Raw genomic sequence first — 60948 nt, forward strand, 5'->3', positions numbered from 1 at the left:
GTGGGTAAGGATGAGGGGGAAGGCCAACAAGGCAGATATCCTGCTGGGAGTCTGTTATAGACCACCTAGCCAGGATGAGGAGACAGACGAAATATTCTACCAGAGGCTCGCAGAAGTCTCCCAGTCGCTAGCCCTTGTTCTCGTGGGGGACTTCAACTTTCCGGACGTCTGCTGGAAATACAACACGGCAGAGAGGAAACAGTCGAGGAGGTTCCTGGAGTGTGTGGAAGATAACTTCCTGGCACAGCTGGTAAGCGAGCCCACCAGGGGAGGTGCCTCGCTTGACCTGCTGTTCACAAACAGAGAAGGACTGGTGGGAGATGTGGTGGTCGGAGGCCAGCTTGGGCTTAGCGACCATGAAATGATAGAATTCTCGATACTTAGTGAAGTAAGGAGGGGGACCAGCAAAACCACTACCATGGACTTCCAGAGGGTGGACTTTGGCCTGCTCAGGTCACTGGTCGAGAGGGTCCTGAAGGGCAAAGGGGTCCAGGAAGGCTGGACATTCTTCAAGAAGGAAGTCTCAAAGGCGCAGGAGCGGGCTGTCCCCATGTGCCGTAAGAAGAACGGGCGGGGAAGACGTCCGGCCTGGCTGAACGGGGAGCTCTGGCTGGGACTCAGGAAAAAAAGGAGAGGTTACCACCTTTGGAAGAAGGGGCAGGCAACTCAAGAAGAGTACAGGGATCTCGTTAGGTCGTGCAGAGAGGAAATTAGAAAGGCAAAAGCCCAGCTAGAACTCAACCTGGCCACTGTCGTGAGAGACAACAAAAAATGCTTTTATAAGTATGTTAATGACAAAAGGAGAGCCAAGGAGAATCTCCATCTCTATTGGATGCGGGGGGGAACATTGCCACCGAGGATGAGGATAAGGCTGAGGTACTCAAAGCCTTCTTTGCCTCAGTCTTTAGTAGTCAGAGCAGTTATCCTCAGGGTACTCAGCCCCCTGAGCTGGAAGACAGGAACGGTGAGCAGGATAAACCCCCCATAATCCAAGAGGAGGAAGTTAATGACCTGCTCCGCCACCTGGACGCTCACAAGTCTATGGGGCCGGATGGGATCCACCCGAGGGTACTGACGGAGCTGGCGGAGGAGCTTGCTGAGCCGCTCTCCACCATTTACCAGCAGTCCTGGTTAACTGGGGAGGTCCCGGATGACTGGAGGCTTGCCAATGTGACGCCCATCTACAAGAAGGGCCGGAAGGAGGATCCGGGGAACTACAGGCCTGTCAGCCTGACCTCGGTGCCAGGGAAGATCATGGAGCGGTTTGTTTTGAGGGCACTCACGAGCCACGTCCGGGACAACCGGGGGATCAGGCCCAGCCAGCACAGGTTCATGGAAGGCAGGTCCTGCTTGACCAACCTGATCTCCTTCTATGACCAGGTGACCCGCCTAGTGGATGAGGGAAAGGCAGTGGATGTGGTCTACTTGGACTTCAGTAAAGCCTTTGACACTGTCTCCCACAGCATTCTCCTAGAGAAGCTGGCAGCTCACGACTTAGACAGGTGCACTCTTCGCTGGGTAAAAAACTCACTGGACGACCGAGCCCAGAGAGTTGTGGTCAACGGAGTTAAATCCAGTTGGCGGCCGGTCACAAGTGGTGTTCCCCAGGGCTCAGTGTTGGGGCCGGTCCTGTTCAATATCTTTATCAATGATCTGGATGAGGGGATCGAGTGCTCCCTCAGTAAGTGTGCAGATCACACCAAGCTGGGCAGGAGTGTTGATCTGCTGGAGGGTAGGAAGGCTCTGCAGAGGGACCTGGACAGGCTGGATCAATGGGCCGAGGCCAACTGTATGAGGTTCAACAAGGCCAGGTGCCAGGTCCTGCACTTCGGCCACAACAACCCCATGCAACACTACAGGCTTGGGGAAGAGTGGCTGGAAAGCTGCCCAGAGGAAAAGGACCTGGGGGTGCTGATTGACAGCTGGCTGAACATGAGCCGGCAGTGTGACCAGGTGGCCAAGAAGGCCAATGGCATCCTGGCCTCAGAAATAGTGTGGCCAGCAGGAGCAGGGCGGTGATCGTGCCCCTGTACTCGGCACTGGTGAGGCCGCACCTCGAATCCTGTGTTCAGTTCTGGGCCCCTCACTACAAGAAGGACATGGAGGTGCTGGAGCGTGTCCAGAGAAGGGCAACGAAGCTGGTGAAGGGCCTGGAGCACAAGTCTTATGAGGAGCGGCTGAGGATACTAGACTGTTTAGTCTGGAGAAGAGGAGGCTGAGGGGAGACCTCATCGCGCTCTACAACTACCTGAAAGGAGGTTGTAGCGAGGTGGGGGTTGGTCTCTTCTCCCAAGTAACTAGCAATAGGACGAGAGGAAATGGCCTCAAGTTGCGCCAAGGGAGGTTTAGACTGGACATTAGGAGAAATTTCTTTACTGTAAGAGTGGTCAGGCCTTGGAACAGGCTGCCCAGGGAAGTGGTTGAGTCACCATCCCTGGAAGTATTTCAAAGACGTGTAGATGAGGCGCTTAGGGACATGGTGTAGTGGGTTTGGTGGTGTTGGGTTGATGGTTGGACTCGATGATCTTAGAGGTCTTTTCCAACCTTAATGATTCTATGATTCTATGATTCTATGATTTTCATTCTCACTAGCATTGGCCAGAGCGTGACAATTCTGTTTCATAACAAATGCAGAGATTTTGATCCTAGAGTGAAACCCAAAGAAAAAATATATCTGAAGATATGTTTGGAGTACTCGGGGGGAGCAGGAAGAAAGGCGAGACAGTGAGAGTGGTCATTAGTGCTATCTGAGGATATTCATTGACATTGAAAGCAGAGAAGTTTCTTGGATATCAGATTCAGAATTCAGAATAAAAAAAAAAAAACTTAGCTCTTGCACATGGGAGGGAAGAAGGGGACGTGCCTGCTCTCACATTGGGACATTGATTGCATACCATCTCCTCCTGGTCCTAGCCTCACACTAACCACTCTGAGACCCATCAGTCTCCAGCTCTCCCCAGTGAAATCTTCTCAGAAGATTTTGTTTAAAAGCTCCCTATCATTTCTAGTTGTTCCTGATGTAATTTCTTCCATGTCATATCCTGATCTGGCACTGGCATGGATGTTGCCAGGTTATTTCTTTGTCATCAGGGGAACACAGATAGTCTTATAAAATCTCAGGCCAACATCATATTGGCTTTTTTTAGCTCTGCTGTGTAAGAAAAGCACAGAGGAGTTGGTGCTGTCACTTCTGTGAGATTCATGCACGGTCACCAGTTTAACAACTTTATTTTTACTTACCCAGGGAATCACATGAAATCATGATGAAATCATTTTTCCTCCCTTTCTTTCTGTTATTTAGAGGCGAGAGCTCTGCGCTGCAACAGATGTACGAGCAGGAGAGGAAAGAGGGGCACATGGGTGTATGCTAAAGGACACAGCCTCATGAGCGCTGCTCTATACAGTACTACTTCTCACCCTCGGCTGCTCATTTTTGGAGGAACCATGCCCAATTTCCACTTTCATGGAGGCTGGCATGGCTCTGTTTGGTACTCTGGCAATATAAAGGGCCCTTCAAATGTGTGTGAATGTAGATGACATCCTTTAAGGCCTCTTTACACTGTGTAAAAGGGCTTATGTGTAAATTAGAATCAGATGTAACTGTTTTCAGACAGATTCAGTATAACCTGCTGTAATGGAAAGTGAAAACTCCTTCCACTGATTTTTATTGCCTAGATTCAGAGTAGTGAAAAAATGGATGATGAAAGTGAGGAGTTTATGTTTCTTTAATGCTTAATAATTTACAGAAAGATGTGCTTAGTGCGATTCAAGGAAGCTTCTTGCTGGTAATACTTCAGGCTACCTATCTTTGTGTCCTCTAGATCATTGGTTTATTAATGTGAGGTCAACACCTAAGCAAGACTCTCTGCTGTAGGCACAAATTCTGCTCAAAATGAGTGCTTCCCTTCCAGCATGAGAAGATAAGCCAGACAACGCCGCAGAGGAGCCGTCCGATCCCTGACCTGCGTAGCCTCTGCCACATGAACTCAGGACTCACTTTCCATCCCCAGCAGCAGCAGCATCCCCTCGGGCATCCCCAGAATAACAGCCTAGCACAAGCTGCCTGTTCCTCTTAGGAGTAGCTGCAACTCCCCAGCAGTGCATCCTCAGCATCCTTCCCCTGGCTGGGATGTTCGGCAGCGGGGGGGCTGCCCCTGTGGCATTTCCAAGCAGGTTTGTCTGCGTGCTGACCCTGGTAATGTTTCTGTGGATGCCTCTGGCACAGTGCTGCTCCTCATCAGGGAGGGGCTGTCCTCAGCCTTGTTCCTGGGGCCCCACTCATTTAAGAGCCCATGTTTTTAGGAACATCTCTTATAACAGAGACTCTTTTCAAAACCCAGCCATTTTCTTTCATGCATTTTTGCTATGAAACCTTCTACTGCGGCACACGGACATTTATTGCTGTTGTTGCTGTGTTCCTCCTGTGGGTGTTCTTCCTCAGAGTATCCTTCCACTGAGATATTTTCTGACAATAGTCGGAGTTGTTAGTCTGACTCTGTTCCAGTTCAGTGGATCTTATCATATACTTTCCAGGAAGAAAGATACTTTTCTAAAACATATCTTTAGGAGATTTCTTTTTATCCATGTCAAGTAGCCGTTGGTAGCATTTTACCTTGTCCCCAGTTCCGAGACAACTAACCGCTGTCAGCTTTTTGGTTTAGCTGCTTCACTTTGGTTCGGATGGATCCTACCTTTGCTTCCTCAGAGTTCACTTTTTAATGACCTCTTCCAGTATTCTGGTGTTCCTAGCTTTGTGCATGGGAATAGAATTCCAAATAAAAGTAATCTGGGTTGCAGCCGACGCTTTTTCAGAGTAATCTGAAAACTCCACTTCTGCAGATCTTCTTCTAAAATCTCTCTGCATCTTTGCCAAATTAGTTTCCTTGCAATGTCTTTGCAGGTTTTATCTGTCACTAAGTCCTTCTGCTTATCTGGTTCAGCAGCTCTGACCTCAAAACGCTGTACTTGACTTCAGATCCATAAGCTTCACGTACAAAGCAAACAGTCAAACATATAGCACCTTCCCTGGTAAACTCAATAGCTGTACAAACTGGAAATGGTTTTACACCTACACAGTTAAACTGAATGTTTTTTAGCTCACCCTGTATCCTCGACAGAACTAGGTTTGAGGCAAACATTTGGAAGCAGTGTGGTAATTCAGGAGATTTAAAATCCCATTTCCCAAGTAAACCCAAGTCCCATCAGCTCCTTAATTCCTAAGTTGCTTTTGAGAACTGGCTTGAAGTCTCCCAAACCATCTGTTAGGCATCTCCACTGGATCCCAATGTGCATCACTGTCGAGATCCCAAGCTGTTTCAGAGATTGCGGGGGAAAAAGCTTATACGCTGTGGTCTTCTATCATGGCTGATGTAGGTGCCCAGATGCAGGTATGCCCTGTTTGAAAGTAAACAGCCTTTCTGGGCCAACAGAACCAGAGATGTCTATCCATGGGAAAAGCAGTTCTCCTCTTCTTTTTCAGACCTTCATAATTTGACCAGTCATATTAGCAATAGTCTATGCAATTTTTTTATTCCTTCAATTTAACTGTTGAAATACATACTTACTTCAAAAGGAGATTCATGAGATCATTGCCTTTTTATTTACTTCATAGAATGGATCCCAAGGTATTTTGTTACACAGTGAAATAAGGCTTTTTGTGTGGCTGACTCCCACTTTTCAGCCATGACATCGTGAGGGGTGTACTCTTTTAATCAACTATGACAGGCATCCAGCAGAATTATCTAATTAATATATGATTTTCTTTGAACAAGTAATTTTTGTTGATTGATCTCCATTGATACCCACTGGCATCTGGTGAAACTTAGGTAGTTGCCACTTTTTTATTAAACTTGCCATGAAAACATTTTCATTTTGCTACTTTCCCAGTCACAGAAAAGAAGTGGTATATAGGAAGGCACATGTGAATTTTCTAGTTTGCCCTGGGAGAAAACAAAATCTCCCTCCTGCCACTGGCCTGTTTTCTAAATTCTATACTGTTTTCCACCTAAATGACTGCAGTGAGTTCAGGGCAGTACACCTAATCCAAAACCAAACATTATTTTGTCTACTAATACACCTACTCACATGTTTCCTCACAGAATAAGGTTAGCTTGCTCCCACTGATCCTAGTTATTTTATTTTGCTGATCCTTCCACCTATTAGCTGCTGAATATTCTGCCTGGCATTTTGATTCCCTGACATTGAGTCAGGAAAGAAAGGGGGAGGCAGGATTAAGTGAGGAGGGGACAGATTTTCAGCTGCTTCGATGTTCTCAAAGAGAGCAGTAAGTAACACTCCTGACTTGGGCGCTGGGTGGCTTTCATGCCCGCTGGTTCAGGGGCTCCAGAACAGCTGAATTTAGAGAGAAATCTGAGGGTGTTTCTGAATGACACTGGCTTTCTACATGGTCCTGCCCTTCTGTCAGCCCAGGAGTGGGAAGAGCAGCGGTTCTGTGCCAGAGCTGGAAGGCACCCTAAATGAGGGAGAAGGTGGCTGGTGGTGCCAGCGCTCCACATGCTGCGCTGGCGGAGTCACTGTCTGGAAGAGCCCAGTCTCTGCACAAGTGACATCCTGGAGGGTTACACTGGGAGCCTGGCATCATGCCAGCTCTTGGACACAGGGAGGCTCTTTCTTCATGAAGGCTAATCATAGAACCATAGAATCATAGAATCATTAAGGTTGGAAAAGACCTCTAAGATCAATGAGACCAACCATCAACCCAACACCACCAAACCCACTACACCATGTCCCCAAGCGCCTCATCTACACGTCTTTGAAATACTTCCAGGGATGGTGACTCAACCACTTCCCTGGGCAGCCTGTTCCAAGGCCTGACCACTCTTACAGTAAAGAAATTTCTCCTAATGTCCAGTCTAAACCTCCCTTGGCGCAACTTGAGGCCATTTCCTCTCGTCCTATCGCTAGTTACTTGGGAGAAGAGATCAACACCCACCTCACTACAACCTCCTTTCAGGTAGTTGTAGAGCGCAATGAGATCTCCCCTCAGCCTCCTCTTCTCCAGGCTAAACATCCCCAGTTCCCTCAGCTGCTCCTCATAAGGCTTGTGCTCCAGGCCCTTCACCAGCTTCGTTGCCCTCCTCTGGACATGCTCCAGCACCTCCATGTCCTTCTTGTAGTGAGGGGCCCAAAACTGAACACAGGATTCGAGGTGCGGCCTCACCAGTGCCGAGTACAGGGGCACGATCACCGCCCTGCTCCTGCTGGCCACACTATTTCTGATACAGGCCAGGATGACATTGGCCTTTTTGGCCACCTGGGCACACTGCCGGCTCATGTTCAGCCGGCTGTCAATCAGCACCCCCAGGTCCTTTTCCTCTGGGCAGCTTTCCAGCCACTCTTCCCCAAGCCTGTAGCGTTGCCTGGGGTTGTTGTGGCCGAAGTGCAGGACCCGGCACTTGACCTTGTTGAACCTCATACAGTTGGCCTCAGCCCATCGATCCAGCCTGTCCAGGTCCCTCTGCAGAGCCTTCCTACCCTCCAGCAGATCAACACTCCTGCCCAGCTTGGTGTCGTCTGCGAACTTACTGAGGGAGCACTCGATCCCCTCGTCCAGATCATTGATAAAGATATTGAACAGGACCGGCCCCAGTACTGAGCCCTGGGGAACACCGCTCGTGACTGGCTGCCAGCTGGATTTAACTCCGTTCACCACAACTCTCTGGGCTCGGCCGTCCAGCCAGTTTTTTACCCAGCGAAGAGTGTACCTGTCTAGGCCGTGAGCCGCCAGCTTCTCTAGGAGAATGCCAAATTTCCTTCCTCCAGGGCTAGAATTTAAAGTAAACTTTGTATATGTATATTGATCAGGCTGCTGAAGAAGACACAAGAATAGAAAATCAATGGCAGTGTGTGCTTCAGCACTCTTCTTGAGCTTTTCCATCTTCCTTGCTCCAGGGTGCTCCTCTGGCCCCACTGGCTGTGGCCCAAGGAGATTGTGGCAGCTGGCCAGAAGGGCAGACAGGGGGTGAGCACTGGTGGACCCCCCTGAGCAGGTACAGGCTTACTATAACCATGTAATTTTAAATACATACTGATGGACACAAATCTTAGTCTGAGAGTATTTATTCAATTACATCCTCTTCTTGCCCCCATGAAACAATACAATGCAATTGATTATGTAGCCTGAAAGCAAGACACTGAAGCCATGCTCTAAGAAGAGAAATACTGAAAAACTGCACAATTCACTTTTAAAGGTTATACAAAACAAAAGGCATTGTTACTGTCAGATCTAGCCCCAGTGCAATGTTTGATATGTTTACTAGTGATAGAGTGATTTTTAACACACTACAAATAACGGAGTGGTCAGCAGGCAGGAATTACAGGGCGTAAGGAAAACATGAACTAGGCCTCCTCAGCATTTTAGAAATACATGTTGCAGTATGCCAGCTTGGTGTTTTTATCCCCACCCCATCATGAAGTGAAGTCTTCCTCTTCCTCTGCGTGACATCTCTAGGAGCAGCCCTCTGTCTGTGAAAGACTTCACTTCGCTGTCAGGTGAAAGACATTGCTGAAAGGAACCAGAAACCAACAGAACCTGAACAATACTCACTGCTTAGCTTCTTGTTTGGAAATGCTTTTACGTCTTTGACATTTGCCTGCATTTCTACTCTGAACAAGCATAAAGGTAACTGGACAAGAAAGGATGGTCAGCATTCAAGCCACACATTTGTGCAAGCAAGGCGATGACTGAAAAAGGTTTCCCTGAGGAATTATTGTTCATGTGCCAAAATGATGAGTACAAGAGAGTGTTTGATACAATACAACCTTGGCAAAGAGCCAAGTTGTATGGAAGAACAAGCAGCTATCTAACCAGAAAGCAAAACTGTGATCTGTATGATTTTGATATGCAATGTTATTCATTATCCTGACAGTCATAGTTGAATATTCCTCTAGTTTAATTCCGTTAGCCTAACCAGTGAATAGGTGGCTCACACGCCCAAAAAGCTGGACCCACAGCTCTCTTCAAGGTCCTACCCATACTGATGGCATTCTTCACTCTCTAGTTTGTACAGAGCAGGATTTGTTTTTCAGTACTGTAAGTTAGCATTTGAGATCTTCAACATGAATCACAAGTATGGAAGCAGTTAGCCTGTTAATTAAAATTAGAGAAAGCCACCATTCCCTTTGTGATCTTACTTCTTTCTTAATATGGTGAAACTAACCACTGGTCAAGTACTGACATGAATCCTCTATCCAAATAAATGCAACACATGGGAGAGTGGAGAGGAGAAGGAGAAAGGAGACAAGGAGAAAAGGTTTGTAACAAAGGCCAGTTTTGAAGCAATTTATGATTTAGCTCTCTCATGGTATGCCTTGTCTTTGAAGTAGATGCTTTCTGTATGCTCAGACTAACAGGCACCTGCCTCAGGCTTCTGCCTACGTGGGTCTGTCACCTCCATCAAAAGACTTTCTCATTAGTCTGTTGATCCCCTGTTGGCTCAGGTTCTGACCACACAACTGTCAGTGAGGGAGACGCAGGCATCTCCTAAGAGCTCTTAGGAGTTTAACGCAGTTTTGATCTAAAGAACACGTGTACGTTATCAGAAGCAATGATTAGCATTTTCAGGATCCAAAACATGAATTCTTATATAAAATATCTAATATAATACAGTAACTCAACAGATACAACTCCTTAACTAAGGCCCATGTTCTATGCCAGCAGTTTTCCTTTGCCTTCTGTGTGTGTACCTGTGTTTTCACTTTCATTCTGCACATACACACACAGATGCACATACTCACTGATATTTACCATCCACTTTGAAACTGAGCCATATCAAAGCCTAAAGAACTTTTTAATAGTATGGCTATCTAGATCCGTGCACATTACAGCATTTTGTGGACTGTTCTGAGCTCTCAGCATAGAAAAACTTCTTCAGCATGCTACTAGTATCACCTTTGCTAAGCAAAACGAGGATTTTATGAATGATATGCAGGTAACATGCCACTGGAAGGTATTTAATGTTATGTGGCTTCACAGTTAATGAACTCCTAGTGCAACGTGGCTACAATATGTAGCTGATCACAATACAGCAAAAATCAAAGATTTCTGCAAAACTGGACATTTTCATCTCCTGTTGAGAATATGATTATGCCTTTTCAATATGCTAATCTGACTCACAAAAAGTTAATCTTGCCAAAGGCTTTTAACAAGCTTCTTTAGTCATTTAGAAATATGCCTTGCTAGTTCTGCTTAGGTTATGCAAAAACAACCAATACAGGTTCATTAAAGCTTTTACTTGAAAGGTATTTTTGCAGGTTTTATTAAACAATTTGCTAAAACTGAAACAGTATTGGAAGTATTATCTACTGCCTGAATAGAAGTTTGGGACAAAATCTTGCTAAACCTTATGCATCCCCTAACTGTTCATATCTCTGTCTGATATTTTCTATCCTAAATCTGTTCCATCTGCATCAGAATTTTCTCTTAAAAATCACATTGCTTTAATTTTTTTCTCATGTCCTCTATTGTGTGGATGCTCTCCTGCCATTGAATATTCTGTTCTATTATTTTCTCTTTTTCTGCCTTTCTGCAGCCAGTTCTCCCTTTCCCCATTCCCATTTACTATTATGGATATATATATTCCCTACACAGCACCAGAATTAGTTGTGAGGTGGAAAAAGCAGGGTTTCATACGAAAGGGAAGTGGGGAAGCAGAGAGATCTTCTTTTATTGTCTTTTTCCATTTCTCTTCCAATTTGTACTCAAAAAAATGGTGCCAGAAAAATCCCATAAGCAGATTACTCTATTGAAAAAGAGGTTTGCCAGTCAGCCTGCACAATCATGTTAGTTGTCAAGATGGAAAATGCATCTTCGGAGGATCTGAGTGAAGTCTTCCAGCAATGACCCAGCACTGAAGGAAGTCTGATCCTTCTCTTCCTTTGAAATCCACAAGCGAGATCATTAAAGTGTTTGCCATAATTTTTTAATTTCTTTTTCTCCCATCCTCTGATTCTCTAGCTTTCACACTTTCCTTTTAATCTGACCTCTGCTTCTCTCCTTTGATCATTATCCTCAAACCAATCTTTTTCAAGACTTTTTTGTTCCTCACAGCCTACTGAAGCAAATTCCCTTTCCCCTTACTGCCTTCTGAAAGTCACTTTCTCACTTTCCCACTTGGCTTAGGCTATGCCGGGGGACAGTGTTGTAGATATAAACCCCAGTGGATGTCTCTATTGGTGCAACAAGAGTCACCTGCTGAGACACAGACTTCTTAATGGCTCCACTGGAAATGTGACTGGCCTCTCTGCAGCAAGTCTTATGTCGGTCTTGTCTCCGGGATGTACAAACAAGGCCACAGCCTTTTGTAAAACCAGTAAGGAAGTTTGGGATCAGGCGCTTGTATTTAAAAAGGGAACCTTTTGATATTATGTACAAAAAGCATGCATCCCACTGGGGAAAGCATGCAGCATGCCCAGCTGTGGCAGTGAGCAGAATTCCGAGTATTGCCAGATTTTGAAGGCTACATTTGAAGATGCATATTGCTTTCTCTTATTTCCTGTGAATTCCAATTGGATGTGCATTACTGCAGAGATTACGTCTACGGGGCAACCGCCATCAAAAACAAGCAGAACCAGCAGCTTGAATATATGTCACTCTCTTACCTGGCATGAGAAGGACAAGTGTTTTTAATTTTACCGTGGTTATTTAGCACAGCAGGGATTACAAAATGGTTTTTGAATCAAAGTGCTGCTATGAAACAAGCTTTCTGCTTCTGGAGTCCAAGTCGACTTTTCTTGATGTAGTTACAAAGAGGGACAGAGGTCCCAAATTAAGCACACAGTGCCTAATAGGTATAACATTTTAATATAACAATGAACATTTCTTTTAGGTTGCAGGACTGTACACCAGTTTATGGTGCTATCATTGATATACATTTTGGGGTACATTAATCTTAATTAAAAACATTCCAAAGAATAGTTTGGCTCAATGTCTGTCATTTCCCAGTAACAGCCCCAGTGTACCAAACAGCTATGGCCTTAGAGAGTGCTTCTCTTAAACACAAGAGGGAGTCAGTTACACGATGCAGATTGCAACCAGTTCTACCTCGTAAATATGGGCATACCACATACTTCACTTTTCTGTAAAATGGAGAATGCTCACTCCAGCCTTCTTTGTTTACGCGCTAGTGCTCAGCAAAGCTTTTGAAAACTGACTGAAGCAAGCCTGAGGAGACATGCAGGAGCTGAGTTTTTCATGGGTGTCAGCCTTCAACCAGCTCCCACTGTGGGTGCAAAGGAGAGAGCGTACCCACAAGTGCTGAGTTATGCTATGCTTGCCTGTGGCACAAACCAAAGTAAGCTGCTGGCTGCCAGATCAGGACCCCTCAGCTCTCTCCATGCCTGGGAGTCCCTCCAACCACTAAAAAGAAGCAGCACGTGTTTTAGGGCAACATGCATCAGCAATTAAAGTGGCCATGCCTGCATGGCTTGGGAGGACACTGTGGGAGCTGTGGGGGCGACTGGTGCAGGATGACGAATGCTCTGAGTACAGGGTTGAAAACCATGCTTTCCAGCACTAGTTTTGACAGAGATTTTTCTCTCCAGCTTTAGGCAAGCAAGCTGACCTTGCTCGCTCAGTATCTGTGCTGCCTTCTTTCCCAGGCGATAATGAGAATTAGCTCTTTGTAAAGAACTTGAGAGACTTACAGTTCCCCATAAGTGTTATGGCCTGAATTCCTGGTTACATCCAGGCTCTTTTTCAATGCTTTAAGGTCCCTTTATGCAGCCAATGATGTAAAGGTCCTTTATCTAAGTAACAGTTAGTCCCCATGTATCTGGGTCACTCTGTTGTATGCCAGACACCTGTTATGGGAAACTATCATCATCGGGGATATGGCTTTCTTCTAACGCAAGCGTCCTTCAGCTTTCTGTGTTGGTGTGGCCCAATTACCAAATGTGGTCTCTTCCCACTGACATCTTTTCTGCAAGAACTACAGTAGCACAATCCAACTTCAAAGTCCAAGCCTATTAAATGAAAACGTCTCAAGCTCCTAAACATGGGCTTGAAAAAGTTCAGCTCAGACTGTCCATTTCCACCTCCTACTGTAAAAGCAGCATCATTTTTTTCCCAGTGACTAGATTTGCTGCCATGGTTACAGCTTCACACAGAGTAGGGTCACCTTCCCTTTCAAGAAAAATCAATGAAAGATTTCCTTTTCACTAGATCCGTTATTCCCCATACCAGTCACTTTTTACACCAGTTTTTATTGCCTTAAGGTTCCATTCTCTAAAATGAAGTAAACGTGATGTCAATAAACAGTGGGACGGAGACGAGGGAAGCAGCTATCAGGTTGATAAATAGATACAAGCACTGATTTATTAAACAGCTCTGCACATTAATGAAACCTTCATGCAACATTTCCTATCCTCCTCTTCCTTTCCCTTGCTCTTGTAATCTTGCAGCTATCATGAAGTTTAGTATTTCTAAGAGGAGGAGCTTTTTTGATAATTAAACTGGAAGTTTTTACAATAAGACAAACATTTCAAAATCTGTCACTGAAATCTACCTCTCATGTCCTTCACAGCTCTGTGCCTCCCACCACACTCAATTACAGAGGACAAATGTGCAAGTCTAAAACCTCTCTACCTTTTTCTAGCTCTTTTTACTGAAACGTGCTTTCCTAACACACCAAGATTGCCCACAAAAGTGACCATAAAACCAGTTTTTGTAGAACTTCCCTCTGATTCGAGGAAAGAAGAGGGCAAAGTGTAGAGGTGACTGAGAAGCCACGCTTTAAAGCATGTTTGCAAATGCTATTAAACTAAGGATGGCATTAGGGACTTCCAATGCCCTCAAGACTCTACTAGCTTTCTTTCACCTAAGAATTCCTTAATGAAGTGGGATCCTTTCACTACAGGTTTCAGGTGGGTTTTATGTTACCTCAGCCACACAAAATGACAAAATGAGTTAGGACCTGACTGCAATAAGCTTGGGACTCTATTCCCAAGGTGACATTTCTGAGTAAACCTTCGTATCACCAAGGCAGTCACCAACTGATGCACAAATGCCGCAGAGGAGGTTGCTACCCTGGGACAGGCTGCAAGGCATTGGACATTTTGGGAAACTTGTCTATTTTTAAGCATGTATCACATGGAAGGTGCCACACAAGCACTAAGAGGCTCTTTCTGCAGCAGAGCAGAGCGAGTAGGTCCTCCACATCAGCAGCACCATTCTGGGTCGAGGCAAAAGGGGATGCGGAGAATGGCAGAACTGCTTGTAGGCACTGAAATGCCTGTGGACCCGGTGCCTATTTTGCCTTGCAGAAGCCCTGGAAAGCCACTTGCTGCCAAAGGGTGATATAGGATGGGAGGTATTGAAGGGGACAAGGGGGAGGATGGGGGAAGGAGGACGTGGAGAAGGAGAAAGAAAGGGAACCCAAGACCCACCAGTTGCTGTTGATTCACCTCCTGATCACCCAGCAGCGGCAGGAGAGGCAAAATGGTCTCTTTACACCCTTCCCCCAGCTCCAGATCCTGTATCTGTCCCTTCTGCCGCCTTCACTTCTCATGACATGAGCAATCAGGTCTCTGCTTACAATACATCATGCTTTCATGAACTGGATTTCAAAATTCGGTTGTAGCCATGCTGCTGAGCAGCACTGAGTTAGTTCAGTGAGGAAAATTCACTCTGCAGACCTCTGATGCAGCTGACAACAAAATGCTACCTGTGAAGGCTTTACAACATCTCTCCACTGACAGCAGCCAGCCCATTCATCAGTTTAGCTGCGACATCTGCTTGACAGAAAACAGTTGAGGGAATACCACTCTACCACGGATTTAAAACATTAAAAAGCGGGAAAAACACAGTTTCTTAATACTGTAACTCCAAGTAAGGTGGTGCTTTCTCCCCACAGGATACTTTCACAGCTGAGAGTGAAGAAACAGGTTAAACTTACAGCTGTTTTCTCACTGAAACTGAAGGGTGCCTTCCCTGAACTAAAACCTGGCATCTTCATCAATCTTTTGCAGCTGAAGATGACCTATGGACCACAATGCAGAGTGCCTGTAGGTTGACAATAAGACAATAAAGAACCTGTCATTGCCTCAGACTTGAAGAATCAGATGTTTTGATTGAACTGCCAGCAGACAATTTTTAAACACAGGGTTCAGCACTGGTTTATCTTTAAAGAACGGTATCAGGTATGAGCCTGCCCCACTTTTTACCTCTGCAAAAAATGTATTCCACTGCAAGGAATATCTCCTGGGGATCTCAGCCTCAGGTGCAATCTGCCAGTAGGCTCAGGGTTAGGGTTAGGGTTAGGGTTAGGGTTAGAACCTCAAAGCCTACAGCTCCAGGGACACTGGGGCTGCAAAAGGCATGCCAAGGGGAGCACGGCACTGCGCCAACATTGCTCCCTCCACACCTTTCTCATCTGAGCCACCCATGGTCCTGGGCACCTCCGCCTCAGCCCCACACTGCCATTAGGGTTAGGGTTAGGGTTCAGAGAACCACAAAGCCTACAGCTCCAGGGACACTGGGGCTGCAAAAGGCATGCCAAGGGGAGCACGGCACTGCGCCAACATTGCTCCATCCACACCTTTCTCATCTGGGCCACCCATGGTCTTGGGGAACTCAGCCTCAGCACCACGGTATCAGTTCGGTTACAGTTAGGGTTAGGGTTCAGAGAACCACAAAGTCCACAGCTCCAGGGACACTGGGGCTGCAAAAGGCATGCCAAGGGGAGCACGGCACTGCGCCAACATTGTTCCCTCCACACCTTTCTCATCTGGGCCACCCATAGTGCTGGGGAACTCAGCCTCAGCCCCACGCTGAGATTATATTTAGGGTTAAGGTTAGGGTTAGGGTTCAGAAAACTACAAAGCCTACAGCTCCAGGGACAACCAGCATGAGCTCAGAAGTCAAATCTTGCTTTAAAGACAAGATGTTTCATTATGGCTTTCACACATAGCAAGAGGGAATTGCAAAACATTATTTAAGTTTTCTGAGTGAAGACACTCCACACATTATATTCCTTTTCAGCTTAAACGTTCTATGCTTTGTCTCTTCCCAAGGTAACTGGTTTGAGAATAAAGTCTTTCCCGAAATTTTGCAGTTTGGTAAAGAAATCCAGGACAGCATACACTACTGGTAGTGCCAAAGTGAAAGCGTTGACATGGATATAAATGCATGGACAGGAATGGAGGTACTGGATTGAGCTGGGAGCATTGCAACCAAAAGCTAAAAACCAAACATGTATCTTTCCTTGTGTGTTACAAACAGCTTATGCCAGGAAAGTGTTGCCATTGCTAGTCACAGGCCACACACTTTATAGTGTGCTTGCATACTTTATAGTATTGCTTGCATGGTCTCACAACTGAGGATTGTCAGGCTTGCTCTGTCTGAACTTGTCTTGACCTGCCTACAACTTTGTTTTCACTTGGTTCACTGGATTTTTCCAATTACCAGGTCACAGTGGTTAATTTGGTTTACTTTTGCTTTTCTTTGCATGGCATAACCAAAGTTTTTATATTGATGATAGCTACAAGTGAAAAATAACATTTTATGTAGAATAAGATATTTACGACTCTAACATAATGATGTAGCATAGAGAAATACAGGTCCAATATGACAGGAGAGGACTTGAGAAATGGTAACACCAGATACAGTGCAGAGGAGTGCAAGCATGGAATGAGAAGAGACAGGACACAGGCTGGCAGTGGAGTCCCTGCACTATAAGCAACTCACCAGTAGTCATTTAAAGAAATGCAGACCTGGAACGGGACAAAATTTGGTTTAGAGGTGCGCTGGTTTTGGCTGGGATAGAGTTAATTTTTTTCATAGTAGCTGGTATGGGGCTATGTTTTGGATTTGTGCGAGAAACAGTGTTGATAATACAGGGATGTTTTCATTATTGCTGAGCAGTGCTTATACAGAGTCAAGGTCTTTTCTGCTTCTCACCCCACCCCACCAGCAAGTGGGCTGGGGATGCACAAGAAGCTGGGAGGGGACACAGCTGGGACAGCTGACCCCAACTGACCAAAAGGACATTCCATACCATATGATGTCATGCTCAGCATATAAAGCTGGGGGAAGAAGGAGGAAGCGGGGGACACGTTCGGAGTGATGGTGTTTGTCTTCCCAAGTAACCATATGCGTGATGGAGCCCTGCTTTCCTGGAGATGGCTGAACACCTGCCTGCCAATGGGAAGTAGTGAATGAATCCCTTGTTTTGCTTTGCTTGCGTGCACGGTTTTTGCTTTTCCTATTAAACTGTCTTTATCTCAACTCATTTTTACTCTTCCGAGTCTCTCCCCTATCCCACTGGAGGGGAGTGAGCAAGTGGCTGTGTGGTGCCAGCTGGGTTAAACCACTACAAGGGGTAACAAAGAAATCTGAGATCCTTCAAATCTTAGTGCCTGCAGGCTCAATCATGCAAATGTATTACTTCATTCACAGGCAACCCCAGGGGTCCAAGATGCCTGTGCACAAAACTGCTGGTTTCTTGACAGGAAAAAAAACCAACCAAACAACCCAAACTTTGCCAGGTTCATTACTGCCTAAGGAGTGTGATGATGAAAGGAAAGGAAAGGTAAGGCAGGTGTGCAAAGCCAGAGGCTAACACAGAGCACTGATAGCTTGGCTTTTCCTTGTGGGTGAATTACACACGCCCTAAGGATGCTTAGAGACCCAGACAGATGGACACCTGTTGACACTTGCAGTTTTTCTTCTGTCTCCTGTGTCATCATAGCCTGGCACCAATTTAGCATTTCCAAGTGAGATCACTGCATCAGAATTAGGCCTGGGGTTGCCCTGTGGCCAGATCTGCTCCGCGCTAGAGGGTACAGGAAAGGGCAGCCCTACTTCTCCTTAATGTTAATGCAAAATGATACCAGCATGGGTCTGAGCTTGCTCTCACAGATGGCTTTGAGGAGTTTAATCTTAGTTAACTTTGTTCTACTGAGAGGGTCGCAGACAGCCCACAGTATTTCATAGAGCTGTCTCTTATTGGGTTTCATTGTTATTGTGTTTAAAGCCTCAAAATACGTGTGTTCCTTTGTCTGTGCTGTAGTTTTTCTGCCCTTGAATTCCAGTGCTCCTTTGTGACATCCAAGCATCCTTAAGCATTAATATGAAACTCATACTAACTGCTTCTCAGTGCTCATGCAAACCAAAGGGAGTAGGAGAAGTGAAGCTCTGCTTCAGTGGCTTGATATATCATAAGGCCCTGATTTACCTCCCAATTACCGCTAACAGAAAATGGCAGTTGCTGGGAATGAAAAGCCCGTGGACCTTGACAGCATATGCACAATGCTGTTTATAGATAACAGCTACATAATAGCTGACCTTGAGGAACTCTGCTGGGTCTGTAGCTTAACTTCTCTCCTAATGCTTCCTGTAAACAACAGCAGCTGTCAAAACCAATGCAAATAGAGGGAGGAGGAATGGTATAACTTCATTTAAAAAAAAATCCACAGATAGTCAAGGCAATTTAATCTGTTAAATAATTGTGTTTAACTCTGGAGAGCACTGCCTACACCCATCTCCCACTGACTTTAACCTCTTCTGTGGTGAGCAAGCACTGCTGATATCAACCAACCGACTTGTGAGATGTATTCTCCTCTGACTCAGCAAACTGTAACAACTGATTGTCATTCAGCCCATGTTAAATAGAGTTTCTTATTTATTTTTAGTACAGATTTCAGGGTTTTCTGAGTGACTTCTCTGGCAAATCAGGAGCTAAAACACAGCTTCTGTGTATCATCAACAAAGGAGCTACACTGTCAGCAGCTATCCTATTTTCAGGAGGATAGCCTGAGGGAGGAGAAGACAGCTATTTCTATAGGTATCAGATTCCTGCCAGATTCTTTAAGCTTCCTCTGCTCTCACCTCCTGTCCAGCTCTCTGCCAGAGACTTGCCTCCCCAGTTCCTGGGTAGCACCTTTATTGCTGTGTCCCTTCTGCCCTGCCATAGCTACGGCGCTGATCCTTCAGTGGCCTCGCCCAGGCCAAAACCATTTTTACAGCTACAAACAGATTTTGCTCTCTCATCCTATTTTCTCTGAGTGTTGCTTCATCCAAGTGCTTGCAACACATTGTTTCAAGCTACACTTATTTTCCTGCTTAACTACATGCTTGCTTATCCACCCTGCTCCTAGCATTGCCAACAAGGCATTCCACAATGGATTCATGAAATGGTATTTTATTACCCAAGGTCAGTCTTAGGCCATCTGAACAGTCTCTATGGGGATCTGTCTTGTCCATTTGGAGCTATAACTCCATGTGCCAAAATTTCCTTCAGCTAGATTTCTTGCATAATGAATGAGAGTGCTAATACTGTTCCTTTCCATATGAGACATCATGGTTTGTAATGCAAGCTGTCAAATACTTAGGGTCAATATTAACCAGGATGGGCACAATATGAAAACAAAACAAAAAGTTTATCCCCAAAGAACTTACACGTGTTCTCTTGCTAATAATTTTCCAAATCTTACTGCTGTTAGGGGTGCAATGTAATACCAAGAGCCAAGTGTGAGAGTGACTGTAGGGGAATCTGGCAGATGATGAAGTCTGACTAAGACAACAAGCTGGGAAGGCACTCAATCCCTGTGCTCTGTTTTCACAGAATTAAGGGAATGTCTGTTTCCAAGACAGACAAAGCTAGCTTTTATCTGTTCAGCATTTTAAAGGTTTGAAATTCTGATAATGACTTATTTTGTGTTGCACTATGGAAGAAGATAGCCACAATGTCTACCAGTGTCCCCCGAAACTAAGTCATTAGCTGATAAAAAGAAATGTCTAGCATTGCTATTACTGCTAAAAACTGTATTTGAAAGGGATTCTTATATCAACTCAGTGGTTGATCAAGCCATGGAAAAGTGTCTGCTAAATCATTATGCTTTGTGATCTTCATGTTTGCTAGGATAGTAGGAGTAAAAACGTATTTTAGGATATTTAATCCATATTGTAGTCATAACATTTTTGCCCATTCTAGCAACAGCCACTGAAAGGCAGTGACCTGGCACATTCATAGTTAGCATTTTGTGACCTTTATTTCAACAGCCTTTAACATGAAGATTAAAAAAATAATTAGACACTGGAATTAAATGTAACTTTCAAATGTTCTTGAATCCCAAAATAGCTGCTAAGGAAAGCAGTGTTGAAGTTTGGGATTGCAAGTTATTTAATGAAAGACAATTACTTTCACCATCAGAAAAATCACCCCCCTGTGGCTCTCTGTGCAGGAACTGCTTTCTTCTCCTTCCTTGTTAGCAGCAGTAAATATATCTTCTGGCCTGGTAAGAAAAGTGGTTCAAATCTCTGTTGGAGGGGTTGTCTTTTCAAGAGTAGGAGAGTTCACAGAGCACTAAACTACAGGAAAACATTCTTTCTGCTGTCACAGACTTTCCTGTGAGGCCTGTCTTCAGCTTGGTTACTTGTATGAGACACACTACTGTTCCACTGTAGAGAAATGTGAGGATAATTTGGGATGATCAGGCAGCACAGTGATGGAGAAGCCATATGGAGATACCCACTGTTTCAAGTAGATTCTACTAGAGAAGCTTTATGTTGTGGTTGCTTTTGCCTTGTATCTCACGCAGTTAGTTTCCCCAGAATGCTAAATGCATGCAAATGCCTGCAATCTTGATTTGGCAGCATTTTGCATCTCCTTTCCACTGGTTGCCAACAAACTGTTAAAAACAAGTTGAAAACTATTTTAGATTCAGATCACTGCCACAAGTTTGAAGGAACAAACAACACTGGTCTTGAAAGATTCTCAGGAACAGGAAATTTGTCAATTGATGGTGTTTTACTCTTTGCGAAGAAGTCAAAATTGTCTTTTTCAGGCTAATGATCTGTTCCTAAGGAAAGCTATTTCGGTTAGAACGTGGTTTTCAGGGGCAATATTCTCAACAATTTCCCTCCATCTCTTCTGCTACTTTTATAGTCTGGTTCAAGTCATATAATATTTCAGGAGCGGCTTACTTTGAAATGACAAAAAACCCTACAGACTTAGGATGGCATAAATATGTTTAAAGACTTTTTATTTATAGAAAAGAATGAAAGACTTTTGTTTGTCTCATTCTTCTCAAGTAGTGCTAGCCAAAAATATTTCAATGCAATGCTTTTCAGTCAGAAAACACAATTCCAAGGAAATTACGCCGTTTAGTAGAATTGTGTTCATTAGTGTTAAACTCATATGAGAAATTAGCCATGATCATGATACACATACAGAGTACAGTCCAGACAACAGCTTGCCTCAAACTGCCAGCCACCTGACATAATCATAAAAATCTGGGCCAGATCATGCATCCGGATAAAGCATTATTACATCTGACAGCCTGGATGCTAGGTGATTAGCTGCCAGGGAACTAAGCTGTCCAGGTGAAGTTCATAGTATTCTGCTCAAGACAGAAAGAAAGAGACAAGAAAGAAAGAAAGAAAGAAAGAAAGAAAGAGAGGGGAAGAAAACAGGAGACCTCAACAAAACTCATTTACGAAGTGAAGTGACAGAGTCATTGCATTAAAGAGCTAAGAGGGGGAAGATTCAAGCCCACAGTCAGACATCCACATTTAGGCATATAAAATTTAGATGCTTGGACATGAACTAAGTGTATAGGCTTCCACTGTAGTCAGTGGAGACCTAAGCCTCCATACTTTTGCACCCATGTAGGTGCCTATTGCCACCTGAGATGCCCTAGGGTATTCAAGGTATCCACAGGCTGATAAATTTGATACAGGACCAGTAGGAGACCTGCATCCTTGTGGAGCAGCAACTCGACACCATGCAGTTGTGATGAGCAGGCATCATCGTCAATACAGTTTTCAGTCGATACAGGCAGTGGAATCCACAGAACTTGGAATTTGATCAAACACGTGTATCTGCTTTAAGATAAGCTGAGTAACTCTCTAGTTAGACTCCAAAACCCATGAAGCATCTTCTTTAAGTTAGGGTAGGTCCATGTACACACATCACTATCCACTTACGGATGGCCAAGGCAGCCCTGGTTGCTGTTTTGAGAAGCATTCCTCTCAGAAATTTGCAAGTCTCTTCACTCAGCATTATGCATGTGTGGCTGGAGGAATGGATGCCCATTTTAGAAAGGGCATTCTGTATCTCATCTTTTTCAGCACTCACCAGGCAGTATATTCTCTGCCATGAGGTATAAGATCTCAGCAACCAGTCATCTGGAGATATAAAAATGTTGTTACCCACTTTATGGCAACAATGTCTTTAAGGCGTGGTGTTGAGATAGGCCCCCAAGCTCTTCTTGTTCTCCATTTTTACATAATCCCATAGTTATGGTTCTTGATTTTGGTGAAGGAACTGAGGGTAGATGAGTCTATTTTCACACTTACACTTCAAAAGGTTATGAGATCCAAAGGCCCTTTACAAGCTCACATGTAACCCCATGGACACTGCTGTCCACAAAATAATCCAGACTTGTAACCATGGAGCTCCTGCACAGCAGTGTTCAAATGCAGACCTTCAGGGATACTGAAGGATAGGAAGAGGTAATGATTCCTTCTCCCCTCTTGCTTTCTGTGAGCAGCTTCATATAACAGCACAAAGACACGCTTCTTCCAGCTTACAACTAATGATACTTACTCCAGACAGTCCATCCCTAGGGGTCAGTCAGATGCTGGTTTTCGCACTGCCCGGCCAGTGTTTCAGGACCCAGCTGCACTAACCCCTTCTTCACAGACTACTTGTGAAGAACAAGCTGTCCCCTTGGCTCCTCAGGCCCACTCAGCTTAACAAACCCAGGCCTTAGAGACTTTTCTTTGCAACCTGCACCGAAGTTGCCATGTCTATCCTGACTCTCCTTTGCCAAAGACCCTGAGTCTATCTCACGCCTGCTGCGTCTTCCCTGTGGTGTTCTCCAGTGATTGTGGAGCTCTGGTTTGGTTGGGCATTACCTAACTGGCAAGCTGGCTCCTTCCAGTCATTCCCATGGTTTTTACCTTGTTTCACTCTGTCCACATTTTAATGCAATGTTAAAATCATGGCTTTAGCTTTCTAAGTTAGAAAAGATGGTGAACATTCATTCTGCAACCTGAATTGTGTCTCACAGGCAACTGACTAAAGGCAGCTATGAAACAGGTACTTGGTAATCGCAGTACAAATGTATTTATAAATATATATATATATATATGTATGTATACATACATGCTATCTACAAAATCAAATAACAAGGCAGAAAAGAATAAAGACCAACCAAAAGCAGTTCACCATTTTATCCTGCAGTACCTCTGGTAGAATGAGAAGATAAATATGGGGGAAAATGTAGCATGAATATTATCGACATCTATGTCTATATCTACCCTGTATCTATCTACCTATATTTACCCATTTGTCTGGAAGAGACCAGAGAAGACTCTACAGAGATCACTGCAAAACCTGAACTCAGTGCTTAGTCAGTGCATTTTGGGCAGTCATGCTAATAGTGCTAAACCATCTTTCTGTAGAATGTTGCAGAATGTGCCTTTGAATCCCAGTTGCGATAGCCAGTGCCTATCCTTTAGAGAGGGTGACTGGTTTACTTAGCAAAAGTCATGAGTTTCTCTTTCAGCTACTTCACAGAAAGCTCTGAAGCCTGTGTAGATGGTCAATATTTGAGTCTTCAAGTGGGAACTAAGTGTCACCAGAACTTTGCAGGTTCTTGCTGCCAGCCCCCTGGGCAACAGCAAATTGAGTAAAATGATTGTCTGTACCACACAGGTTTGCCTGAACAACAGCGTAACATCACTCAAATCAGGGAGTGCAACAAACTGTTTCTATTTATCTAGCAGATCTGTCAGAAAATATTGCTGTTATTTTCAGGACTTGCACACATGCAGTATAAAGGTGCATCATTATGGACTCATATGGAAGACCCCGAGACAAGAGACTTAGCCTGCTTGGCCATATCTTTTCTAAAGCCATCTACAGTAGCAATGAAATGACTGAGCTACAAAGACATACATGGACTAGGGAAAAAATAAAGCCAAAACCTAGCTGAAGTACTAGCATAGAGTTTAACAGGAGTGTGAAATTGCTGTGAAACATGTCCCTGTTTACACAGCAAATTGAAGTACAGTCCAAGGAGCATGTACTGTATTGAATCCATTGGGGATGTGGAAAAAAGTTTACTCTGCCTTTATGAATTATTAATTTTAACTGGGACAGAAAGTGACCCAGGGAAGAAGGGGAAGCAGGAGAAGCATGTGCTTCACTGGGTGGGAAGGGAATAGGAAGTACAGTTTGCAGCAGCGATATTGCTTCCTGGCCTCCCATCCCACTGGTATTTTCTCCTCCCCCAGCATATTTTTCAGACCTTTGATGTATATTCTTCAGCTTAAGAAAATATTAACAATCCATGTCCTTAATTTTAAGCAAGTTAGATTTGGGAAACTGTCACTAGGAAAGATGTTAGAAGTTAGTAAGTCTCATTATGACTTGACCAAAGTTTAGCCACATTTGAAAACTCTGGACCGAAAATACAACCTGCTAGGGAAAAACTAGCAGGTTTTAAAATTAAAGCATACTCCTCTCTCCTTTAGAAGGGAAAAGTGCCATGAGGAGATAACTCTCCAATATTATCTAAACCGGGGTGTAGAAGAGCCAGAGGAGACTTATTTCAGAAAGGATACAGAGACAGCTTTAGGAGGACTGGGAAAGAACAAGGATAAGCCAGAAAATATAGGAAAACTACTTCTAAGCAACACAAATTTACAGTTGACTATAGCAACTAATATTTGGACCTGTGACAAAGAGCAGCTCTCCCTGGACTCACACTGACACCAAGAGAGATGCTGTGAGCCTCTGTCGTAACACAGGAAGTCCTGCAGAGCACAGATACGTCCTTGCTCATAGATGCTAAATGCCTCCAAAAATCAAGGAAAAAGTGTCACAAATACTAGGAAATGGACTAACATGGTTTGGTGAAAGTTACTTGTTATGTTCTTCAGACTTGTACTGTTCTGAAATGAGTGGAGTTCCTAATTTGGTGGCACATTTACTTATAAAGAAAGCAAAATAACTACTTTAACTGAAGAGGGAATATCTGACAGTAAGAGGTAGGATGTTCACTTACAAGTAGTATGACACTGTAGCATTGAAGATCTCTTGAAGCTCTATTTGCAATTAAAAAAAATCTCTTAGAATAGGTCTATGTCTTCCAGTTGAGTCCTCATATAATACAAATGGAACAGCTTTAGCTTCCCAAGAGGAATTGTCAGTCTGACATAATCACAATTCAGCATGTGTCTACTGCCGACACCTGAGGCAATGCCAGACACAGTCACCTCAGTAGGCTGGCAAAGAACAACCAGGAGAGCAGCTTTCCAGTTTTGGGAAGTCTAGCAATGGTGGGGTACAGTATAATCAAAACTAGAAACAGCAACAAATAAAATTCTGAAGACTGTCTGTGCATGTTACGTGAGACTGTCCCTGGTAGCAAGTCTTCTTTGCCATGGAAGTAACTCAATTCTTTCCTCAGTCACAGCAGAATGCTGCTCCTGTCTGCAGAGAGCACTCTATACCCAGATATGATGCTTGGACAGTTTGTACCCTTGTGAGATCTGCTGCATTTTACACAAATTAAGCATTGTCCTTGGTACTCTGGAACAGGATGGACCTCTTTTCCTATCTTGTTTCAGTTATAGAGAAAGCACTAAGCATGTAATTGCCACCTCTAGGAAGGACAAACAGTTTAAGAGATGAGCTTCTGCAAAATGCAGCAAAGCCTGAAGAAAAATAAATCTGTAAGCATTCATGCAAGCTCACTATAAAAAAAAAAAAAAACACCACACACAGAAAAAACCCAACCACACAACAAACCAAGAACACAAAAAAAGTCAAACTCCAGCAATAAAAATACAATAGTCATGTTTGGCTTGATAACTCAACGGCTCCCTCTGCAGGGTGACACCTTATCTGGATAAAAAATGGTCTTGCTATGTAATTGATGCACATCTCAAGCTGTTTCCAACGAATGGTGACATATTCTTAGGACCAATGAATCCCTTATGTTCAGATATAACGGTGTATTATGTGCAAAATAAATGTATGGATATATTAAATTTAAAGCACATGCCAATGCTGTCTCACTTCCTATCATTCTCTTAAAAATTTCTGTAGATATCAGTTCAGTCCCTTTCCCCATTGCCAAGTTGATGCTATCTTCACAAACCTCCTTGCAATAAGGTAGAGATCTCAAACATGTTGTGCTTCCCTCTTTACTCACCAGAATACACACATTTGAGCCTTTCTGTTAGAAAAGAACACAATCTTGATGAAAAAATGTTATAACTGGTTGAAAAATAGAAAAAATACGAACACGGAAGGACCTTCTCTCAGAAAAATGCCTTGTTAATCTGAAAATTCAATTTCAAAGAAGAATAAATGCCTAGATAAAGAAAGGAAGACATGGTTACCAAATTTTCCTATATTTGACATTTTAGACATAATTTCTGTTGTTGTTCATTATCTTTCCAAGAAAGACATGATCATTTATATGCCTCTCTGTAATGTTTCAAGGACCAGTTATTAGGAGATGATGTTCAAAAGGTAAGGCTTGGGACGTACTGTTCCTGGGAAACGTTCTGTCCGCTTCAGGCAGCAACATGTCCATTTCTAGTCACCAATTTCTCATTTCACCTTGGAAATTGGCAGCGTATGATCTTCCAAATTTCTTTTAAAAGCTGAGTGTCTTTTACAACAATGCCCTGACCTGGATGTATAAAACGTAGCTAGAGAAAACTCAAAGTAAATATGATTATTATTCTATCACACATTATTGCAGCAATAGGTACCAATAAGCTATTTCAATAGTTATTGAAGCAAAAGCTCCCCACTGTCAGTACATTTCATAGCAATTCTCTGGAAACCAGACACACTATTAACTTTAATAGAAGTAGCTTCAGGGCAGGAGAGAGACAGCTATATCTAAGCTTTTACTTAAAATTTTAAATACATCTAATATTCATGAGTTGGACTGTTTTGTGTAGCCATAAATAGCCATGTTACTTGAACTATTTATTTACTGAGCATCTCTAGATGCTGTTACATAGTCTTAAACATTCTAAGTGTATGCTACTCATATGGCTACCATCATCTCCTCACACTAGAAGAAACATCAGGCATTGTTCTAGTATTTTTGAAAAGAAAAGAATGTCTTCCTACACCTACACCTTCCCCCCCCTCCTTTCCTGTCCTACTATCCCCTCATTTAGAAACTTTCAGGCAACTGAAAATGATACATAGTTGTGTGATTTGTAAAGATTCATTGTTTTCTGATGGGTTCAAAGAAAACGCTTATTTTACAACTATCTCTACAAAGCCGCAAGTCATGATTAATAGAAGCCATCGCATGAAATGGAGGTGTAGACTGGTATTGTGTGATGTATGTAAATGCTGTACTAACACTACCTACCCAAAAGATCTTTCAAGCTCAATGCTGAAAGCGGGTTCAGAAGTGGACAAAAATCCTCTTCTGTATTTTGCCTCTAGAAGGATAATTAGAATTCATGTTCAACAGCGCATCAAGCATACTTAAGACCCAACTGGCAGACATGTTACTGAAAGGGTGCTAAAATAAATGCGTATTTGGCATAAGGAAAGAAAGTATTGCCCGATTGTGTAAGTGCCTCTTTCTGCAGGCTTCAGCATGCCTTAGAAAAAAAGTAATTGCAGATGGAATTTTCACAGACACTGTTCAAGTTATCAGCCATGGCCCATCCCATGTACTCAGGACACACCTCACACCAACAGAGCAAACCAAATGAAAGACAGAGTGTATCGAGGATGTATGGATGCAAGTCAATTAGATAAACCGTGAAGACAATGGGATACATGAAGAATATTTTCTCATTTCTGGTCTCAGATCCATCCATCATAGAAACAAAATACTGCTTTAGCTAAACCTGGAAGCTTACTAACTTAATAGAAATTCAGTTTATATAAATAAAGAAGAGGGTGGCAGCAAGCCTATTAAGTAAGGTTTAATAATTCTACACTATACCCTGGCCTCAGTCTCAATCATCTATCTATAAAGATAGACTGGTGAAAACTATCATGGCTAACCGGTATGCATACACTTTATTCTCCTTCTATTTCCCATAATTTTTCAAAGACAGAAGTATATGCAATATAAACAGAATATAATAAACGTGAAACAGTGAATCTTCCCATATGCAAGGGAAATGCATAACGAAGACAGGTTTTTAGGAAGCCAGGCTCATTCGTCTATCAGCAGGCGCTGCGCAAGCCACAAGAGGGAGCGCAAACACCATTGAAAATGCAACGAAACGAAAAGGTGGAGGCGCCAGGTCCAGGCAGTGTTTGATGCCAAGTCTGTTGCTAATACCCTGCATTCTAATTTGTACTGAAAATCAATTTAATTTCCTCTTCTGCTTTAATGCGTTACAAGTAATTCTTCAATACTAATCTGGTAAGGGGAGAGAGAGAGAAAGGCATTCATAACGTGCAGCTTGAGCTGGATAAATGAAATGCAGAGCCAGGTCAGAGCAGCGGGCAAAGTGGACTTGGGTGTTAGACAAGTGGGACTAAAAGGCTGCAGCGCTTGCCTGTGGCAGAAGACAGGGAGACCAGCCGTGCACTTCTCCCTCCTGCTTTCCATCCTGCTATTGCTGCCACCCAGGGAGGGACTGGGGCATGTGCAAGTACCAGTCCCACTCAGAGGTTGGCAGTAGGTGCCCCTTTTAATAGCAGCAGGAACAGGCATCCCCACCCTCTGGGACTGTTCCAGCCTCACCCCCCCTCCTCTTTTCTGTTACGAGAGACAAAAAAATAAGGTTCCTTAACCGTGGTGAAATGGACTGACAAGAGAAATACCTGACAACAGGTATTTTCAAACTAAATGTTTATGTGGGTCAAATATAAGTTTGTGAAATCTTCCACCATCGTCAGATTCTTCTCATTCTTACCTCTAAATATAATACAGTCAAATTCTGTTCTTGAGCTGAAGGTTGTTTATATAAGCTGAGGATAAATGTATTCCTAAAGGCTGTTCTTTCTGGATGGTTTGGCACAATATAGTGCTTGAATATCTATTTCAGTTAGCTGTTGCAGTATTCTAGCACGAAACCGCAGCAGGATACTGCTGTTACGCAAAGGACAGGAGCACAAAGGATAATGCTTGTGAATACTGATCTCCTGACTGATGTAATCATTGTGATAAAAGATAATGTCTTAGTAGTATAAGACCCGACTCTTCTCCATGAGGTCAGATACATTCAGCATAAATCTAGCTGCTTCTGGGAGCTGAAAGAGGAGGAAGGTCACCAGGCTGTGGAGCAGATCTGCACCACACATCCTGCAGTTTCTTGCCTCCGTGGGATCAAGGGCAGCAGCAGAAGCCCCTGCACTGGCAGGTTGGTGGACACAGCCTCAGGCTTCATGACTGCCTCAAAACACAGGATGAGAGGGGATCCTTTCCGCAGCGTGAAGGAGATGCGGAAATGCCTCCCAACAGAGTCCTGACGCACCAGCTGCTGGGAGGCAATTTAACTGAGGCTCCTGCATTTGCAGGTTACAAATGGCATTCTAGCTAAATCATCGTATGTATTTTTCCAGTAATGCATGAAAATCAATGCAACCTCTTTAAGAGAAATTAATTGGCTCTGAGGCTATCATAGTACTCACCATACCTGCCACTTCCCTTTGCATGACAGCATCATGGAACTTCTTATCAACTAGTTTATTTAAAATCTCCATAAATAATGTACCCTTCTCATTTCTTCTTACCCTTTTGCCCTTCACACTTTCTCCTTCTCCTTTTCCTCTTTCTTAGTCTGCATTTCTGTTACTTTAGGAATAGCTAACGGTCCAAATGTTAATGCTAAGCATCTTCCTCTTCCATTCCCTGTAATGGGAGAGAAAGGTCCTGCATAAGTCTCTGCATCTCCACTGCAATAAATGAGCCAGTTGTGACATCCTCAGAATAGACCAAAGACAGACTTAGAATTTCAAAAAAAAAAAAAACAAATCTGTAAATAACCTGGTGATACTCAAAGACTGACTGTTTCAATACTTACATTCTGTAGCAGGGTGTGAATTTTGCATCAGTGCTGCAGTTATGCACCGAAAACAGTTGAGCTTAAAAGATGAGCAAATAGGACTGCAGCATGCTAACTTCACATGGCCACACTCATAAAGCTAGTGACACTATACAGGCTATAAGAACAAGTTACTTCTAACAGTTGACAAAATTTATCATTTTGGGCCACCAATTTACAAAAAGTAGCCAAGATAATAAATTTACAATAATTTTTAATGTTTAGTTTTCATATATTGTTAGATTATTGCTAGTGTTCTATGTATTGAAGCAGTAAATGTCACACATCCATTATTAAAAAATCATATACTGTTATTGTTAATTACTCAAATTTTACCTTCATAAATCTGAACAGTGGATAGTTTCTCTTTACAGACCCTATACTTGTTCTTTACAGAAAGATCAACTGGAATCCTGAAATGTTACTGTTTTTTCAGTGCTTAATGATACCCTTCAAGCTGTATCCAACAAGTGACGATACCAAACCATCTCCCTCTCAGTGGGGAAAAAAAATATTTCACTGAGAACACATTAATATAAATAAGGTACATTTAATCACTCATTGAAGGCTCAATATACAGAAAATACTAAAATACCAGCCATTTTGTTAAAAGGATGGAACTATTACATGGAATGCTAATGTACATCTTTCTCCCTTTGTAAATATAAATATGCATAGATGCAGTGATCATTGGCTGAAAACGTAGTTCTTGACATTGCAATGAACATGCTTTAGTAAGGACAGATCTTTGACATTTTAAGACAATCTATGCATTTGTAGCAAAACAAAAATAACAAATATGAAAGAAACAAAGACAAATATTTATCATCTGTTTTCTCTCAGATTATATTATTTAATCTAGAAACCAGAGTGGACTCCGGATGCACTTCTAAACATGACACAGAGCCAGATTACCAGTGCTAAAGCTCTAGAGGTGTACACATGTAAGTGATTTCGCTCTTCAAAAGCACAGGCACAAGCACAAAGTCAGTCACTCGTTCTCAGTTAAGGTCACTCCCTGCTCCCAGGAACTAGCTGAAAGCTTCTACATTTAGACCCTATTTTTTTCTATCCAATTTTTATGTTTTATTCTTCACTGCAGGACCAATGGCTACTGGTGCCAACAGTTATTCAGCATGTTCCCTTTATACCTCTTGGAAGGTTTGTCCTCAGAGGAAGCAAATAGTTTCTTAATTGCTTTTCTTACAGCTTTCACAGAGATGGAAAAGCTGCATGTTGCAGATCCACACTGCCCATTTAGCAGACTGAGGCAGAGAAATAACACTGGTGCAATGGATGTGGTAAAGAATCAGCTGCCATAATTCAGAATTAGTTCTCCAATTTACTCATCCAATGCTGACAGGCAGCCGTGTCTGGGGCAGAATTTTGTCACCATTTTGTACCAGCAACAGTTACAAAGGTGAGGGAAAACAAATAAAAATATCTGTTCTGTCTCCTGAGCTCCAAATAGGAGAATCGTTACTCACACTGCAACTTCGGCAGAAGTTACACTGCTCTTCTCTATTACTTTCACCAAAGTGCCAGAGCAGGTTGAAGATTAATATAGGATGACACTCCTGGTCCATGTACAGAATAAATGGATGCAAGATAAAGATGCATAAAGTATGTATTGTAACTAAAAAAAAAAATCCGATTCTCCCTTTTCACTGACCTTTTTTCATTGGTGCTTTGATTTGCATGATTTTCTTGACTGTGTAGCTCAGGAGTCCCACCAGCTAGCACTGAGAGAACGGCTTGCTGAGTACACAGAGACAGCTTTCTGGTGGCTTCTGGTTTAACCATAGCCCCAGTCATTGTCAACATCACTTCTCCCATGCCCTGCCCTGCAGAGCGCCAATTCAGACCAACTAAACCACAGCCAGCTTAGATGTTCCTCCCTCTTTCCTGGTAACTCTGTGCGCTGGGAGTGCTAGTAGTTCAGGGATCACAGGATGACTCAAGCTGGTAGGAACCTCAGGAAGTCTCTAGTCTGACTTGTTCCACTGCTTGGCTGTCCTCAGGGTAAAAAAAAGCTTTTCCTTATATCCCATCCGAATCTCTCTTGTTTCAGTTCATGCTCGTCATCTCTGATCCTTCCACTATGCATCATCCTGAAGAGCCTGGCTCCATCTTCTTGAAAACCTCCCCATCTCTATTGGAAGGCTGCTATTAGGTTCCCCTGAAGATGTCTCATCTCCAGGCTGGTCAAGTGCAGCTCCCCCAGCCTCTCTTCACAGGCCAAATACTCCAACCCCTGACAATCTTGGGGAACTCCACTGAACTCACTCCAGTTTACAGATGTGTTTCTTGTATTGGGGTCCCAAAACTGGATGCAGTATCTAGATGTGGTCTAACAAGGGCTGAGTTGAGGGCATAATCACTTCAGGGGCTCCAATCCTGTCAGTATAGCCTTGGGATGCTGGTGCCCTTCCTTGCTGCCAGGGCACACTGCAGGCTCAATGCCCCGCTTCACTGAGCAACAAGACCCCATGTCCTTTTCCGCAGAGCTGCGTCCCAGGCAGCCAGGGCCTGGCCTGCTGCGCTGCAGCATTCTTCCTTCCCAAGTGCAGGACTTTGCACTTGCCCTTGCTGAACTTTGTAACATTTCTGTCAGCGCATTCCTCCAGCCTGAATGGCAATCCTACCATATGCTTTAAGAAAACTCAGAGTAAAGACATCCATCAGCAATTTTGGCACAGATGCAGAGATTTCAGTACTGAGACCAAAACTGAACTGCGTGCAGAGCTTCAGATGCAGAATCCCTTCAGTATTTCACAGCTTAAGAGTGTGGTTTCCTTTGGCAGCCCACAGACACCACCACTGAAACCGGTCTCCAACCTAAACAGTCTACTGGCTGAAGTCCATTTCATTCTCATGTCTCTTTAGCTCATCCCTATAGTGGCTTTACTTGGATGACATTTACTTTTGTCCCATTGTGTTTACTGTTGTCATCTATTTGCTGAGTATCATCACTGGTGATAATAAAAATGACAGAGGAAGAACTGAAAGTCACCTTCTTCTTTGGCCTGTCCCCTGCTTTCTGAGACATAACTATTGGTCGTATTGGTTTGTCATTCCCTGTTGCTGGTGTCTCTTTTACAGTCCTCTGGAATCTCATCAGGCGAAAGCACAGGAGTTGCAAAAGGCATTGTCGAAACTGCACAAAAGAATAAATAGAATGAAGTTACAACTTCCTAAGCGTTCACTATCATGTACGATCCAGGAAGACAGCAGTATAGCAAATGACTCAAAATAAGAGATTTCTGCATATCTCCACCTTGTACCAAGTTAGTTTCAGTGCTGTAACAAACATTGTGGCTTTTTAGTGGGTACCTTTTTCCCTACACCGAAGAGCTGAATAGGATCACCTAGCCACTAGAGGGCACTGAAATACAATTTAATATTTCACCAGCAGCAAGATCTACAATCGACAATCTGCAAAGAACAAGAGGACTAGGCTCCAAAGTGTGCAATAGGTATTGTTCCCACCTTTGACTATTAAAAAAAATCACACATTTGATATAGCAGGGGAAGAATATTCTCAGAAACACTTCACAGGAGCATGCAGAGGGAAGGAACAAGGGGAGGAAGGGGGTACAAAGTGATGTTTTCTTCCTTTTAAGTAACTCAAGGGTCTGGAATTTTAACAAAAGCATTGAATGTCACAGATATAAAATAAAATTTCAAAGCTTCGTAACACAGAACTAAAACGTTCCCACTGAATATGGAAGGAACAGAAGTCTTTCAGCTAATTAGAAGCCATTTATGATACAGGGAGTCTGTTCTACCTTATGATTAAATAATGCAATATATTCAGTGAAAGCTCACATCAGTATACAGACTGACAAGTCCAGTAGTAGTGCTGTTTTAAATGCTCCAATTATGGTCTCCCCTTCACCGAGCAAAGCATTCAGGTATGGGGGTTAAAGGATGCACTCATTCAGTAGTTCCATGTCTGCACACATCTAACGCTCAGATATGATCCTTTGGAGAAATTCTCTGGTTTTACAAGAAATAAGTGGGCAGCTTCCTCTTCTTTTAATAAACCATAACAAGGCATGCCTGGAATGTCTGAAGAGGACTTAAAAAACAAAACAAAACAAAAAACCACAACAACAAACAAGGCCGGGGGGACACAACCACCTTTTCTCTGAAAAGGGAGTAGGACATGTTTCTCAACAGACTTCCATTTAGCTGTATTCAGGATTATTCTGTATTATCCTGCATGGTCACTGACTTTGCTTTTCCAGATACTACACAAGAAGCTCTGACATGCCAGTTTGGAACAAGGTTTTGTTAGTAGGAAATTAATCCTACTCCGACACAGGGGAAGCAACAGGTCATATTGGGAAGGGGACCTACAAAGTTACAAGATGATAGAGAAAGGTAATCTGATGCTATGTGAAAACACAAGAGAATGGTCATGTGGAGGCCTTGAAGATTTCAGAGATAATGTGGTACCTCTGAGTAGAATGGAAGTGAGAAGACAAGCATGTTAGAACAGGTCAGATAGAGGAAGGATATTATAGAGAAGAACTGGTTTTAGGATTCCTTCTGAGGGCAAAATAACCCAGAAAATGAGCAAAAATATTATCATTTTGGTCTTAATCTGGAATTAGAGGTGAGTGAGAAGCATTTCACAATGCACCTCCAATAAGCGTGTCCAACTAATTTGTTCTTATCCTGGCTTTACTGGCATTGTGCCTCGTACCAGTTTGATTTGCTTCTGGGTATCAGAACCTACAAAATCTTTTTCAGGTTAAACTACTCAGTTTATTAACTTCTATATACTCACTGTATTTAAAAAAAAAAAAAAGAAAATCACTCCATTGAAAAATACTCTTTTTGAACACGATTGTTGTTAGCTCCCCATACGCAGGCCAGCTCTGGTATCGTGCAGCTGTGTAACCTTGGATCAGCCTGTTGTGAAATGAGCTGTGGGGGAAGAGCTGTGAGATGCCACGTTGGGGGCCTCCTGCCTTCACTCAAGAACAGCATTTAAACCCACCCTTCCCCTCGGTCCTGGCCTGAGCTGGGCTGCAGCCTTTGCCTGGCCGCCCATCTGGCTGATTGGACCCACTAACTTGGCTGCCTCGTCCCTACGGACTGCTGGCTGGCCCGGGCTACTGCCTGGCAATTGCAAACCAGTGTGGGAAATCACAGAAAATTCCATCTCTATAATGAGGTAATGAAAACCCAGGGAAATCCTTCCGGCAATCACTAATATTTCTTCACCCTTTGTGAAGTGATTCTATTAAACTCCAAGTATCTTTAACTGTATACAATCTTGGTTTTAGAAGTTGACAACATGCATGTTACACTTTCAGTTAATATTCAGGGTTATAGTGAAGCTATTCTAATGTCTAAATAAATTCACCAACACCGCTTAACTGCATTCAGTGGTTATCTTCATAGTACTGATGATTTACGGAAAGATGTATAGTTTCCTAGTTTCCACGTATTTGACACGCCACTGATAACTCCAAATAATTCCATTCTCTCTTTGCTCTGTAAAGCACTGAAATGAGCTAGCTACCATTAAATCAGCAGTCTACTTTTCATAATAAAGACTACAAAAAAAGCAATAAAAACTTGTTTTTCTCATAGGTAAGCATGTCTCCTTAACAGTATATAATTTATCTCCAAAAAACACTTCACTGTCATCCACTTGAGATTCTGGCTTTGAATACAACAAAGCTCTGAGAAATGTTACTGGTGTAATATTTTTCCACCAAAATCACCAATTTATCAAGACCGAAATGATCCAAGACAATGTGTGAAATTTTGTAAAATGTTCACTTAAAAAATTAATGGAAACATTTTAAGAATACAGTGTTTCACTTTCCTACTTAATTTTTTAGTATTGTACACTTAGAACTTTTTGAATTCACAACAAATTACAACTTTTTTTTGCCACTTGAGATTAAACAAGATTTCAAGATGTCTTTTTTTTAAATTATTCTTCTAAGTGCCAACTGAATAGATACCTAGTTTTGCTTGCAATGTTCTTTGTTTTTCATGGTTGAGCTCCTGAGAAGTAACATATCAGGGACGTGTGTTCCTAAAACTTTTCTAGGCGTAAGGAAAACTGCAGTATGGACAATTGGTATTTTAACATTATCGAAACATCTTACTGACATATTTGCTTAGCAAAACCCAGTCTAAAATCCTAAACAGGCTGTCACTCATGTTTTTTTGTGAGCATACTTATTTCAAACACTATGCTGAGTTGTTCAATCCTTGTGTTGCCATAATGGAAAAGTCAGAGGCAAGTTTTTTCTTCCTAAAAACAGACACCAGATATTTTGAATTTTGTCTGATGGAGTTCTGTTGTGGTAAGGGAGTGATTTAGATGAGGTTTTCTAGTTGTAATCCATTCCATGGGTAAATTGTCATAACTAGACACTTAAATTTTGACACTCCTTCCCCTCCCTTTCATGTGAGTGCTCATATGTGAATTCAGACATTTAAAATCCAGTTTCTGATAGGGTAGCACTTTAAGCACCATCAGGGATTTTAATTCTACTAAATATTTACCATTTATCCTAGCTGTTCAAATTAAAAAAAAAATCTAGGCTTTACAGTTTAAAGTAAATCAGATCTAACCTCCACAATTGTGGCATAGGCTACTAATTATTCAAATAAGAAAATCTTTAATGTACCTACCTTTCTACTCATGAAGATATAGATGACTGGATTATAAGCAGTGCTTGACTTGGCAAAGAAAGATGGGATGATAGCTACTGTTGGAGTTACAAGGTTGCTATAGCCATATGTTACCAGGAGGGAGACCACTGCATAGGGCATCCAACAAATAAGGAACGTGGAGATCATTAAGAAACACATTTTAGCCACCTTCTTTTCATATTTTAGAAGTTTGATCACTTGAACAGTCTGGAAATCTTCCACACAGCGAAGCTGCAGAAGAAAGAGATAACACGGTAAAGTAAAATATCTCTATGTTTTACTTGAAACTGAATAGTTCTAAATTTATTTATAAGTAACTAATTTGCCAATTTCATTTTAGGCACAGACACTATACACCTTATCTCATGAACCATAATTCTTCTGGAAGTTTACATCATGCTTCCCAGACTTTTACTGCTTATATTAAATGTAAAAATATGATCCGAAGAGAAATCAAATAGCAAATCTACTGGAAAACAAATAATCCAGTGATGTAACAGAACATGCTGCACTTATAAGTATCTTAGAAAACCAACTTGCCCTCACCCACTGGCATAAGCAAATTCAGTTCACATTTAGTGGTCCTTTGACTAGTTAGACAATCATGTAGATTTGTCTCATCAGCAATCTTTAGAGAGAAGAAAATTTCATGAATAGATTTCTCTGTACTACTCTGCCACTTAGTTTGTTACCCTGAAATTATGAAGAAATCTCTATTTAAAGCAGAATACTAGGCAGCAGGTTCCCAGTGTCATGTGAGTGCATCATAAAACGAGGAAAAGAGAACACGAGCGTTCTCTGTAACAGTGATCAGTTGTGCCAATACTGTTGACCACAAACTTGAATGGGCCTAGACTACTTACCCACAGAATATGAAACATTAACACTTTCTGACACTAGAGATCTGAATTAAAATGGGTTGCCTTAACATGGAATTAAGGCAACCCATTTTAACAGGGCTTAATCTCCACTTGGAAGAGTTTTACAGGGTTATCTTCTCAAGAGCTGCAAAGAGGAGAGAGGGAGATCCTTAATCAGAAGAACTGCAGAGAGAGTCTTCTTTTCCCCCTGTTTCAAGGAGGATCTGATGCGGATTAGTGAGCATAAGCAGTTCCCTAACCTGCCTCCCAGTAAAACTACACAACAAATAGATCTTGGTAGCTCTAGGTTGGTTCTCCTCCAACCTTACATCCTTTCTAGTGGTCCTTTCTAATGGATGAACATTAAACATTCAGAAGTTTGAATAGGAAGCAAAAGTGCAAATTTAGGCTCTGATCCAAGCTTAATACAAAGCATCAGCAATTTTCACTGAAAATATTACATTAAGAGAAGTCTTACCATTCTTACTGCATATAGAATATGGCCATAGCAATAGGCCATGATCCCAACAGGTGCTACTAGACAGCTAAGGAAAAAAAGGAGCACAAAGGATGTATCATTGGGGTCTTTTGATTTCCAGTCCACTGAGCAACCTAATCCATGAATTTCCAGTGTGTATCTGTTCCAGCCCAAAAGAGGTGCTCCAGTCCAGGCTAATGAATAGAGCCAGATGTACGTGATAGCCCGCCAAGACCACGAGAAGTCAATCACTTTTGCGTGGACTACTCGAATGTAGCGTTCATAGGCAAGAACAGTGAGAGTCACAATTGAAACAATTCCTGTAAGAAAAAGAAAAGAAAATCTATTAAATCATTCATAAACATTGCAAATTGGATGGAATTCCTCTTGATAAATGTTTCCTTTGCTAGCAAGTTAACTCAAAATTAGCTAGCTCACATTATGAACCTAACACCAATAAGCTTTTTGGGTGACACCCCACTACTCACTAACTACTAGCTCAAACAGTATCACTAACTTCAGAACTACTCAGCGTAGGATGCTGGAATCTGACCCATGATGTATGATGGCCAGAAGTAGGACAAGAGAAAAAGAGACCAAGCTAATACTTTTTCCTAAACGTTACTTCAATAAGCAAGAGATTGTGCTACAAGGGTTTTTTTTTGTTGGCAATTGTGGGTTTTTTGGTTGTTTTGGGTTTTGGTTTTTTTGGGGGGAGGGTGTCTTAGGGTTTGTTGGTTTTGTTTTTTTGTTTTTGTTTTTTTGGAGGATTTTTTTTGTTTGTTTGTTTTTTTTTTTAAAGAAAAAGCTGCTATATAAAATGATAAAACAAAATGTGTTAGAAACCTAGGGAATTCAGAGTTGAGACTGAAGTCAAAGAAAGCCTTCAACAACTGAAAGCATAAAATGCACCTTTAATGTGAACAAAATTACTAGGAGAATTCCAACTTCTTTCAAGACTTCCTGTAAGTCTTTGTGTTCCAAAGCACAACCAGGAAAGCAAAATGTTATGTTGCTGAAGGAGTCCCATTTGGAAGACATTGGGTTATATTGAGTGGCCTCTCCTATCTTGCTGCTATCATAAAAATATCATAGTCTTCGTTTTAATTATTTGTGTACTCTTTCTTTTCTGTCCACCTCAACCCCACTACATACTTATTAACATGTTATGACAGAAATCACAGACTATTTTCAGCTTTCAGCATTACCCTATCCAGACACTTTTATAATTTAATGAAGTAAAGGAAAAAGTCAAGGCAATTCTGTCTTTATTGAATATAAGGATTTCTGTTTCAGTGGTCTGTGAAATTTAATGATCAAGACCCAATCTGCTCATCATGCATGTGTCAGTCACCTGAAATCTGTTACAATTCAGTCAAGCTCACATACACAGCCTCTTAAACAACACAAAAGGGTGTATTTCATAGCACTCTGTGAAATTATACAAATATCTGTGTCTAAATTTGTGTACATTTTATCTAATAAGAAGCACAGGTATTTTGTCACGCATACACACAGCATTTCATTTCTTCAAGCACATTCATATTTGGCATAATACGCATTTATACAGCTGTGAGAAGGTTAAACATGCAGATTTCACTGCCAAAAAGAGAATAACCATTATATCCAGCAGAAACCTTCAAAGGATATCACAGATATCTGATCTCACTTTGAAAAAAGGATAAGCATTTAAGGAAGACAAATTAATAATAGCACACTCAATCACCAGCAATATGGACTTTAGGAAGGCAACTAAGAATAACAAAATCTAGATAAACACATAGCCTCTGTGTCAAGGCATTGATCAGCAAAACCAGCATATTATTAACTGAGTATCTCACAGAAGGATATGCTTTAAGATCTCTGTAAGAAAGTTACTTTATCCTGCAATTATTAGAGGATCCCTTTTTACAGTTGACGAGTTTAGAAAGCTTTCTTGATTAACAGGAAGGATTTCCCACTCTAAAGGAAAACATGCCACATTCTTGATATGGCTCTCTTTGAAATGAAACAATGGACTTTTTTTTTTTTAAATATATACATTTTTTTGCCAGTGTTATCTTTAAACCTTCATCACAAAGAAGCAGATATTGCTGGACATGCAGAAGGCAAGGGAGACTGCTTTCACAGTTAGTTTTGTATAGTTTTGTGGGTTTTCTTCTTGTGTAAGTCATTGCTACAGGAATTTTGTTTCTATGGCTTGAAAGAGAAATTAGACTAGCCAATGTGGACCAGAGGTTTTCCACAACACTTAAGGCTTGGTTGGTTGGGGTTTTTTTTTAAATGAAGTTGATAGAAGTCATTGATGCCCCTTTTTAAGGACCTAACATGCTGAAAATAGATTGAAGAATGTGGATCTAAGCCAGATCTTAGCAGGAATTGGAAAATAATTACAGAATTATATAAGTAGTATTCTACACTTACAGAGGTAAATGCCTTATACAATCAAATGCAGTCTACTTCCTGAACACAAGGTAAAGGCAAGAAAGTCACCTCCCATTTCTCTGTGCCCAAAGACTAGGAATTACTAAAGTTTACCTGATGGTTATTAAAATCATCCACAGACATGTTGATGGAGGAAATTCACATCGCTCAACTGTAGGCTCAGTTTGCTTATATAGCGCAGAGGCTTTGTCTGTGATCAGTGGATAGAAAGAACAGCTCCTTAGGATGAGTCAAAATTCCTAAATTAACCCCTTGCTCTTTACCACCTTCCTTCTCTCCCACTAGAAACTCAGCGAAACCAGGTGGATAAACAAGGTACCTATAATGGTATTCAACGACTAATGACCCTGTCTACTCTTAGTATTTCCCATCAGTTTTTATACATGAGTACTGAATTCTGGCCATGACAAAGTAATCAAAAGCACACACGCTTGATTGAAAGTACAGGTGTTCAGAAGCAGTAACTTACTGAGCCCTTGACATTTTCAAGGAAGTCATTAGAAGCTCAGTATCTCTAAAACTTTGTACTTACATAGATCTTTGAACAGTTTTAGCTCAAGCCCCTTTCAGTCTGAAACCAGTGCTCTTTAAATGGATACTTGAGTTTTCTACCCAAACTGCAAAAGGGAGCTTGGTTACCCCATTGGACAGTATGTACTGAAATGCAAATCCCTGCTCATTCAGGAAGCGTCTGGTAGCATGTAGGCATGAGGCAAGAAATGCAGGTCACAGCATGTTACAGTAAATTCCTCTCTGATGCAGGATCCCTACTGTAACAAGGTCATAGCTGTAAGAGCAGAGGTTGAAGTAGTTAACCATAAAAATAGAAATTTGAAACAAAATGTCCTTGCAGGATAAGACAAAATGTAGGGAATTTTGTCCAAAAAAGCCCCTCGTGCTGTGGAGCTATGGCTGCCTGTGAATTTTTGGTAGATGACATGCAGAAATACCTGTAAGAACAGGAATACTGAGATCTGTCCTAAGGAGATAAGTTTTAAAATGTATATTAGAAACAAAGTCCGTAACCAGGGGAAAAAACACATTAATTCTGGTGGAGAGTGCTGTAAATAATGCTGTTTAAGAGCCATTTGGGTTTTGTTGTTCTTGTTACTTATACAGTGGACTACATGACAGAGGAATTCATAAGAAAATAAAGTTTCAGTGTGTTCAACGGGTAGAAGCTACCTTGCGAGTGTGCATCACATCTAAGTAAACACATTTTTAAATGGGCAGATAAGCACCTTTTAACTCTCAGATGAGGGATTACCAATAAACTACTTTTACTGAATGAGCTGAACTGAGCTACAGACAGCATCTCTCAGCATTCGGACACTGCCGAGTGGAACAGAAATAGCCAGAGGAACAACTTCTGGGTAGTGCCATCAGCACTTCAGAAGCAATTTAACTCACAGGAAGCTCTCCAAGATTGCACTGCTTTTTTTGCTCTCCCCTCCTTTAATGTTATAAAAAAGTATAAAAAAAAAAAGTGTATGAAATATTACTATACTCCCATAGAATGCAAATAACTTTGTTAGAGCTGTAAATTTGATTGTCCATCTTTTTAATATAGAAATTCTATAGAGTAACTCTCATGACTTAAATTGAGTCATTACTCCACAAGAATCTAGTAGTTCTTTTTTAGAACTGTTCCCATGTACTTGACATTAATATCTTTATTAATGTACTATAAGATTTGATGCCTTTATGAAAAAAGAAATAAATCTTGCAAAAATCTGTACACGATAAAAATTATTTTGACTTTACTGTGTAAAGTCTGTGTAATTTGAAGGTTAAACTTGTGATTTCAAGGTTTCAAATGTTATTACCACAAGTTGTTTAAGCCCTCAAAATACAAGCAGCTGCACAACTCAGTTACACCACAAACTGGGGAGCTCTTGCTTTTGATGGAAATAATGACTGTAATTCTTGGCAACAGTTTTCCAGCTTGTGAAAGTTCCAACTATTTCTTTTATTCCTAACCCTAAAGAATAAAAAAATTCTCAATAAGTAGATCTTCAAAACTGTCAAAATTACTTAGGAGCTTATGTTCCACTAAAAGTCAGTGGAGCATAAGGTCCAGTTTTGTACTGGGGGGCGGGGAGGGGTCCTTGCTTTTTTAATAGGACTTCAGTACAGGCAAGGGCAAGATTAGAACAGAAAACAATTTGAATTTTCTCCCATTATGCATCTTTTCCATTCTGTATCAATATGCAACCAAAGCACATTTGATATTTCTAACAAAAACTTCAAGAAAGAAGCAGCACAGATTAGCTCGTATAACTAGAACAGCCTCATGGATAGACCGTTAAAGTATGAACTGACTTTCATATCTGTGAATGATCCACAGCAACAACTGGAAACCTTGTATGTTATTTGAGTTTCCCAACTATTGGGAATTTCAGCTATTCTGTGTGCGCACTTTGTGGCCACAAACTCCATTATGAAGCTGCAAAGCCATAAAACCAGAAAATGCCCAAGGGCCTCATACAACTTTAAGTAGCGAGAGCTGGAATATGCCTGCCACCTCCACACTTAATGATACGAACAACTAACACTCATAGTAGCAAAAATCTTGAAAGAGTCCGTTCAAACTCAACGTGCCACAGTGTGCAACATGTATTTTGACAGTCTGCAGTTTCTTCCATATGCTAATAGCACTGTCTAGTTCCAACCAAATTTCTACAAAAGACAAAAAAAAAAAAATTTAATGAGTTACTTATATCTTATTTGGGTAATTACCTGTACCTCCCTGCACTAATCCCAAGGAAAACTTCTTCTCAAATGAGGAAGTTATAATTAAATGAGAAGTGGGGAAGGGAGAATTTACGCATTTTTGGTAGGTGAATTTAATTCTGTTGGAGATTAGCTCTGATGTCAAGGGATGGTTTCAAGCAGCAGTTGTGACATCCTAGAGAGAACTGCTAGAACTTTACAGCTCTTGGTTATGATTAACAAATGAAAGAGTTACATTTCCTTTTGAGTTCCGTACCTTTACACAATATTACCACTAAATCCTTATATCAGAAAGGATGGAGGGAATGGTTAGATGACCACAGTTAAGTGGCTTAAATGCAGGATTGTGTACAAAGCAATGAAAAGCACTGGTTATTTGTGGTTCAGATAAACCTATTAAATTCATCTCGATAAGACGTACATCTGAAATATGATGCTGAACTGGTTGAACCACCTCTTAACAGTCTATCTGGTGGAGCTGATGGGATATCTATGCTGGGCATTAAAGATTCTCTGCTTTTTCTGTGGTCATTAAGCCTTCTTGGCATAACCTATATTTAAAACACAATTATGGATAACATACACCTGTAGCTACCTTCATTTTCAAACACTATACAAGCCTCCATAAAGATCTTAATTTAGTTTGGATGACAGATTCATTTTTAAATTAGAGGAGAAAATGGTCTTACTTGTTATAGACTTCTGTCTACCCATTGAACTTCTAGGCAAATTTGAGCAGTAGTGGTATGGTATTATTTTCTCTACTTCCAGTCATAGTTGCATATTCAGAACAAAAATTGCAAAGAAACTTGAAAATTTGTTTCTACTGTAAAAAATGATAAATTCATGATGCTAAACTCAGTTAGCTAATTCAGGTTAAAACAGAAGTAAAAAAAGGCTTTAGTTTGTATTAGCAACTGGATTTCTACACTACAGACAAGTGTTGAAAACAACTTACTTACAAGAGGGAAAAACATAACCTTGTTATGGATTTCATGCAGCTAAATACAGATTTTTTTTTTTTCCCAGTATGGATTAATTCTTAACATTGATTTCTCTATGTTGACTCTAGCTGTGATGTCAGGCTTCAAAACAATCCCAGAACTTTTAACACTAAAGAACAGGTGTAAATGTTCTTTAACTACTCATATGCTAAATAAAGCACAGAGGCTGGTAAGCATGTACCTGCGACACTGTGGTAACTATTGCTAGTATTGATGGTATCATGCTATGAAATGAAGCAATTTATGAGACTCCGTATCCTGTGAAGTTGAGGGAGGCAGGGAAGGAGGGGGAAGGTGGTGGTTGTGTGTTGTCCTCAATGTTATCTCATAATGAATGGTTGCATACATCTGATATTCAGCTTTATGCTGGCTAAGTCAGCAGACTTCACAGATTCTCTTGCATATGTGACACTCTAGTATGGATCATCTCTTTGCAATGCTAGGTCCTGGGTCCTTAACGTTAAGCAGATGGAATATCCTTCAGGTATGTAACATGTCTGGCCTGATGCCACAATTCCCCCATAGCACTGAGCTGGCACTTTCTGCGTGGTGCCATACCGTTGTGGGGCAGCAGGAGCTGACTCCCAAAATTTTTAGCCGACATGTCAGGAAAAGACAGAAACCCTACACATAGCGTTACCTAGAGTAGACATACACACACGCGTGCAAAAAAAATCTCACGTAAGTAGAACATTTGTCACTTTCTCAAAGAGAAAGACTTCTCTGAAGTCTGTTTTCAGAGCCATCCCTGTCATATCTCCCCACTTACCTAAGCCTGGCTTGTCCTCTATATTCCTCCATTTTCACTATTTCTTTTTCAATCCTGCTGCCTATGAACACCTTCTTTCATATCACACATTTTAGTGGGAAAGGATGGGAATACATGGCAGTAGCAAGTACAACTACTTATTTTCTCCTTTGCATGCTCAGAAATCAAAATGAAAGGCAAGTCTATGACCACAAAGGATCTCAATTCACAGCTACCACTAAGGAAGTGAGAATACAGCCCATTTGTCCAAGGATAATGACATTTGAAGCATCTAATACATATGTTGATTGAGATATCTGTCACTACTTCTACATGCCTCCTCCTGGTGCCAGTTCTTTCAATAAATTTGTCTATTACAGCCCCTATGAAGCAATCATGAATCTTTGGTTTCAAGCAATTTTAAGCTACAGAGGACTCCATCTTCTCCCTCTCATTCCCACCAATCAAAATACATTGATTTTGGATCACTTTTGGTTGGCAGGAAAACAGCAGGTTAAAATGTCCATTGTAACCACAGACCATAATGGTGTTACTTGATTTAAGCCAAATCTTGGCAGAGATTTGCCAAGAGCACACAGATGCAAGGCTTCTTGTGCTGTCCCGACAGAAATGCAGTGCTTTGCATAATGCCATATGCTTTGGTGGCAGTTCTCACCTGGAAGAACCTCACCCTTTTAGCCCACTACATATCCGCATCATCCATGTTCTTGCACTGCTTCCAACCACCTCATATGTGATTTATGCATGTGGATGGCTCCATTCATTTTCCATGTATAAATCAGTTTTTGTGGCCTAGCACCAAGGAACGCGCTGAATTTTACTTCCTCCACACCCCCCAAGCAGCTTTTCTAGAAATTATTTAGATTTCATTCTGAGTGAGCTGCATGTTTTAATATGATGAAATATGTGCTGATTAAAAAAAAGAAGTCTGTACAGAAAGCCATTATGGTTATTGTTTGGATATTAGCCCCTGAAATGAGAATCTGTACTTTTCTTCAAGCAAGGGAGAAGCAAATAGGGAATTCATTTCTTTGACTCTCTTAGCAAAAATATGCATTTCAAAACAATTTTTAGTTTTTACCTGAAACAAATTTTGTTATGCTTAAAGCTTCTTGAGATACTTGAGATTTATGTATTTTGATTCAAGACTAGGGCCCAGTTCTGAGGGTTGATTTATTCTACTAGCAAATCAGTCTTCCTGAAGACTCAGTCACTCTTTCTGAAAGACTTAACTGTTCAGTGTTTACAAAAAATGCTTGTCTGATCTATAGATTTTCATCTCAGAGAATACTCCTACCCATAAGTACTGATTATAAACACTGTTTGTGTTTAGGAACTACAGGTGCTAGTTTTAGCTCCAGTTTAAATCTGGGCAATTACCCTAGCATGAATGGGGTCCATCTCATTTAAAATGCATAGGTCAAATGCAGCAAAAGTGCCTTCTTGTTTAAGCCAGTATCATGCAATTTCTATGTTGCAGCTCTTCTCCAGTACCCAGCCACTCAGAATCAGAGAGGAAATAGAAGCTATTTCTTGTTGTTTTTTTTTTTTTTAAATAAAATTCTCATTTTTGCCTCTCTCCTTATTATTTTCCTAGTGAAATACTGCATTTGGTGTAGGTTTGATTATGTCTCATGTGATATTCTATTTTTTCTGTACTCTGGGTTTTTCCAGGACTCATATTAGTCTTGATACATCATCAAATACTTCAAGCTGCAGTATCGATGATCAGGGAGAAGAGTGCAAACCACATCTGCATTGTATTGTCCCATACAATGTGTGCATGCTGACTTTATAATCCCTAATTAGAACAAAATAATGCAGCGCCCCTCAGAACAGAAGTGTTAGTTTCAACTAGTTCTAACAACCACAATTACTTCAGCCCTCTCCATGTAATATAAAACCTATTCGCATTGCTGGCCATATTGCTCCCCCCCTGCCCCCAAACATGGCTTGTAATTTGGACAGAGAGGGTATCAGATACGCATTCCTGAAGACTGAGCATCTCTACAGAGCAACTACAGCATAGTGCAGCAAATGAGATTCAACTTTGAGACAGATCAAGATTTCTGTCTAATTGATATTTTCCATATCAATTTATCCTTGACCTATATCCAAGTGCTGAATTACTATTTTGCATACCTAATCAGAGGGGAAAACCACTCTTCTGCAATCCCTCCTCACCTCCTTCACATTTGAAAAGCTAAACAGCAGCAATTGAGTAGAAGCAACTTCTTGTCTATGGCAATATAAGGTGCTACTGCACTCTGTAGTTTTGTGTTACTTAATATATAACTGATCTATTTGAATTCATCAATTAGGTGTTATAATATGGTTTAGGTGACAGCTATGTATCACTTCTAATTTTTCAATAAATTTTAGCAACTGCAGTCAAATCTAGGTAGATGATAATCACTTCTCATAGACACAACAGACTTCAAGTACATTTTATATCACCTCCCCTATAAAACTACAGTGGAATTAATCACCTCTTCCATGTTCAATCCTGCAAGTGATTAATTCACTTAAAAAAAAAAAATTGCTAAAGCTGAAAGCATGCTGATTGAGTCTCCAGCTGTCCGTAACAGAAGATCCTAAAACTGTCTGCCAAGTAAGCACAGAAAATGCTTTTAGTGATACTAAATCAGTGCATGTAACCGGTATATATAAAATATGCATACACGTTACAGGACCTGTAACTGAAGTCAGGTCCACAGGACAATCTCTGGCAATTAATCTTTACTTCAGTATTAGGGGGGGAGGGGTGAATCAGCTTGCATTAAAACAAATAAATAAAATAACCTTTCATAATTGTATCCTTTCCTTCTCAGCAACAGATTCTCCCTCAGTTGTACACTCTGCAACTTTTCACAGGAAAGTACAGTCTGTAAAAATCCTTACAAGTTTTCCCATCCTCCAGTTCACACTACTGGAAGGGAATATGCAGCTGGATCTCAACATTTACTTGGTAGCTCATCAAAATCTAGCTGCTGTATACCAATGGTGACTTGTCCAGAAGGGTCATAATACTTTCAATTAATTTGACATTAAAAGCTGGCAGTGTTTTTTTACCCTTACGGTTATAAATAATCTTCCTCGATCCCTTTAGTGGCAGGGCGGAACACTGAAAGGAACAGGAAAACTCATCAGATCAACACGTGGCTCAGGGGCTGGTGCCATCGGCAGAATTTTGGCTTCTTTGACCACGGGGAGGTTTACACGGCACCGGGCCTGCTGGCGATGGACGGAGTTCAGCTGTCTCACAGGGGGAAAAGGATTCTCGTGTATGAGTTGGCGGGGCTCATCGAGAGGGCTTTAAACTAGTTTCAAAGGGGGAAGGGGATAAAACCAGGCTCACTAGAGAAGAGCCTAGGGGCGGCACGCCAATGTCGGGGGAGAAATCGGCAGCCCAGCTCAAGTGCATCTACACCAATGCACGCAGCATGGGCGGCAAACAGGAGGAGCTGGAAGCCATTGTGCAGCGGGGTAGCTATGACTTAGTCGCCATCACGGAAACGTGGTGGGATGAGTCTCACGATTGGAGTGCTGCAATGGATGGCTATGAGCTCTTCAGAAGGGACAGGCGAGGAAGGAGAGGCGGTGGGGTAGCCCTGTATGTTAGGGAGTGCTTCGACTGTCTAGAGCTCGATGGTAGTGATGACGAGGTCGAGTGCTTGTGGGTAAGGATGAGGGGGAAGGCCAACAAGGCAGATATCCTGCTGGGAGTCTGTTATAGACCACCTAGCCAGGACGAGGAGACAGACGAAATATTCTACCAGAGGCTCGCAGAAGTCTCCCAGTCGCTAGCCCTTGTTCTCGTGGGGGACTTCAACTTTCCGGACTTCTGCTGGAAATACCACACGGCAGAGAGGAAACAGTCGAGGAGGTTCCTGGAGTGTGTGGAGGATAACTTCCTGACGCAACTGGTAAGCGAGCCCACTAGGGGAGGTGCCTCGCTTGACCTGCTGTTCACAAACAGAGAAGGACTGGTGGGAGATGTGGTGGTCGGAGGCCGGCTTGGGCTTAGCGACCATGAAATGGTAGAATTCTCGATACTTGGTGAAGTAAGGAGGGGGACCAGCAAAACCGCTACCATGGACTTCCGGAGGGCAGACTTTGGCCTGCTCAGGTCACTGGTCGAGAGGGTCCCTTGGGAGACAGTCCTGAAGGGCAAAGAGGTCCAGGAAGGCTGGACGTTCTTCAAGAAGGAAGTCTTAAAGGCGCAGGGGCGGGCTGTCCACATGTGCCGCAAGAAGAACAGGCGGGGAAGGCGACCGGCCTGGCTGAACGGGGAGCTCTGGCTGGGACTCAGGAAAAAAAGGAGAGTTTATCACTTGTGGAAGAAGGGGCAGGCAACTCAAGAAGAGTACAGGGATCTCGTTAGGTCGTGCAGAGAGGAAATTAGAAAGGCAAAAGCCCGGCTAGAACTCAACCTGGCTACTGTCGTGAGAGACAACAAAAAATGCTTTTATAAGTATATTAATGACAAAAGGAGAGCCAAGGAGAATCTCCATCCTCTATTGGATGCAGGGGGGTACGTTGCCACCAAGGATGAGGAAAAGGCTGAGGTACTCAACGCCTACTTTGCCTCAGTCTTTAGTAGTCAGAGCAGTTACCCTCAGGGTACTCAGCCCCCTGAGCTGGAAGACAGGAACGGTGAGCAGGATAACCCCCCCATAATTCAAGAGGAAGAAGTTAATGACCTGCTACGCCACCTGGACGTTCACAAGTCTATGGGGCCGGATGGGATCCACCCGAGGGTACTGAGGGAGCTGGCGGAAGAGCTTGCCGAGCCGCTCTCCATCATTTACCAGCAGTCCTGGTTAACTGGGGAGGTCCCGGACGACTGGAGGCTCGCCAATGTGACGCCGATCTATAAGAAGGGCCGGAAGGAGGATCAGGGGAACTACAGGCCGGTCAGCCTGACCTCGGTGCCGGGGAAGATCATGGAGCGGTTGGTTTTGAGGGCGCTCACGAGCCATGTCCGGGACAACCAGGGGATCAGGCCCAGCCAGCACGGGTTCATGAAAGGCAGGGGTTGCTTGACCAACCTGATCTCCTTCTATGACCAGGTGACCTGCCTAGTGAATGAGGGAAAGGCTGTGGATGTGGTCTACCTGGACTTCAGTAAAGCCTTTGACACTGTCTCCCACAGCATTCTCCTAGAGAAGCTGGCGGCTCATGGCCTAGACAGGTGCACTCTTCGCTGGGTAAAAAGATGGCTGGACGGCCGAGCCCAGAGAGTTGTGGTCAACAGAGTTAAATCCAGTTGGCGGCCGGTTACGAGCGGTGTTCCCCAGGGCTCAGTACTGGGGCCGGTGCTGTTCAATATCTTTATCAATGATCTGGACGAGGGGATCGAGTGCTCCCTCAGTAAGTTTGCAGACGACACCAAGCTGGGCGGGAGTGTTGATCTGCTGGAGGGTAGGAAGGCTCTGCAGAGGGACCTGGACAGGCTGGATCGATGGGCCGAGGCCAACTGTATGAGGTTCAACAAGGCCAAGTGCCGGGTCCTGCACTTTGGCCACAACAACCCCAGGCAACGCTACAGGCTTGGGGAAGAGTTGGAAAGCTGCCCAGAGGAAAAGGACCTGGGGGTGCTGATTGACAGCTGGCTGAACATGAGCCGGCAGTGTGCCCAGGTGGCCAAGAAGGCCAACGGCATCCTGGCCTGTATAAGGAATAGTGCGGCCAGCAGGAGTAGGGAGGTGATTGTGCCCCTGTACTCGGCACTGGTGAGGCCGCACCTCGAATACTGTGTTCAGTTTTGGGCCCCTCACTACAAGAAGGACATGGAGGTGCTGGAGCGTGTCCAGAGGAGGGCAACGAAGCTGGTGAAGGGCCTGGAGCATAAGTCTTATGAGGAGCGGCTGAGGGAACTGGGGTTGTTTAGCCTGGAGAAGAGGAGGCTGAGGGGAGACCTCATCGCGCTCTACAACTACTTGAAAGGAGGCTGTAGTGAGGTGGGGGTTGGTCTCTTCTCCCAAGTAACTAGCGATAGGACGAGAAGAAATGGCCTCAAGTTGCGCCAAGGGAGGTTTAGATTGAACATTAGGAGAAATACTGAAAGAGTGGTCAGGCCTTGGAACAGGCTGCCAAGGGAAGTGGTAGAGTCACCATCCCTGGAAGTATTTAAAAGACGTGTAGATGAGGCCCTTAGGGACATGGTTTAGTGGACATGGTGTGTTGGGTTGTCGGTTGGACACGATGATCTTAGAGGTCTTTTCCAACCTGTATGATTCTATGATTCTAAAAGACAGAGGTCTCTAATCACACTTTAGTAATGCTAGCCTTTCAATCACAAAAGTTAAGTTTTAATAATATAAAGCCTACCCCAGAGTACACCCTTACTATGCAATCTTGTGTCAAGAGACTGCCTCAGGTACATGATTTTGGTTCCTTTTCCTCAAGATCATTCCTGTCATCAATCAGTGCTTCCACTCCTTTCTTCCCTTGCTCAATTAAACATATCAGAAACGGTTAGACCACCACTACTGGCAGATGGTTTAGTTGCCATTACTTGTAGCTGAAGTGATTTATGCTTGAGAGGTACGTATGTTCCACATGATCAGACTAGCTTACTTCTGAACCCTCAGGGCCTACTCCCATATACAGAAGGCATTAAAGCAGACATCCACTCCCTGTGGATGTGCAGGATACAAACTTCTCTTATGCACATAAAGTTCTGCAGCAGTCACTGTCATTTTAAGAAGTCTTGTTTATCTGTGAAAAGCCAGCAGATGCACATACAAATTATTATGGCCTGAGCCTGTATTCCACAATTAAACAAATTCTTGCTTCAGGTAAGAGGGTATCCATGTCTGTTAATGCAGACATTTGAGTATGTTTAGCTGCCAGGTGTCTTCTCTAGCAATTATGCCCAAAAACCTATGCTCTCAGTGATAGACAGTAAACCTCCCAGGTATGAGCTGTATTACTAAATCGGATAAAGGGATTACGCAGATCTCTACTACTTGCAGCTTGGTTGACTACCAACAGGGAAAGAGTTACAAACTTTTACATAAGGAGAGAGTGGCAGGCTCAGTGGGTCCAGCATAGAGTTGACTGCACACCTCCATCGAAAGGTGACCCTCACGGTTTAAATAAATCACTTAATTGAAGTAGCTATCATATTTCATCAGGATACACCACCTGCTAAAAAATAAACACTGGAACTCAGTATAACTAAATTAAATGGGGATTACTCTCTAAGGCGGACAACCACGTCATCGAAGCTTAGACTAAGGCTTGTCAGTTAGTCATCCAATCTATGTCATTTTCCACACACTAGTATATGGAGTGCTAAGAATGGCTTTGTGATGGCAAAGAGAAGCTCTTTTATGGCCTCATGTGAAGACGTATGTACCTAAGCTGTATCTTGACTTCAGAATCTAATGAGTAAAAGAAAATTGGAATTATTACTTGTGTGACAGAGACAGATGTTCAGCAGTCAAAATGATCAGTTTTGCACTCTAGCAAGCAGATCTCTGCACGTGCTAAAGGCTCAATGAAAAGCTTTCAAGTCCCAGAAAAATAGCCAGCAGTAGCACAAACAGCAAGCCCTGAGCTGTACAATGCAACGCAAGAAACAGATATTACTACATGGGCTTGCCTAATGATAGAGTTACGATAATGCAAAAATAGACAATGCAAGGAACACAAAAAATAGCTATTTATCCCTAGACAGATGATCTATAATTCTGTTGCCACCTTCTCAACCGAAAGCTTTCAGAACATGGAAGTCTGCTTACAGTGTCTAAGTTCTAGATCTCACATGCTTCCAAACTGCTAGACTGGCTGATAAAGTGAGAAGCACTTTTACACAGAAAATTTTCAGATTCTCCAACCCAAAATTCCTAGGTGAAGCGTAGAGAGGGCTCTTCTTGTTTGGGGCAAAGGGGGAGTTGTCATCATTAAATAACAAAGACTTCTGAAAATACAGATGCTACTGGTTTATTTTAAGCACACAATCCACTATGTATTTAATCATATTGACATTCTTAAGAGGAAAACAGAAATACCTTGATCGTGGCTTTCAACACAGTATGAGCAAAAACCTCATAACAACACATGTGACAATTTAAAATAAAGCTGCACAATCGTGATTTTCAAAGTGATTCTTAACTACAGTAATTTGAAAGAATCTGATTTTCAAAAGTTGTTGAGAATTAACTCTGAATTCAAAGTGAAAATCGTATTTTTTTAAAAAAAAGCAGCTTTAATCATGTGTCCCAAACTTGTTTACTGTCAGGGGAACCTCTCATAGATCAACAAATGCGGAAGACAGCTCACACTGAGTATTGGGGCTTAGAGGCTGTTCTTCCAAGAAAAAAAATTACAAAAGGATTCTCTTATTTGAACTTAAGATTGAACAGCCTTTGGACCTGAAGGGCTGGTGCAGAAGACTCGCATAGCAATGTCCAAGTTCATACTCAAGAATGTAGTTGCATAGCTGTAAACAAACAGGTTTTGGTCGTCTAATGTAAAATGAGCTGGACTGGGTCCGATCCCAGCAAATACTCACAGCAGTAAAAGTAACCTCACAGTATCTGTTATGATTTAATAGACTCCATATCCATGGTATCAGAACTACCGCCACTTTATTCTAGAAATGTCTTTATTAGGTCACTCTGGTTTACGGAGCAATTGAAAACTCCAAAGCTGTAACTAGTCTGCTTAATTAATGAGGATCTCACTTTTAAAAGCTGCCAATTTTGTATGTCTTCTGATCAATGAACGTACTTTTTATTCACAAAAGGGGGGAGGGGGGGAGGAAAGTGTTACGTTTTAAGAATCACAGCTAGATAATACAAGACTTCATTACATTACCTTCCCCACCACCCCCCCCAAGGTAACAGCTGACTTGGGCTTTTATATACAAGAGAAGTGTATTTATAAATATAAATATCTAGTTACTCTGAATGAAATCTTCAATCAGTATCTTCACCACCACCAGAAAAGAAGAAAAAAAAAGAAAAAAAAAAAAAAACAACACCAAAACCAAAAAACCTTCAAATCACAGCTCTCTTCATAGACCTATTACAAAATGAAAATAGAAGATATGGTGGCAATAGTCCAGATAGCAAATGAAGTGCGATGCTACCTGCAGGGCGTAATTTTTTCTTCCCCTTAGTATTGACATGCCCCTGCTATCCTACTCAGTTAGGTGGGGAACCACTTATCTTCACAAACAGAAGAGAACAATCTTTCTATTTCCAGCTGAGAATATGAAAACAATACTATGTACAAAAGGAAAGCTTAAGATTAGACATAACTTTATTAGATTAGCGTCAAATTATAATAGCCAAGTTAAATACTTTCTATTACTTTACATAACAGCTGAACAAAGTAAATTTAGGCACCAGATATTCCTGAACATTAAGTTGTGCATTTACTCTCTACTTCCATATGACAGACTACACACAAACACACACTTTTCTAATACATCATTAAAAAAAAAAATTCTTCCCACTGAAACACACTATGGAAGAGGAAAATAATATGACCAAGCACAGGAAGATGTAATTTTGCAAACCAGTGACGATAGCTGAATCATTCTGTAGATAAGGCCCATGAATTTGCCTACATTTCCTTAGGAACAATCTTATTAAATAAAGGGATGCAGGAAAGCATCAACACTGAATACATTTATAGTGACAAATTATGTAGCACACCTCAAAAAACCAGGAGTGAAAAAAATCACGTGTGATCAAGCATTTTACTTGCCAATTTATCTCTCATAGTTTCTATTTGTTCCATTTTTGAAAAATGGTAAGAGATTATTATAGTCTGGTTTTTATATTACTCCTACTACACATCTTATTTTTTGACCCTATATGCAAAATGCCTTCATCAAAGATAGTAAGCATAATATATAAGGGATAAAGATAGGAACAGAACTGTACTTGACTCGTCCTGTGTAAGCTTAATGTTCTGCTGCCTAGCAGAACCTGGCTGACAGACACTTGAGTTTCTCAAGTATTTGAACTGGCTGAGTGATATAGACAGCCTTATTTTAGCTGGGTTCGTTACTACTTTCCCTGATAACACTAGGAAACAAATGTCTGAGAGCTGTGCACCACAGAATCATCCAACACCAAACCCTGCGCAAATGTCTAACTACATCCTGCATCCACCACAGCTTCCAAGACACAAGATATTTGCTGTACTACGCAGCAGCAGTCAAATCCATCATGAGAAACCACGCACCTTCGTCCCAGCAGCCCACCAAAGGCATACTGTAGCACCATGTGAAACAAAGATTTAGGCAGGAAAGCTGCAAAGCTTATGAGAGATTTTGATTTGCTTTATTAAAGTCAATTTTCAGTGCACACACGTTCTATTTCTTTTAACAGACTGCACATACATAGCTGGACCGCAGTCTGTTCTTTTGCAGACTTCTGTAAAGGTTATGTATGAATTTCAAGAAAGAAAACAGTAAAGAGCAGATTTTAGAACCTACAGATTTTAGAAATGGAAATAGCGGAAGTACTCTTTCTGCAGTGTTAAAAACCCCATTTCACGGGAATCATTGGTTTCCCAAATACCATCTGTGACACTGTTTCGACTGAAAGATAGTACTTGAATTTCACTTATGGATAAAGAAATTCAAGGCATTGCCACAGGCTGGGTAGCTCCACAGACAGACAAGGCCGGGCACCGGGGATGCCACACCCCTGGGGGCAAGGGAGTGCTGCCACGGGACGCAGCCAGCTTCCCACCGGTTCCACCGAGCGGGACACTGCTGACCCTACCAGCAGAGTCGTACGTGCTCCTTATCCACAGATCGCAGCGTTTCCTCATATACAGTCTTTTACGCTCATGAAGTCTGCGCAACACCCGGTCAACTCGGAGACCCCTTTTAACAACGCTGCTGTCTTTTCCCATCAGTTCCCCGTCACACCGGCAAGCGCGGGAGGCCGAGAAACGGATTCCCGATGAATTTACTGTTTGCTCCGGATCGTTTTCCTCAGCGCTATCGACTTTCTCACCAAAACTCTGCCGTGCGGCGCCGCAGGGAGGGGGACCCCCAACCCCAGCCCCTGCGAGCCGCCACAGCGGCGGCTCCTCGCCCGCCGCACCGCCTCTCGGCCGCCCGCCGGGCGCCGGCTCCCCCAGCAGGGAAAGCGCTTCCTACCGCCCCGCCGGGGAGGGAGGGCGGCCGGGCGGCGCTAACTGAAAAGGGATGAAGGGCTGATCAAGGGAAGAAACTCCTGGGACGAAGCTGTGAGGGACGCGGCGGTCGCTTGAGGGAGGGGCGGAGGCGACGGTTGGGGCGGGAGTACGTGACTGTTGGGGACAGTTGGGGAGGGGGGGAGAGGGCGCGGGACCCCCGGGGAAAGCGGGCAAGGAGAGGGAGGGCAGCCGAGAGGAGGGACCCAGCGGGACAGGGAGGGGACGTGAGGCGACCGTGGCCCCGTCACCCACCGAAGAGGCTGTTGCTGAAGCCGTCCCAGACGCAGCCGGCGGCGTCCCACACCCAGCGGCTCCTCAGGCAGGACATGAAGGTAAGGCTCACGCCGAAGACGGACACCAGCAGGTCGCTGAGGCTGATGTTGACGAGGAAGAGGTTGGTGGGCGTGCGGAGCCGCTTGAACTTGTAGTAGAGCACCAGCACCAGCAAGTTGTTGCACAAGCCCAGCATGCCGATGGTGGCGACGAGCAGCGCCAGCAGCTCGTAGGTGCCGGCGCTGAAAAGGGGCCGCTCGCCCGGCACCTCCTGCTCCGCCACCGCAGGCTCCGGGCGGCTCGTCGTGCCCGTGCTGTTCCCCGAGTGCATGGCTCACGGCTCGCCGCTCAGGGCCCGCCGGAGCGGGGCTAAGCCTCTCCGTCTGCTCCTACCCCCATCCCAGAGCGCTGTGAGGGCAGGCGGAGGAGGAGCCCGCTCCGCCTTCCCGCCCACGGAGGGCGCGCCCGCGGGTGGCTTCGCCCTTGCCTGCCCTGGGTGGGCCCTGCCCCTGCCGGGCGGTCAGGGCGGTGCTGCCGGCGGCACCAACCCTGCGAACGCGTTCTTCCCGCCACACAACGCCTGTGTGGGTGCTGCACGGCTCCTCCCCACAAATACCTCACCTCGCCCTCTCACTTGCTGCGGTGAGCAGCCTGGTCATGATTGGGATGCGGCTGTCTCCTCCTCATTAAAATCCTCCGTGCGTTTTGGCTGGGTACGGCTGCCTTCAGCAGCACTTCCCTCTTGGGGAGCCATGTTCGGGCAGGCCGCCTCAGCGCCCTGCTTGGGGAAGAGGTAGAAACTGCTGAACCGATATTTAGACTTCTTCTCCAGATATCCTGCCAATGAAAACTCTTGTTATGGCGACAGGTTTTTCTAAGGTGCTTCCCCACAGTGCGTAGAGGTGGCTCTAGTAATTGCATCCTCAGAAAGCGACAGGCAGCGTCATGGCCCAGGCAAACTTGTGCAAGTGAACACGGAGCAATTAAGATACCAAAGTTTACGCTATGAGGTCACCTATTTTTATACCTTTGTCTCCAGTGTGGTTGCGCGAAAACGATCCAGGAATGCCCAAACTGCCTGTGTACAGTTCTAGCTGGTTTTAGTCAGGGTGTTGTACTGACCCCCAGCTGTGCTGGGGTAGCTGTACTGCCTCCAAACCCAACCTGGCCCCCAGTGTATCACAGTGATTTTTGCTCAGCGCGGCTTTGGGCCTAAAACACCTTGCCAGACCAAACATCAGTCTTCCTCACAGGAAGACCTCTAGTTTGTTTGCTTTACTAGCTGACCCACATATGTGCTGATGTGTGACAGCCTTCACAAGGGCCCAAATAAAACTTTCAGTTTAGAGCTATTCTTAGTTTAGATGAAAAAAAAAATTAAATTAAATATGGCAGCTGTGGAAGCAACAGAATTTTCATCGAAATGTCTTGGCAAACAATACCCGTGTTTTTTTTCCCTCTCTTATCACATAGTGGTATTAAAAGGGCTAGACTGAAGGTGTGATTCCTCGTGGATTGAGACTAAAAACATGGGTAGTTGAGGTAGGTTTGATGTCTTTCAAAATGCATATCTATATGCAAATTATGGGCTTATCATGGCAATTTCATATGACAAACTACTGCTGTAACACAAGGGTTAGGAATAGAGAAAGTCATGGGTCAGAAAAATAAAACACTGATTAAAGTAACTATTCTTATCAATGTTAACTTTATTTACAATCCATGTTTTCAAATCCATCAAATATGATCTAATCAATAACTGAAACCTACTTTAAAAAGCTAGTTCCATTGGTTTCTTCATCACTGGTCTTCTGTTTTTTTCTCATTACAAAGGCAGCAGGAGCAGCTGCCTTTCTCAAATCAATTATATATTTTCCCCCTAAAAGCTGGATTAATAGAGCACATGAACTTCCAAAATCTCCAGTAACAGACCACTAGTACTTCAGCATGGGCTTTAGGGAAGGTGTAATTTTTTAGCTTTCCTAAAAAAGGTAAAAAATATTTACCTGTGTATGACAGATCATGTGCAAAAACATGTCAATACGCAGTCATGGGTTGGTTTAGGACCAGTTGCTACATGATGAAAATCTAACAGTAAGACATGGCTGGGCCAAATTAATGGTACACCTCATTGAGAAGAAGACATCTCCATCTTCTGCCTTTAAAGGAAAATCTTTAATTGGGTACCTTTTTTATCCCTGCAAAATGAAAGGAGCTAAAAGCTGGTAAGGAGGAACAGGGGAGAAATGTAATTTAGTGAGTAGTACATGTTAGACAACATACGGTCCACTGGCAGATTCTGTTATATACTCAGGGTTTCTAAGTAGTTTTTCACTATAGCTCGTGACAAAAATACTCCCTTTAGATGTCTTTTGGATTTCTAGAAAATAAGAAAAAGAGAACCCAAAAATTACATTTTACAAAGATCATCTCTCAGAATTCCTGGTTTGGGATTTTTCATAGCAAAATGAAATAGATACATAAATATGCAGTCTCTTCAATGCTTGATTTGATAGTGGTCACACTATTAATATTGTCAAATTGCTAACATTATTCAAGTGATCTTGAATACTTCATGAGCAGAGTTCCATTTGTCTTTCATGCAGTGTCACTATTCATATGAGGCACAATAAAAATAAATGCTGTGTTAATGTATCATCAGGTCAAAGGCAAAGCTGGAAACAGAACCCTGACTCCTAATTCTAGTCCAGCACCTGTTTTACCTAACACAGTCTAGAGCCAATGCAGCTATGGTTTTGATAATCTAATTAATTCATTAGCCAAGCCTTTTCTGACTTTTCATGCAATTAAAAAGCTGAAACATTTAAGAAATCCAGGCATCTGCTTTGCAATGCTTCGTGTTTGAACTATTTTATATTTGGACCAGACCCTGCTCATCAAACATGCATGCATATGAATGGAAATGCTGCAAAACAGATTTTACCTTTACTTTTACAGTTGCATGAAAGGAGAAACCACAACCCAGTATTTGCATTTCTGAAGCGTATGTGTGTGGCTTACTAGAGTGTATCTCAACCCGAAGTACTAAATATGGCTGAGCTCATGGGTTTAAAACAGTAGAACAAGAAGCTGGAATACAAGGTCCCCAGTCCTGTATGATAGAAACAGTCCTTGAAACTCCCTAGGACTTCCCTAGATCACTTCCTGTGATCACTTCCTAGATCACAGTCCTTTTAATGTATTGTCTGTTATGCGCAATTTACGTGGGAAGAATGCATTGGCTGTAAATTTTCAGGTGGCCGACATGTTTGTGTGTGTAGATATATGCTTACATATGTATAAGAAAAACCTTAAAAGCCAGCTATGGAAATAATAATTCACAACAGGGAAGTCTGCAGATGTCTGGGACTGTCTTCAAAGGTTCCCTTCCTTTGCTGTATTTAGTAATTTGAAATGTTTCAGAACATCAGAGCATCGAGTGTCACTCACATGTTAGAGCTGAGGAATCTGAAGCAGAGTAAATAAAGTGCCAAAGTCTCTGCTACTCTCTAACCTTGTGTAGAAATACAAACCACAAACCATGACTCCCAGTTCTAACTATACCATCAAAAATGTCAGGGCTTTTGCAGTGAGAACATCGTGGGGTGGAAGAAGAGTGTTTTAAGGAATTTAAGAGACCTATTTCATTTCCTGTTTATTCACTCACTTATATTCACTCATTTTCTCTCTTCTTTCTTTTTTATCTTCCGCTAGCATGCCTTTCTAGTCACAGGCTCTTTCCCATCTTTCCTGACAAGCAGAGAGTGAGCAGAAAAGTCCGTACTCAATACATTTGTTTCAGGAATCAGATGATGCTGGGGTTTTGCTGCCTGTTTTGAGCTTTGAAAAACTTACTATTTCAAAGGGCATGGTAGACAGCCAGATGCAGTCCTCTGAAAGAAAAAAAACACAAAACAAAACCCCCAAAAAACTCTGGCTACCTCACTTCAGCTTTTTAATTTGGATTTTTACAGCCTTCTCCTGGCATTTGTTTTCTTACATGTTCTCTTTGCTATTCTTTAGCCTTAAAGGCAGATGAAAGCCAAGTGATTATTCACTGTATCTATATATAGCTGCAGTGTGTATCTATAGAGCAAGGGAGAGTTTATGGACAGAAGAAACCTTTCATCTTTTCACAACCACTTGGCATTAAAACAAGGCTTTTAATATAGATCTACATCTGTTGATAATGCAATATGTAAGAAAAAAAAATGTACAAGTCTAATGGCAAAAGTTCAAAATTAGGGCTTGATCTTGCAGAATTTGTAACCCTAGCTATTTAATCTAGTCCATATTGGGATGTGAACTTTAAATCATAAAGCAGACTGAGTGGAAATGTTGCGAGAATCTGAGAATATTCTGGACCGAGAGAAGTGTTTGGCTCAAACACGGTTCACTGAAGCAAGCACAAGTGTTTGCTGCAGGGAGGGGACCCAAATGGACAATCCTCGGAGGTGACAAGATGCTGTCAGAACATTTGTGCTACAAGTTGGCTGCAGCATGTACCA

General features: G+C 42.6%; 1 protein-coding gene across 1 annotated transcript; it reads right to left on the reverse strand.

Moving 5' to 3' along the window:
- Positions 1-30494: 30494 nt before the first annotated feature.
- OPN3 (opsin 3) lies at positions 30495-56771 on the reverse strand. Its single transcript, XM_075146533.1, has 4 exons — positions 56420-56771; positions 38042-38361; positions 36683-36934; positions 30495-33173 (listed from the first exon to the last, which is right to left on the reverse strand). The coding sequence occupies exons 1-4, from the start codon at positions 56769-56771 to the stop codon at positions 32910-32912; spliced, it is 1188 nt and encodes a 395-aa protein (XP_075002634.1). The 3' UTR covers positions 30495-32909.
- Between the last annotated feature and the right edge of the window lie 4177 nt (positions 56772-60948).

The sequence above is a fragment of the Calonectris borealis genome, chromosome 3 (assembly GCF_964195595.1).
Source record: "Calonectris borealis chromosome 3, bCalBor7.hap1.2, whole genome shotgun sequence".
In the NCBI taxonomy this organism is placed as follows: Eukaryota; Metazoa; Chordata; class Aves; order Procellariiformes; family Procellariidae; genus Calonectris; species Calonectris borealis.

What these genes read in the sequence shown, in the direction of transcription:
- OPN3 (XM_075146533.1), bottom strand. Translation starts at nt 56,771, where the DNA reads ATGCACTCGGGGAACAGCACGGGCACGACGAGCCGCCCGGAGCCTGCG. An exon ending in CTTCAGCAACAGCCTCTTCG is followed by an intron (nt 38,362 to 56,419) that starts GTGGGTGACGGG and finishes TTTTTCTTACAG; the next exon opens with GAATTGTTTCAATTGTGACT. An exon ending in TTCTATATGCAGTAAGAATG is followed by an intron (nt 36,935 to 38,041) that starts GTAAGACTTCTC and finishes TTTCTTCTGCAG; the next exon opens with CTTCGCTGTGTGGAAGATTT.